This window comes from Emys orbicularis, chromosome 7, assembly GCF_028017835.1.
Source record: "Emys orbicularis isolate rEmyOrb1 chromosome 7, rEmyOrb1.hap1, whole genome shotgun sequence".
NCBI lineage: Eukaryota > Metazoa > Chordata > Testudines > Emydidae > Emys > Emys orbicularis.
In genome coordinates, this window is record NC_088689.1 from 25,951,137 (window position 1) to 26,023,225 (window position 72,089).

Sequence of the window (72,089 nt, forward strand, 5' to 3'; positions counted from 1 at the left end):
AGAAAATAAGGTAAGAAGACTTATTGGGGGAAAAAAGTAAAAAGGTTTGTTCTGTTTATGCACAGCCTAAAGAAGGCACATAAAAGATATATGACCATCCACCTTGTTTTTATTTGTAAGGTGTATTTTATTAGCTTATTTTTATCACTAGCAGTAAATGTTTAGTTATCTAGTTACAATGAGACCAAGGTTGTTTCAATCATTAAACAAAACTAAGTCTATAATTACCTATTTTCTAAAGCTAGGAGTAAACTCCAACTTCCACATAATGTTAATGGAAAGATTATTGTAAAATTATACATGTTAATGGTGAGATAAAACAGCAAAGCAAGGGAGTAAAGTCCAGCTTTCTATTGTGCTTCTGTGTAATTACAGAACGCATCACTGAATAGGAAGGAAAATGTTTAGTCTGCTTCCTATTTTTTGAGAACAAGTTTGCCCATCTCCAGTGGGGACATATTTAAATAGGAAGTGTATCCCAGGTGGTACAAAATTGAGCACTAAGGGAAATGACCACAATTTTCAAACCTGGGGGCCTCAAGCCAGGCATCTAAACCCATATTTAGGCATACAAATAGAACCATTTGGCATTTAGAGGTTTTTAACACCCACAGTTCCCAGCAACATCACTTCCCTTTTTTTGTTGCATGTTAAATATGTGCTGTCACCCGTCATCTTGATATGAGGTACTATGTAGCTGCCTGGCTCTGATCAATAGTAGTGTGTGGCTAATGTCCTTGTGTGGTTTTCAACACAAGGGTTTCACTGACAATCTGAGAGCATGCTGCACTAGTTATTCCTATAACTGGTTTTTGAGTATTTTTGTGCATTTCAGCCTCTTCCATGCTTTTTGATGCACAAGGAGCACATATAACCCACAGGCAGCTATATAATTTTTATTAAAAAGTCATCCAACTGTACAACCAGTTTTAGATATTTTTTTTTATGCACTGGTGTGTGGGAATACCCAAGATCCCTCCTCAAAAGCCCTTGAATTGTGGTAACCTTCTCCCTACTCTAAAGTGTTACGGTTGTAACCACTTTCAAAGTATGTCAATGTTGACAATGGCCAAAGGAAATTGCTCAAAAATAGTGTGAGACATTAGTTTCTCCAGTGACTGAGTGTTATTCCTCAGCAATTCTCCAAGATCCTGGCAGTCTTGAGAATAACGGACCTAATAACAAATTTTAACTCATATAACCCTTATATGGCAGCACTATAGACTGCCAGGGCAGCTTATCTATAACAAGATTAGTAATTATATGGTACTTGACAAACTTCCAGTTAATAATCACAACAGCCTTATGAGATAGGTAAGTGACAATTATTATTCCCACTTTAAAGATGGAGAAAATGGGAAAAAGAAGTTAAGTCCAAGTCCCTACAAGAAGCAGTTATCACAGCCAGGACTTTCTGACTCCCAGTCCTGTGCCTAAACTACCAAATCATATGTATCTAATCTTGATAGAAAGAAGTGATGGTTTTGTGGTTAAGGCACTGGACTGGGAATTAGGAGATCAGAGTTTGATTTTACATTCTGTGTGATTTTGAGCAAGTCTTTTAACCTCTCCATGCCTCAGTTTCCTCATCTGTAAAATGGGGATAATATTACTCTCACAACAGACTTGTGAGATTAAGCACATACATTCTCATATTATGGTACAGAAAAATCTTTAAATGAAATCTGAGGCGAACAATTTCAAACCTGGGTGCCTAAAATAGGCTCCTAAATAAGTGTCCTGATTTTCAAAGGTGCTGAGCACTCAAACTCTAATGAAGGCTATGGGAACTCACCACCTATGAAAACAATCAGCCCAATTATTTAGGTACCTATCTTTAGGCATCCATTTTAGAAAATGTTGGTCTAATTTCCCATTAATGAGAGCTCACAGGACAAAATACTGACAAAATACTGACTCATCAGACAAAACTGGTGTTGAAGTCAATGGGAGGTTTGACTGTGAAAAGAATTGTGAAAAGTTCAACATTTGGTTCCTGTTGCAGTAAGGTCAACAGCTATTAAATAATGACAATAAAAATGTGATTGCTGAAAGTTTGTTTTAAAAATAATATTGTCTCTTTCAAGTATTGACAGCATAGATCCCTACTCTGAGCCATGCCAAAGGTCTAAGCACCTATATTAGAACTTCTGGAAATCATGGACTGACCATTTGGTGTGAAGTTATATAAGGAGACATGCCTGCCCCCCAATTCTTCTCAGACCCCAGCCTCCTTCTTCCTTTTTTCCCCCCTTGCAGCCACTTTTGTTATTATTCAGTGGGGCAGCCACCTCATCCCTTTAGATGTTGTGCTTCATGGTCCATTTATACACAACAGAATTGTCTGCTGGGGATGCAGATCATTTGGTGGATGGAGAAAAAGAACCGCTACAATGTCGTTCTTCTTTTTTTACTGATGCTAATATGAGATCTTCTTTGATCTCGCTACTCTATGACTTCAGAAGCTTTCAAGACCTTCTAAGAAGGGTGGTGGAAAATCTGGATATCCAAATTTTGGTAGTTCAGGAAAAGACCCATCAGTTAGTAGCCTATTGATAATTAATCATTGCAACAATTTACCCAGGGTCATGGTGAATTCTGCACCACTGACAAGTTTTAAATCAAGATTGGGTGTCCGTTCTGGCTTTGGAATCTATGAATCTATATCCTAGAGCTACGTAAGAAACACTGTAAGTGAATGTCTCCTGCAGCTGGCCAGGGATATTGGCTCACTCTTGCATCCACACTAGTCTGATAAAATAGATCAGATTCTTCAATATGGGTTAAAGCATTTTTATCAGCACCTCCTCCAGAATCATTCATTGTGTTACTTTTCAGCAAGAGGATCAGAAGCTGGGAGAGATTTCAACATCTATGCTACAAGAAAAGGAAGCAAAGAGTATGGATGCTTTAAGAAGCATATCATATTCATAAACAACTATACAACTGTATTGCAAATTTTCAGGTGTTGTTGGGGAAATATTACCTCTGTTTGTTGACTAGATTCTCCTACCATTGTAGCACCTTCTAGAGATGGAGAGAGAGAGAAATCAAAGCCTTAGTTTCTGAATGGGAAAAAATACTTTGTAGTGGTGTATTTCACTCATGACACTGCAGTTAACTCAGTTGTAACAGTTACAATGCACTCTTAATTTTGACAGAAGAACTCCACCCTGTCTTTTGAGGTCAAGGTTAAAACAGAGGAAATGCTATTTGAAAGCCCAAACCTGTTCATTGTCAAAATAGAAGACACTCTTGAGATAAGTGTCAGTCCTTGAGCCTTTTGCATATCATCTTGAAGAGGAAATCCACTCCATTCGGGTGTAACAGAGGTAGTCCTTTTCCCAGCAATGCAGAGGGTCTGTATCAACAGCTTCTTAAGAAATAGCCTTTCTCCAAACAGAATAGCAATCATGGAAAAGTCAAAGCCCTCATCTTTCACTTCATCCAGAGCATCTTCTAATGAGTAGTAAATTTGATGTGATATCAGTGAGACTACCTGTAAATCGAGAGGATGTCCACTCCTCCATATTGCCTTATGGAAATAGTCTCTCCTTCATTATGGCATGGAGTCGAGCTGCTTTTTAACAAGTAAGACCTACAAAATATTCACAAAGAATATGTTCTTTAATTCCATTCCTTGATTCCATTTCCCCTCTCTTTTTCAGGGATTCTTCTCATGAGGAATTGCTAATGGATGAAGTAGTTTCTTTCTTCCAATTACACACTCCGTAAGAAGTCCCTCAACAACACAAAGGCTGTATTTTCTTATTTATCATTCCAAAGAAATAAGCCAGACATCATTCCACAATGGAGTTAAGAAAACAGAAGAGGTACATGAAAAGCTTCAAGTTCTGTATGATAACTTCAGTTTGTTTTATCCCTTCCCTAAATCCACAAGATTGGTTTGTGGGTCTCAGTTTAAAGGTGCTTATTTCCACATTTCTTTCACACCAAGCCATTGAAAAATACTTGAGGTTCTGCATGAACAATGACCAATTCTACAACAGAATACTCCCTTTTGGCCTTTCAGCAGCTCCAAGAGTCTTCACAGAATGCCTGCCAACCCACTGAAGAAATAAGTCCAGATTCTCAGCCGAGATCTGGACCCTTTGAATCACCCAGGCAGTGCAAGATGGTCTGATTCTGGCTCAAGTGGTGTAGAACTCCTCACTGCCATAAAGCTTGCAGAGTTGGCTCCTGCACTAGCTATCCCTCTCCCCACCATATGGAGTGTGTTGGGGAGAAAAGGGACATTATAGGAACAGAAACGGGGAGTGGCAGAGTGGAGCTCAGTTATGTCTATCATCCACTGACTCCATTAGCAACTCTCTGTGTAAGTTAGAGCAGTCCATTGGCTGTTTTTTTCTTCTTGTTGGGGCCAACACACTCTGGTTCTCTGAGTCAGGGAGCTGTAACTAGCTGCCTGTCTCTGCTCTGCTCAGTGAAACTCTGTGGCAGGAGAGAATTTGGCCTGTCAAGTTATCCATGTGTACCCTACTTTAGTAATTACCTTTTAAGAGCTTGCTTTCTCTCTACAAGGGATCTAGTTGGGCCTACAGACAGTGTGTGTTCTATTCTGTTCTTTGAACCAGAGGATAAACCACAAAAATATCCAAGGACTTTTTAAAAAAAATTAGTATTTGACATGCATTACAGAAAAATAATCCTAAATCTGGGCAATTCAGTTTGCAGAACATCTGAACATAGTTACTTTCAGAGTATGAATCAAACCCAAATCCATTCCCATCCATCAGCTTTATTTAATTATTTTGAAATCACTCTCCATTACTGCCCCCAGAACTTAACTTACATTTCCCCCATTTATATTCATATATTTATAACAATCGGATATCCAATGAGAAAGAGACATTTTTGTGATATATCTTACCCGTCTAAATGTGTCAACACATAGCAGAGGATCCCTTTTTAGAGGGTGCAAGATTTGGTCAATGTCAGCTGCATTAAAAAGGAGTTAGACTAGAAAAGCCTAGTCTGGTTTACAAATTGTAGAGAGAGGCTTAAACAATAACTATTTGAAAATATTCAATCAATAGTAATTTCTTGCCATGCGTGGATATTCTACTAGACAAAAAAAAGTTTGCTTTGCAAAAGGGTTGTGATAAGAATTGCATCTTTTTGCGGTACAGTAGAAAATTTCAGAAACTACCTGCAGTTTTTATGCATCAACCACAGAGGATGTCAGTGCTGTAAAATGAATAACACATTAATTGCCTAGTACTGAGAGGACTGTTTGCCTCAAATATAAATGGAAACACTGCAATTGTAGATTTAAAGTGTTCAGTAGCACATGTAGAGGATATATAACTTATAAACAATTTAAATATTGATAGATGTGAACATGGTACCGTACATCATAGGAACAAAGAAGTTAGAAATGGAAGAGATCCATTAAATCATTAAGTCCATACCCCTGCAAGTATAGTGTGTAGTCCTTTCAACAGAGGACATGTTTTGTATTTAACCAAAACAAGTACTCTCCCCCCCTCAATCAGTAGTTAAAGCTTATGCTGCATAATGACAGAAATAACAAGGACATGTGATAATGGTTCTAGCCAGCCGCTCAGGTGCCATTAGGGAATAATGCACCAGTAAAGCTCAGAGTAACAATATCCGTGTATGACAAAAAAATATTCTATATTTTTATATCAGTGCCCTTACTAGTATGGATGGCTATTTCATATCTGTGTATAGACTTTTCTTTTTTAATCCATTAAACAGATGTTAATTTCCTTTGGTAGAAAAAGAACACGGCAGATATTTTGGTCAGAGTCTCAGGCAGGCACTAATTCTAAATAATGCTTCTAATAAAGTAAAACTCCAGCAAAGGGATATAGATTTACATCAGTCTTCAGAGGCTGCTGATGCCACCTACAGACTATCAGCTATTTCTACAGCTTCTAAACTCATATAAAGACCTTTGCCTCTGAGGACTATTCTGACACTGACTCAGAGGACTGTGCTCTTTTTGCCTTTAAACAAAATACGCTGTATCCAGAAAGCATTTGCTTTCTCACATTGGGATGTTTTGTGCACTTCTGAGGAACTGAAGGATTTACAACAGTTTTGGAGTTAAAGAAATGGCCTGATGAATTTGTCACATGACATATGTTTTAATGTAAGTTTAACCTCTGTCTTCATTAAGCACTGCTCTGTCTCTGATCTTTGTTTCACCATGTTCCCTATCTCTGACAACCCACATCATTTTCTTCATCATTGCACACTTGTTTCCTAGTCCACATCCGTCCACCTAACCTTTCCATGGCCTCCAATCCATCGATGTTGATGACTTCCCTGCTTCCTCTTCCTAAAACTATTCTCCATCTCCTTCATTGGTTCAGTCATTGAATTTCTGTTCTTTAATCTCTCCACTACCCTTAACTCCTTCCACCACAAAATCTGTTGCAATAATCTACATCTGCTTCCTCTACAGCATTGCTGAATGCTTGTGGAGAAACTTCCATGATCATGTGGACTTCCTTGATTTACAAATTTGTTCTCTCTTCATTCAGAGCCTGATACTAAACCCATTGACAAGAGTGGGCTTTGGATCAGGACCTAGTTCTGCCATTTTCTTGGTCAAGCAGCACTACTTTTGAAAACCTCATGAATCATATACCCACAATCTCAGGACCTGTTTGCCACCTTCAACTTCTTCCTATAACTCTTCCCTCCTGTGTTTCACAGAACCGTAAAGATGTAGGTCTGGAATTGACTTTGAGAGGTCATCTAGTCCATCCCACTGTGCTGAGGCAGGATCCAATACACCTAGACCATCCCTGACAGTTGTTTGTCTAACCTGTTTTTAAAAACCTCCAGTGATGGGGATTCCACAACCTGCTTTGGAAGACTATTCCAGAGCTTAACTATCCTTATAGTTAGAAAGTATATTTTCCACTGCATGTGCAAGATCTTTCTGATCTTTTCAGTACGATTGACAAGATCTGTCATGACCTCTATCCTCCTTCTCTTCCATTGTACTTTGTTATATAAGGCCTTTCCTATTAAGAATCATTGAGGTAGCCACTCAAGGAGAAACTATAGAAATAGTGGATGCAATGCAGGTAACCACCCAGAGTGTTGTTAGGAGATATTGTGATATGGCCCAGTCTCACTTTTGGAGGCAGATGGTCCCAATGGAGGAGCATGGAGCTAATGGGATATTCTAGGTTCCAAACACAGAGGCTGGAGACTGGAAGAATGCAGTTGGAGTGAGCAAACAGAAGGAGTCTCTGTGGGTCTCTGGAGAGAAAAGGCAAAAAGGTAGATGTTTCTTAGGAGAAGGGCTGGAGTGCCTTATCTAGGATTTCTGCAAAAGAGGACTGTCTGTGTGCAGTTTGTTCCTGATGCTGTTCAAGGAAACAGGACTGGTGTACATTTTTGTAAAAAATAAATAAATTGCACTAAGAAAATACCTTGAGTACATCTCACTGATATCCCATACAAATGGAAACCATCCAGCAAAGCTCTGAATTTTGGTTACCACTCAGCCAAAGGGGCAACAACCGTTTCCTTCTCTTCACTTACTAATTTTGAGGTTTCTCACCTGCTCTCCTCTGATCTATCAACCTTTTTCAAAAATAACAGGAGTACTTGTGGCACCTTAGAGACTAACAAATTTATTAGAGCATAAGCTTTCGTGGGCTACAACCCACTTCTTCGGATGCATATAGAGTGAACCATATATTGAGGAGATATATGGTTCACTCTATATGCATCCGAAGAAGTGGGTTGTAGCCCACGAAAGCTTATGCTCTAATAAATTTGTTAGTCTCTAAGGTGCCACAAGTACTCCTGTTATTTTTGCGGATACAGACTAACACGGCTGCTACTCTGAAACCAACCTTTTTCAGTTACCCTGTTTCCTGTTGTCTCATGAGCTCCTTTGCACTTACTCTCACTCCCTCCTTCAACTTTTCCTTAACCTCTCTCTTCTAGCTCTTTGCCCTCACAATACAAGCATGCTCTGTTCTCTCCCAACCTCAAAACCCACCTATGACCCGTCTTGCCTTTTCAGCCACTTCAGTTATTTACTTCCCTCATCTCTAACCTTGTCAGATACTCCACCTACAACTTTTTCTTTGAGTTCTTCTTTTCTATTCACATCTCTGATCCCCTCCAATCTGGCTTCTACCCTCTCCACTCCACTAAAACTGCTGTCATCAAGATTGCTAACAACTGCAGCATGGCTAAACCTCAGAACCTCTACTTGATTCTCATCCTTTTTTATTTCTCCACTGCTTTTGACACTGTCAGTCATATCTTCCTCCTATGTATTGTCCTCCCTTTCTTGTTCTTGGCTTTGATGACTTTGTCCTCTCCTATTTTTCTCATACTTCTCTGATCATTCCTTCTGCACCTTCTTCTTTGGTGGGTTCTCCTACTCAGCCCTCCCACTTTCCAGGGTGGTCTCATAGGGATCCATCCTTGGCCCACTCCTCTTATCTCTCTCCACATCCTTTCCGACTTATCCACTCATCTACCTAATCCACCCATGGCTTCAGTTGCCAATTTTATGCCATTGACTTAGGGCATGGCTACACTTGCGAGTTAGAATGCATTAAAGCAGCCCCGTGCGCTCTAACTCACAACATGTCCACACTGGCAAGGCACGTAGAGCGTCCGGACTCCGTGGCTAGAGCGCTCCTGGTACTCCACCTCAGCGAGTGGAATAACGTTTGATGTGCCCCTGCTGGAGTGCCGCAGCGCCAGTGTGGACGCCCTGGTCTGTTAATGCGCAATGATTAGCCTCCAGAAGTGTCCCACAATGCCTGTTCTAGCCACTCTGGTCATCACTTTGAACTCTACTGCCCTGCCCTCAGGTGACCAACCGTCAGACCCGCCCTTTAAATTCTCTGGGAATTTTGAAAATCCCCTTCCTGTTTGCTCAGCCAGACATGGAGTGCTCTCAGCGAATCTTTCCAGGTGGCCATGCCTCCACGCGCCAGGCGATCTCCAGTGTGGAGCAATGGCAAGGTGCTGGACCTCATCAGTGTTTGGGGGAAGGAAGTGTCCAGTCACAGCTGCGGTCCAGTCGTAGGAATTACGATACCTCTGGGCAGATATCAAGGGACATGATGGAAAGGGGCCATGACTGGGACGCACTGCAGTGCAGGGTTAAAGTGAAGGAGCTGCGAAATGCCTACCGCAAAGCCCGCGAGGCAAACTGCTGCTCCGGTGGTGCCCCCGCAACCTGCCATTTCTACAAAGAGCTGCATGCAATACTTGGGGGCGACCCCACCTCCACTCCGAGGACCACCATGGACACTTAAGAGCCTAGTTCAACAAGGCAGGAGGAGGAGGAGGAAAGCAAGAGCGAGGGCGCTGAGAAGGAGGAAGACCTAGATGCATGCAGCCAGGAGCTGTTCTCAAGCCAGGAGGAAGGTAGCCAGTTGCGGCGGCCGGTGCTTGGGGAAGGACAAACACCAGAGGAGGTTCCCGGTAAGCAGCTTTTATTTTGGGAAGGAAGTTATTCGGTGTGGGCTCTTGGGGTGAGGAGGGTTAGGGCTGCATGCATGCCTAGATGCGGAATAGGGCGTTGATGTGCTTTCTCACATTGCGTTAATCGGCCTCAGTGATCTCTTCAAAGATCTCATCCAGAAGCTGGGCAATGCGCTTGTGCAGGTTTCTTGGGAGAGCCACTGTGGTCCTTGTCCCAGTCAGGCTAACATGTCTGTGCCACTGTGCCGTGAGGGGTGGGGGGACCATTGCTGCACACAGGCAAGCTGCATATGGGCCAGGGTGGAAGCAGCATTGTAGTAGAAGATCCTCCCTTGCTTCCCAGGTCACCCTCAGCAGCGAGATATCTTCCAGGATGAACTCCTGTGGAAAATGTGGGGACAGTGTTCAGAATAGGGGTCCTCTTCAGCTGTTGGCTCTCCCCAAGGCACAGAAACCCAGAGGACAGTACAGCCGTGAAACAATCAGTCCCCCTTGACCCTGTGCTTACTCACCATTTTGGGGCTCCCGTGGGTTATGTGCGCTCGCTTTGGGATGGGCAAATTATGCTATTGTGTAGACTGTGCTTGCCCTTAAGTATGGGGGAATCATTGCTCTGTCTGGTGTGAACAATGCTGCCTCTGTTAATTGTTGCATTTTGCCTTTACAGATGCAACCTTGAGCTCTCAGCCGTCTGTGTTATCACCAGCCGAAAGACTGCAAAGAATTAGGAAGAGGCCACGTAAAGCAAAGAAGACATGCTGCATGAAGTAATGCAGCAGTCACTTAACGAGAATCTAAAAGGAGTGGAGGGAGAGTGAAAGGAGGATCCGCCAGCAGAATGAGGCGCGCCGGCACAAAAGCGCGGGGCTCCGGCAGCAAAGCACGGATCGGCTGGTAAGCTTCATGGAGCGCCAAGCGGACTCGATCCAGGCGCTCCTAGCCATGCAGGCGGAGCACTAGCGCGCCTGCCCCCCACTGCAGCCCTTGTCCCCAAACTCTTTCCCTTGTGCCCCCATGTCACCTCCAACCCACTTTCCCCAACATCCGGGTTCTTATCGCCACCAGCTGCCTCCAACACCTGTAGCTTCACCACCCAGCCCTGAAAACTACAACCCTTACCCACTGCACCCAACCCACATCACCATTCATTATAGCCATCCTGAAGTGCAACACTCATTGCACAGCACTCCAGAGAGGAAGGCTGAGTATGAGAACAGGACATACGCAAATCTGTGATTGTACCGTTCCCCACCCCACCGCCTTGCCCTTTCTGTTTCCCAAGCAGTTGTGTTTCTTTTCAATAAATGAATTTTCTTTTCAATAAATGGATTTTTTGGCTTTGAAAACATTCTTTATTATTCATAAAGTAAAAGATACCTTAGCCCAGGAAAGCAACGGGCACTGCAAGTCAGCGTAGCAAACACAGATTCCTACTAACATTGGAACCACTGCACTTCACTCCCGTGCAGGGCACCAGACATTACTGGTGGCTTTCAGCCTCAAATTGCTCCCTCAAGGCATCCCTAATCCTTTCAGCCCTGTGCTGGGCCCCTCTAATAGCCCTGCTCTCTGGCTGTTCAAATTCAGCCTCCAGGTGTTAAACCTCCAAGTTCCATGCCTGAATGAATCTTTCACCCTTCCCTTCACAAATGTTATGGAGGGTACAGCACACGGATATAACCGTGGGGATGTTGTCATCGGCCAGATCCAGCTTCCCATACAGAGAGTGCCAGTGTCCCTTTAAACGGCCAAAAGCACAGTCCACAGTCATTCTGTACTGGCTCAGCCTGTTGTTGAACCACTCCTTGCTGCTGTCAAGGCTCCCTGTGTAGGGTTTCATGAGCCATGGCATTAAAGGGTAAGTGGGGTCTCTAAGGATCACAATGGGCATTTCGACTTCCCCTATGGTGATCATCTCATCTGGGGAAAATGTCCCGGCTTGCAGCTTCCTCAACAGGCCAGTGTTCCGAAAGATGTGTGCGTCATGCACCTTTCTGGGCCAGCCTGCGTTAATGTCAATGAAACGCCCACGGTGATCCACAAGCGCCTGGAGAACCATAGAGAAATACCCCTTCCGATTAATGTACTCGGAGGCTAGGTGGGCTAGTGCCAGTATTGGAATATGCATCCCATCTATCGCCCCTCCGCAGTTAGGGAAACCCATTTGTGCAAAGCCAGCCACAATGTCATGCACGTTACCCAGAGTCACGGTTCTTCTGAGCAGGATGCGATTAATGGCCCTGCAAACTTGCATCAACACGATTCCAACGGTCGACTTTCCCACAGTTAGCAACCGATCGGTAGCTGTCTGGAGTTGCCAGCTTCCAGATTGCAATAACCACCCACTTCTCCACCGGCAGGGCAGCTCTCAATCTCGTGTCCTTGTGTCGCAGGATGGGGGCAAGCTCCTCACACAGTCCCATGAAAGTGGCTTTTCTCATCCGAAAGTCCTGCAGCCACTGCTCGTCATCCCAGACTTGCAGGACGATGTGATCCCACCACCCAGTGCTTGTTTCCCGGGCCCAGAAGCGGTGTTCCACTGTAGTGAGCATGTCCGTGAATGTCACAAGCAGTCTCGTGTCGTATGCGTTACTCGAGTAGATATCATCATCGGAGTCCTCACTGTCAGTTTGGATCTTAAGGAGTAACTTGACTGCCAAACGTGACGTGCTGGTGAGACTTGTCAGCATATTCCTCAGCAGTTTGGGCTCCATTCCCGCAGACTGAAAGGGAAGACAGAGTGCGCAGTACAAAAAACATTGAAAGATGGAGCCAAATGTGGACGGAAGCACAGGGATTCCTGGGATGTGAACCGATGCATCACGGGGTGTTCGGACAGGACCCAGAATGCTCCGCCCTCCCTGCCCCCTTCCCACAGAATGGGAAGAGGTGCTCTGTGGGATAGCTGCCCATAATGCACCGCTCCCAATGCCGCTGCAAGTGCTGCAAATGTAGCTGTGCCAGTGCGCTTGCAGCTGTCAGTAGGGACAGACTGCAGCGCTTTCCCTACTGCGCTCTACGAAGGCTGGTTTAACTCAAAGCACTCTACATTTGCAAGTGTAGCCATGCCCTTACAAAACTACTTCTCTGCTTCTGGTTTGTCTCCTTCCACCCAACCCTGCCTCTTCACTTGTCTCTCTGACATCTCATCTGCATGCTTTGTCAGGAACTTCAAGTTAATGGGTGAAATCCTGACCTCAATGAAGTCAGTGGGAATTGACTCCCCATTCCCATTGACATTAATAGGGTCAGGATTTCATCTGGTGTGTCTAAAGCTGAAATCCTGCTTTCCCTTCCAGAATCTTCCCGCTCTTCTCTTTTTCTGTCAATGTACACTGCAAAACCATTTCCCAGTCACCAAAACCCATGTTTCTACCCACACCCAAATATTCTCTTTGATACTTCCCTTTCTCTCACCTTGAACTTCCAGGCTGTGTCAAAATATGGCTTTCTTCCTCCATAGCCTCTGTCAACAAAGATTTCTTCACTCTGTTGTCATCTCCATTTTGACTGTTGCCATTGTCTTCTCCCTGGCCCCTCTGACATCCACATGGACCCCGCCCCCATAGACTTTAAGGTCAGAAGGGACCATTATGATCATCTAGTCTGACCTCCCGCATGATGCAGGCCACAAAAGCTGAACCATCCACTCCTGGAATAATTCTCTCCCTTGACTCAGCTGTTGAAGTCCCCAAATCATGATTTAAAGACCTCAAGTCGCAGAGAATCCTCCAGCAAGCGACCCCTGCCCCATGCTGCGGAGGAAGGCGAAAAACCTCCAGGGCCTCTGCCAATCTACCCTGGAGGAAAATTCCTTCCCGACCCCAAATATGGTGATCAGCAGAACCCCGAGCATGCAGGCAAGATTCTCCAGCCAGACCCACATTGACCATTGATAGTAATTACCAGCGATGGCATGTTATTGACCTATTGACTAAAATCACGTTATCCCATCAAACCATCCCCTCCATAAACTTATCAAGCCCCCAGTCCATTTATAGTGTGCTTTCTAGGATTACCCTCTTTGCCCATCATCCCCATCATGTCACTAACCTCTCCCATCAGCACCATCTCTCCTTTTCCTCCTCCTCAAGTTCATTCCCCAGCACACTGGGGGAGTGCTCCCTGCTACCAACCTCTGTGTAGCATTCTGTGTACTGTTCCTGATCCTGGAGTCGCTGTGGAGAGGGGGCAGGACCATGGTCTCACCCCCGTTTCTACCCATCTCTGCCTCTTTTGGGGTATCAAGTTTCCTTTGGGAAGTAATGAGGGAACAGCCCATGGACTCCCCTGACTGCAATTCTGCCGGGAGGATCTTGCAAGAGGGGAAGGCTCCTTACATGCTCATCACCTCCTCATTGTGTATCCTATAAGGTCAAGACCCTAAGTCAAGGAAATAAAGTTGCCAATAAAAGTCAGCATTTTTTATAAAGAAGTACTCGTTTGTCTTTGAAAGTGTGTACTCTTTTCACCCTGTGATAGGTGATTACTATTTTGTAATGAGAGTGATCCAGGTTTGTACAGTTAGGTAGTCTCACTAGTTCAGAAAATCAAGATGTCTTTTGTGTGTGTGTGAAAACGTTAACAAAAATAGTGTTTTTAATAGGTTTGTATAAATGAGTTCCCAGATTAATGCTTAATAAACAGTGTTTTGGAGTAAGACCATGAATATGTTCCTATTAGTGCTGCATATAATTTACCAGAATTGGAACAGGAAGTAACATGATAGAGTTAAAAAAAAGTGGAGTTACGTAGGAGCCCTTCTTACATCTATATAGTTTAATTTTACATATTGTATCATACAAGTACTGAGAAATAATATTTCTGTGTACAATATAACATTGTATCTGCCTTGAGTTATTGTTAACCATAACATTATGAATTTCTCCCAGGATTTTTATTTCTTCTCCTCTGTGAACTGGAATTACATGTACCTCTGTCCATTGTGATGTCTTTGTCTGGGGTTGTGTCAGGGAAGTGGTTTCAAGACCTAATAGCCAAAGAAATACATTGTATTTACCTGATCCACATAAAAATGATGATTCCTTGCTGTGTATAAAACTAGGATTCTGTCTAATTGTGTTCATTTTTAATGGGAATTCCTAGCTTGAATATAATAAAATAAAACCTGTGTCTGTCAGGAATATGTTTCAGTGCTTCAAAGGGCACTATAATATCATTATTGGTAAATGTTTGCAATATACAATTCTTTGTAGACTGAGTTATTCATGCTCAGAGAAAAAATAGTAACACAGTCCAGAGTAACTACCTATTTTAAGAGATTTTGCATCTTTAATTTTTTTATCTCTGAGTTTGATACTGACTCTGTAATTGGGTTCTGTGTGACTTGAGGGGAGTAGGAGATCAGCTGGGAATGATGGGAGGTTTGCCAGATTAATTTGGCCTGCTGCCTGTTGTTCAATCTGGAGCCATTGAAGTCCTGGGTTTCCCTGGGATCATGCTGCCAAACACTCCATATGGGATGCCCAGAAATATAGCCTAAGTTAGGGAGATTTAGTTCTCCCATGTCTCAATGGGCCTATACATTTTTAACAGCAATTCTTGTTTTTTGCCTACCAAATGAACCTTGAAAAGGTCTTGTGAAGCTTATTAAAGAATGAGGTTTTAAATTCTCTGAAACAGTTGTGGTTGACATAGGAGATTAGGGAGGATATTTATTTTGAGAAGCAACAGCCTTCCTATAACTGTTATGGGGAGATTCATTCCTAAAATTTAACAGCATGGGATTAATTTTCAGTTTTTGAATTAGGTTTAAGATCACTTTAGCCCTCAAATATTTATTCCATCTTGGGGGGATTTAAATTGGGCCACTATTTCAGGTTGAAATCTTCCACAGATTTGTTTAAATTCAGTATGTAAACTGAACACTAGCCAAATGATAGTTGTACTGGGGAATGAGGGACTTGATTGTATAGTAAACACCAAGAGTTCATTGGACTACAGTGCCATTTTATAATCTCACTGCTAACTCATATTCATTTCCAGTAATTTGAAACATGTCATAGTTTCCACAAATGGCCCAATTACTAGATAAAATAGTTGTGGGGACAGAGAGTCTCTTTGTCAGGTTCCATTTGATTAAAAGGGAAAGACATATTTTACCATTAATAAACAGATTTGTTTGTTGGATGGTGTATTTTGGTCTTATAAAGGTCTTAATTGTGTCCCAGGCCACTCTACACAGTCGAATGCCCTTTTTTCCCCTTTAAAAAAAATCCATAAAAGAGCTGAAATCCTGACAGGAGAGTGGTGATGAGCCCGCTGATGTAAGGGAAAGGCACTTGAGTAAGTGTGTACATGCAATATTCCTTATGTTTTTTTCCCCATTTTCATGAAACCCCATCTCCCTCCCTCCCTCCCTCCCTCCCACCATCTTTCCTCCCCATTTAAAAATAGCACACACCCCACCTGTAATTTTAGAAAACAAACATATTGAGTTTTCGTTGCTTTACAGATCTAATGTAATGTAATGCTACAAAATAAAATATTAGGGAATAAATTAAAAAAGAGTGGTATGGTGGTCTGATTACACAATCCACATCAGCCTAGTGTCCTGTGCTTGGTCAGAGGTAGAACAAACAGCGGTAGAGTCAGCATCTGTTATTCACTTACTCAGCTTGCTGGGCTTGGCAAGGGCATGTGGAGTACTTTGTTTATCTGAACAGAGAGGTCCATTTTATCCTCTTGAGAGATCTCAATGAAACTTTCATAGAGATACTCTGCAATCCTCTCCTGAAGATTTCTAGGGATGGCAGCCTTGTTTCTTTCACGGCAATTGGAGATTTCCCATACCACTCTACGATGAGTTTGCCTGGCACCATGTCAGTAAACAAGTTAGCAGTATATGGCCACAGGTGGCTTTGGGACACCAGTAGCAGCTGGGTCCCTCTGTGACTTTGTCACCCCCCAGGAGTGAGATATCATCCAAAATCACCATTGCCTGTGAAAACAATGCCAGTATTCATTACACTTTTTTTATGCCCATACCCAGGGAGGGGCACCCAACGTTTATAGCTTTCATGGAACAGAACACCCTCATTCCTCCCCACTAGGCCATACTCACCATGGTTTGAGCTGCAGAGTGGTGCTGTAGTGAGGTGCTCCAAAGCTAAAGTGTCAATAAGCATTTCCTATTTATGGGAATAATGTACGGGAGTTTTGAGACTTATCTTTCCTTGATTGTTGTGATTGTAAAGCTAATGGCGCATCTGTATATTTTAATCAACAGCTTCTGGCATGATGGTCTTGTCGGGTGCCCTCTCCATGCCTGCTCAACATCTGACCCTGATCAGGAGGAGAAATAAGAGGTTTAGGGAGGATATGTTCTGCAAGTTCCTCCAATTCTTTACAGCTTCAGACTATAAGTGCAGTGCTTGGAGAGCCCATCTGAACATGACCATGAATGGAGAGAATGGTTGCTGCAGGAGAGGCAAAAGGACCGAGACGCATCAGGAAATACGCCAGGACATAATGGCTTTGCTCAGGGAATAAACTCAAATGTTGCAGAGTATTATTGACATACATGCCTAAACTCAGCAAACTTTCCAGTCCTTGGAGAATTCCATGGTTGCACTCCCTATATCCCCCAACATTCCACATGGCACCATGATGTACCTCCTTACCCCTACCTCTCCATGCTGGACAATAAAGAGAAAAATACCTACACGTATACCGATTGAAAAAAACACAGGTTGGTGTATATGTAATCTATACTGTTGTAGCTTTTATATACATGGTCATAAATGTTCACTATTTACTTCCATTTTCAGTTAGGATTTTATAATTTACTCTGTATAGTGTTGGTAAAAGTTTTTTAACCTTGTACATGTTTGTTTGCACTTCCATTTTATTTCCTGTTTCTTTACACACACAGTTCTGTTTTTGGATACTCTGAGCATCTATATTAGTTTGCAGCAAGCATTACAGAATTCATAGGTGGAAGTAAAGATCCACACATATTTATGACTTTACACCAAGCATTACAGAATTCGTAGTGGGAGGCAAAAACCCACGCATACTTAATCGACAATACTACTGTGGCTGACTCTTAAAATGGTCATTTAAGACCTACCTCAGCAGCAAAGCTCCACAGTCCTTGTGTATGACTGTTCAATAGCCTTTGCGTGTGGCTGTTCAATTTCATCAGACAGCTGGTCCACCTTGCCCCTCTGCCCTGGCAACAGCTTTTCCCCTTCGTTTCATGTATATGATCCAGTACACAACAAGCAGCTATAACCTTGGGGATATTTTTCTCACTGAGAGCCAATCTAGTGAGTAACACTGCCAGCATCCCTTCAGTCTACCAAAAGCACATTGAGTAGTCGTTCTGCACCTGATGAGCTAGTAGTTGAATCTTTCCTTGGCACCATCAAGGTGACCAGCGTACAGCTGCATGAGCCAAGGGAGCAAGGAGTAGGCTGCATCCCCCAGAATCACTATTGGCATTTCAACACCACCAATGGTAATCTGCTGGCTGTGGAAGAATGTTCCTGCTTGCAGCTTTTTGAAAAGTCCTGTGTTTCTTAAAGATGCAAGCATCACTCACCTTCCCTGAGTGGCCCACCTCCATATGAGTGAAGTGTCCCCAGTGAACAATAGCACTTGCATAACCTTGGAAAGTATCCCTTTCTGCTGATGTACTCAGTGGCAAGGTGGGCTGGTGCCAGAATAGGGGTATGTGTGCCATCTATCACTGCACTGCAGTCAAGGAGCCCCTTGCTGCAAATCTAGCCACTATTTCTTGCACATTGCCAAGAGTCACAGTCCTGCGTAGCAGGAGATGTGTCATGGCCTTACGCACTTGGATGACAATCTATGGATTTTCCAACTCCAAACTGATAGTCCAGTGACCAATAACAATCTGCCATTGCAAGCTTCCAGAGTGACTGCCATTTGCTTCTCCACTGTCCATACAATTCTCATTTTGGTGCCTCTGTGCTGCAGGTTTGCACACAGCTCCAGAAATGTGGCTGTGAAACCTGAGGCATTAAAATAATGTCATTATTGGAAATATCCTACACAACTTCATGTAGACCGGTGGATCAATTCATTCTTAACATATATTTGAGAGATCTTATGACCTCAAGCAGGACAAGCGGGAATCATTCCCCAACATCTGGAATCTGAGAGGTGAATATTTCACTGTATAGAAGGATCCCGTATGTACCGTACATGACAGAGTCTTACTTCTTTGGATGGTGCATTGAGATGTATGTTTTGGAGAGAGCGGGAGAGATGATGACAATGAGGGGCGGGGAATAGTGCTGGATCATAGAAGTGTAGGACAGAAAGGGACCTCAATAGGTAATTTAGACCAGTCCCCTGCCCTAGACCATTCCTGACTAGTGTTTAGCTAACCTGTTCTTAAAGAAAACCTCCAATGATGGAGATTCCACAACCTTCCTCAGCAATTTGTTCCAGTGCTTAACCACCCTGACAGTTAAGAAGTTTTTTCTAATATCCAACAGCATTGGCCTGCTAAACCCAGGGTTGTGAGTTCAATCCTTGAGGGGGCCATTTAGGGATCTGGGGCAAAAATCTGTCTGGGATTGGTCCTACTTTGAGCAGGGGGTTGGACTAGATGCCTCCTGAGGTCCCTTCCAACCCTGATATTCTATGATAATGAACCTAAACCTTCCTTGAAATTTAAGCCCATTGCTTCTTGTTCTATCCTCAAATGTTAAGGAGAATAATTTTTCACCCTCCTCTTTATAAGAACCTTTTACGTATTTGAAAACTGTTATCGTGTCCCCTCTCAGTCTTCTCTTCTCCAAACTAAAGAAACCCTATTTTTTAATCTTCCCTCATAGGTCACGTTTTCTAGCCCTTCAATTATCTCGGTCCCTCTCCTCCGGACTTTCCCCAATTTGTCCACATCCTGCCTGAAACGCGGCGACCAGAACTGGACACAATAGTCCAGCTCCCCTGGCCAGCTCTGACCCAGGCTGGGTGATGGCGCGTTTCGTGCTGGGCAAACCCTGTGCGCGCTCCGCTTTCGTTTTGTAAAAATCAACAGCTTCACCTTTCCAGAGAGAAAACTGCTGACCCACCCCCGCCGCCAGCCCGGCCCGGCCCGGCTCAGCCCCGCGCCGCGGCCGATCGCCCCGCCCCCTCCCGGGACAGCCGCGCTCCGGGCCTCCCTCCCCCACGGGAACGGGCGGACGTTCCGCGCATGCGCAGAGGAAGTGGGGTCGCCTAGTCGAGCATGCGCGGAGGCAGAGAGGGTTCGCTCTGAGGGAGGGCGGATCGCGCTGCTGACCGGTTGCACGTGCCCCTCCTGGCCGCAGCGCCGGCGACAGACTAGTTCTAGCCATGGCTGCGCTGGCCGAGGTGGGCTCCGCCGGGCACTTCCGGGAGCTGCTGCAGCAGAAGGGCAAGTACGTGCGGCTGGCGCCGGCTCCGAGCGGTAGCGTCAGGCCCCAGGGGCCCGGCCCGGCGAGGCAGCGGCTTTGTCATCGGGGAGTCGGAGCCAGGCTGTGGGGAAGGAGGGGGCGGGTGTTGTTCCCTGGGGGAGGCGCGTTCTTTGTGCAGGTGAGGCCTGCCCGGGCCCACGGGGTCACTAACCGCCCGCTGTTGCCTCCTCCCCTGGGGGCGTCATTAATCCCCGCCCATTACTAACCCTCCCCCCCTCCATTTCCTTGCCCTGCCCCCGTGGGGCATCCACCCCAGCCTAATGCAGTGGCCTGGGCACTGGGATACTTGGTTTGCCCTTCCTGGCTCTGCTTGTGAATTTGGGCAAAACACTTAATCCCACTCTGCTTTTTAGGCCTGGTCTACACTAGTAATTTACACTGGTATAGCTACATCTCTCAGGGGTTTGAAAAAAATCAACACCGGCCTAATCCCTGGTGTAGACAGCACTAGAGCGACAGAAAAATTCAGAAAAAATCCACACCCCTGAGCGACGCAGTTAAATTTACCTAACCCTCTGTGAAGACCGCTCTCAGAGAGCTGGATTATCTATGCCACCAGGATAATCCCTCCCATCAGTGTAGGTAGCATCTTCACTGAAGTACTGTATTCACCCACGAAAGCTTATGCTCCAATACTTCTGTTAGTCTATAAGGTGCCACAGGACTCTTGGTTGCTTTTTACAGATCCAGACTAACACGGCTACCCCTCTGAGTGGTGTAGTTGTGCTGCTTCAGCGTTTTAAGTGTAGACAAGCCCTTAGTTTGCACATCTGTAAAAGGGTCATAATGCTTGCATTCTATTTAAAGGACAGTGTCAACTCCAGTCATATTTCAACCTCATTTCCTTACATTAATAATACTTTTTGATTACTACATTGAAATAATTTAGAAATCCAGTTTACACTTTTATTTTTGAAGTTTTTTTCCTAACTTTCTTAGATTGGACAAGGAAAATCAGTGAAGTCAGTTTCACTTTTATGTTCCCAGTGCTGCAATGTTTGTAGAGTCCTGCAAATTGGCGGATATCTGCTTTATATCCGTAGACATCCACATCTGTGGATCATTTTTGCAGGTCGGATGCGGATACAGATTTTGTATCCGTGCAGGGCTCTAAATGTTTGGACTGCTGACATTGCAAGGGAGTGAGCTTGTGTTTAAAAACAACTGATTTCAAGTTTGCTTTTTTGTTTTTGTTTTTAAATGGAAGCATTTCTATCTTTTTGTTTCTGTAAAAAAAAAAAAAATTTAAAGAATCTAAACTTCAGGGCAAATTAGATTTTTCTAGTGCTGTTCTAATTTTTGTACAGTTGCATGAGATTTTTAGATTGAAGACATGAGAAATGTGAAAGTGCTGTTCTATGTTATGTTAATGGATCTTTAAAATTAATCTTAAAATAGGGATGTATACATTCACACAGTGAACAGGAATGGTACAACTGCGTTGGTGTTTCACAGCCCCAAATAGGTTTTTTCTATATCTCAACGCTATGTGAAAACTTTAAAACTTGAGTTTTCAATGAACACTTTAAACTCAATACTGGCAGCATATTTACATGTATATTAACAGATTTTTTTCAAGAGCACAAACCTGGAAGATGACTTTTATGAGCAGACCTCTGTCTCTGTGTGGAGAAAAAGTCAGCCTGTGTGAATAAGCTTGCAGGATTGATGCCTAGCAGTGTGTCTGGAACTGTACAAAATAGAAGAAAACATGGAACTGGATCCATAAAAGGACTTATGTGCCTAACTGCCACGTTAGGCGCCAGAGTCCATAATTTAGATCCTTAGGCCCCTGCTCAGCTGTTGTCTAGCCCTGTAAGTGCTTAAATTCCCTAGGCATCTAAATTTTTACTGGTGCAAATGTGCAAAGCTGTCTAAATCTTGATGCCATCTAGCTTTTGCCAAAGCCTTGGTATGATTCAAAACTAGGTGTTCCCCCCCACCAGTGGAGCCCTGTCTGGGACACGTGCTCAGAGCATGCTTGACTTTCATACAAGACAGCCAAGGAAGAAGCAGTGTCCACCTTCGATCCAATAGCTGAGTAGTTAGTGCATTCACATGGGAGACCCAAGTTCAAATCCTTGCTCCAAATCAGGCGGTGTGGGAAATTAAACTTGTTTCCTACATTTGGTCTGTGCTCTAGGTACTGGATGTAATGGGGGTACCATCCCTCCCTTTCTCCCCCTTAGGCATTAGGCGTAGCAGGACTGAGCATACATCTCCTTTGGGTTTACCCAGTGATCCCCTCTCTGTGGAGCTTATAGCTTAAACAAACAGACAATTTGCTAGAGAAGTTTACAGCAGAATTCTGACAAAACTTAAGGATTAATAGAAACATTTCCCTAGCCTAAAAAAAAGTGTTTTTTATAAAACAAATACCTGTCAGTTCTTACAGAGCAGGGGTTCTCAAACTGGGCATCATGACCCCTCAGGGGGTTACGAGGTAATTACATGGGGGGTTGCGAGCTGTCAACCTCCACCCCAAACTCCACTTCACCTCCAGCATTTATAATAGTGTTAAATATAAAAAAAAGTGTTTAATTTATAAGGGGGGGTCTCACTCAAAGGCTTGCTGTATGAAAGGGGTCACCAGTTCAAAAGTTTGAGAACTACTGTTATAGAATAACTATACAGGAGATCTTACAGTGGCGCAGCTGTATCGGTACACCTATGCCACTCTAAGGTCTCTAGTGTAGACATAGCCTTGTACTGCTAATTCAGTTACTTTTTGAACAGTTACTGATTGAACAAAACAACACATTTTGGGAAATGTTGATTTCACAAAAGGTTGAAAAGATAAATATTCTAATGAAACTGATTAAATGGTTATTTGATTATAAATATTTATATTTACTGGCAAGTTATATTATGGAATAACCACAAACTTCATAATATGTTTATGGAAAAGTTTTAATTAAATCTTTGTTTTCAGAGTGGCAAAAATGGTGGTGGATTTGTATGATGATATAACAAGAATTAAGCAGTCATATAAATCTCCGTCTTAATTCTAGTTTTGACTAAATGATATGTTAAAATGGTGACACTGTGTGCTGAAAAAAAATTGTGCTATGTTAGAAAGTGACTTTGAATATTTATAATTTAAAGATTGTTTACATTGTAGCACAGTACAATGATAAACACAAACGTAAATAGCATCATAATGGAAGATGGAGCCATCACCTTTAGAACTGCCTATTTGGAGAATGTTGTGTCATCACTTTCTGTACTGGTTCTGGAATATATAGACCAAAATCCAAATATTTTATGTTCTGCAGTTCTTTTGCAAGCATAACTCCCTCCAATCCCCTCCTTTACTTAAGAGGGAGCTGTAACTGCAGTATTTGGCCTTAAGTGAATACCCGAAAAGTTTTGTAGACAATACATGGTGTATATATCTATATTTTTCTCTGGACTCAATTAAAGTAACAGCTGTGATATAAAATAGACTAAATAACAAAACCAAGACCAATATTAAAACAATATTGGAGGTCATCCCCATAAAGCATCCCTCATTGCAGGCTTTTTTTTCCATAGCAAGGGAAAGGAAGTTATGAAGGACACACATGTTTGTTTATTTATTTATTTATTTATTTATATATATAAGTTTCCCGGTTATCTCTGGATGACAGTAGAGTCAAATATGTACTGCCTTGAGTCCAGTGTGCACTTTGTATCTGGAGTCATGATGCACTTTCAGGCAGTTGACCCTCTTGATTTCCCCAATGTTTTGAGTTACTCTATCTTGCCATTCTCTCAGGCTTTTCTAAAAAGTTTAGTAACTGAAAGGCAGATTAATTGCAACTATGTTTAAAACAAAAATAAAATATGAGGGGGGTAAGCATTCTGTTTTCACAATATTTTCATTAAGTGTACATTAAATTAAAACAAATTGCAATATTAATAACATGGTCGAGGATAATCTTGTCAAATAATTACTATTCCATTCAAAGGGGCTAGAATTACTCAGCCATGTGGTTCTTACTCCTGTACGGCTCACAAGGTGACACTCATCTGATAAGATGTACCCCTACCATACTGATTAATTTAAATTGGACATGTGGGAAATTCTGCTTGGCAGCTCAGGAATGAGAGAATTCTCTGCTGTGCTTCAGTAGTGGGAAAGAAAGTGTATCAAATTATTAAATAGCATTTTGGGCTTAATACATTGTTTAGTATCTAGCTATATTGCTATATACATCTTTTTTTCCCCGTTTGATTTTTATTCATTTTTTTTCACACTGAATTGAAGGACTTCATTTTCCCCTTACAATTTTGCAGATCAAGATCCACCACATGTGTTTCAGGGATTTCTTATGGTGTCCAATCAAGCATAGGTTTGTTGTTGCAAATACAGACTGGAACAACTGCATTGTAAATTGAATTTCTGGAAACCAAATTCTAATAATTTAATTGATCAGAACACTTCATGCTGTATGCTGCTCCATAACTAATATAGTGGTAGCATAGAAACTTGAAGTCAAGTTACTCCTATATTTAATCTTTTTTTGGTAATGCTTTTGCTTTTGGTGTAAAGTCATGGAAGTAGTGATTATGGCTTTCTCATCTTCTTAATGTTTGTATACACCTGAGAGTAGCAGGTGTTGGAAAGGAAACCTACCTTTCCTTGGCTTTAAGCGTTAGTACTTATACTCATTATTTGGGCCCTGATCCTGTGCTGAAACTGCATGAGCTGCATTGACTCCAGTAGAGTCCTGTGTGGGCTCAGGTCATTCCACATCATTGTGTCTTTTTTTTTTTTTTTTTTTTCCCCCCTAGCTCATAGAGGTCCTGGTCTATGACTAGAGCTCATAGGCGCTATGGTAATATAAATAATAATTGTCAGTATAGGGTTGGGGTATTGAACAGCTTTGAGTATAATGTATGGGATTTGCAATGTGATGTTTTATATTAAATTCCTTAACAAGTTAGTATTTTGTCTATTACAAAATAAAATTATAAATTGTTGTACAGCTTTCAATGGCATAATGTTTGCTATGTCTTGTGATTTTTATACATTTAGAGTATTATTAAGAACTTATTGTCATTTCAGATATCTCACAGACACCTTAATGTTTTTCAGCTTTGATGTCAGTAGTATTTCTCAGAAATCCATATTATGGGAGAAGTCCTTTATCCTGGGTAGTATTACACAGCCTTCACTAAAGAAGTTGGAATTTATATTCCCGATTAGTTGTCCTGTCCAGCTATATTAATCCTCCTTAACTATTCACTTATTCTGCTGAAAATAGTTTAAGAAAGCTAACAGTAAAGCATAGGAATAACCATACTGGAGCAGGTCTCTGACTGTGTTCTGCACTGGATGTTTTTGGGGAAGGTGTAAGAAACCTTGTTGTGGACAACTATTGAATAACTGGCCCACAGACAAAGTTTCTTCCTAGTTCTCATTAGTTAGAAGTTAGTTTATGCCCTGAAACATGAGGGTTTATATCCCTTTTTTAAAAAATTTCCTTGCTGACATAACTGAATGTTCTCATTATCCATGTAAAAAATTGTGCTATGTTAGAAAGTGACTTTGAATATTTATAATTTAAAGATTGTTTACATTGTAGCACAGTACAATGATAAACACAAACGTAAATAGCATCATAATGGAAGATGGAGCCATCACCTTTAGAACTGCCTATTTGGAGAATGTTGTGTCATCACTTTCTGTACTGGTTCTGGAATATATAGACCAAAATCCAAATATTTTATGTTCTGCAGTTCTTGTGCAGAGATATGTAAATGCCCACTTTTTTTAAACCTACAAGTTCTTGGGCCCAATGTCTGGTGGCTTTGAGTCCAAAGGGTAGCTTTGTGTTGGGGGGGGGGGGGGTGTTCAGTTTTGCATCTTTCGTTATCTTGTATACTCCTCATCTCCCTTCTTATTTGTTGTCCCCTCTAAACTTAATTCTTTTACCTTGGGTTATTTCATCCCAGGGAGAATTGAAGGGGGGCAGGAATAATCTATGCTGGGAAAAGCACAGTTTAGCCAATAAAAGGTGCATTTGCAGTAGGAATTCTTTGCTGATGTGATATACCTATACTGATAAAGGGCTCCTAGAGTAGACCTGGCCTCCCGGACAGAAAGAAGAGAAATATTAATGAGGGAAGTGGGTCACGTAGAGCCCTTGACATATGTGGGTGGAGAACTGGGGACCTTGGCATGGGGAAGGGAGTACATAGAGCCCTTTGTATGAGGACAATCAGAATTCCTATAATGGGTGAGACGAAGAATGGGGGATTCTGGTATGGGAGCACACAGAACTTCTGGTGAGGAAGACCAATTGGGGGTCCTTGCTGTGGGAGGAATAGGTGTGGGAGAGAATGGGGCCCTGGTATGGGGGTGGGGGAAATGGGAGCCATAGAGATTCCTTGGCAGGGTGGAAAGGGTGGAATGGGGGTACATACAGTGCCCCTGGCATATGCAGAAAGAGTGTGGGAGCCTGCTTTGGTGAGAGGAGGGAATGGAGAGCACACAGGACCCTTTGCATGGGGGAAATGTAGGGGACTCTGTTATGGGAAAGGAAGGGGATGCACATAGAGCCTCTGGAATGAAGGGATGTGTGGGGGCATTGCAGGGAGTCTCTGAAATTGAGGAGAGTGGGAAGGTGGCACACAGGGAGTTTGTGGAGGAGAACGGGAGGGATGCAATGAACTTGGCTTACAGAAGCAATGAAGTGTGTTGTGTGTTTTCCAGATTATTTGTTAAACCCAAATGTTTTGTCACTAATCGTTAGTGCCTTCAGTGCCTTTTTGGCTGAGCTTGCGAGGCTTGACAATCCATCTACTTGATGGTATTTTCTCTTTTTTGGATGTAACATGATAACTTTTAACTCCATTGATAGACATGCTCATTCTGGAATAAGAGTCCATCTGTAGATAAGCCCTTAGCTCTGCTTATCCTTGTAATACAGTTTTAAATTGTTGACATCCTAAAAGAGAGAGAAAAGGAGAATAAGAATGGTGAGATATGGGAGAATGCAAGGGCACACAGAGCCCCTGGCATGGGAAGGGGGGGGGGAGGGGGGTTGCAACGAGTCCCTGAAATAGAGGAGGATCGGCGGGTGGCACACAGAGCTTGTAGGGGGTAATGAAGGGATGCAAGGAGCCCCTGGTGTGTGCAATAAGCTCAGCCAACAGAGGCAACAAAGTGTGTGACCCCCTAGTGAGTAATTGAGGTCTTTCTGCCTGCTTCAGTTGTTGCTCATTCTTTGTATGTGATGCTGCATTCTGCTAGAATCAGGTTTGGTAGCAAAATGTCAAGCTCCTTGTAACTCGGTTGTGATTTTATTCTTCTTTTTATGTTGCATATCTTACCAGTGGTATTTGTTTTTCAGCAAACATCTCTAACCACCAGCCTTCTAAAAACATTAAAAATTGGGCAAGGCTTTGTAACTTTTTCCTTTTTAATGCTTTTTTCCCATCCCTATGCTTTCTGTGCTCTTAGTGTGGGTTTTTTTTGTGAGTTGTGATAACCTTAGAGTGGATAACTTAGTTATTTACTATGAGTTCATCTTATATGAGTTATTTTCCTTTTTTCTGTATCCAAAGAAGTACTACTCTTTCTATCTTCTTTCTATCCTACAATGTATATATATTCATGTAATATTTCATTGTTCCGTTATAACTAACCATGTTTTTTGTAGTCAGTTATTCTTCAAAATAGCATTATTTTAAAAAATCATCTCTTTCTATTAACATATCTGTGTTTTGTTTTGTCATAGGTCTCTTGTAGTTGTCCATTTTTGGGCACCATGGGCTCCTCAGTGCATTCAGATGAATGATGTCATGGCTGAGTTAGCTAAGGAACACTCACAAGTTACATTTGTGAAGGTAAGTCTTCATGTCCAGATAGTAAAGGCCATTTTAAAGATAGTAATGCAAACTACAGTCAAACACTAGGGGACCATTTCTACATAAAACGAACTTCAGAAATAGATTTTTTTTCTCTGATGACTTCTGTGGGGCGGAAGCCGAAGCTTTCATGCTGATTTGAATCCTAATGAGTTCAACTTCAAAAGTCAGTATCAGAAAGTGCATACATTGAACTGTGGGTGAAGTTCATGGTGTATTGATGGTTTAAATAACAAGTTAGTTGCATCTTCTTGCATTTAAAAATGCAGTATATTGGCACTTTAATAGGATGTTACTTCATCTAGTAAATAGGTTTTTAAGTTTGTCTGTGTACTTGATGTGACTTGCAGTGACACACCAAGCAAGTACCGTAATTAGTTGTGTAATAGCCTGATCTCTTTAATCCCAGGGATCTGAGATTAAGGTAGCAATACTGCTCTTTTAAGATTTGCTAGAGCTTTGATTTGTTTCAGTGACACTGCTGGTTAGGCAAGTAGATTTTCCTCTGGATTCATTTAGATACTCTAGTTGCTTTTCCAACCATTACTAAGGGTTTGCAGAAAGATAAATTTAAGTCTGTGTGATGTTGTCATTCTAAGTACGGCATGTTGAACAGCAGTAAGTAAATGAGACGCAATATTTTTGTGAGTTCATCTGCATATCCCAGGAATAGAATCATTGTGGAAAAAAAAAATTAATGCACTAGATCTGCATGCCATTCATTTTAAAACAACTTTCTCTTGTTAATGAGACATTTTTGTGATTATGAGGGCAGGGAGTAATGGAACAACCAGCTGCGTGTGTGTGTTTTAATTTGATTTCTTACAGCCTTTATGTTTTGTGTGTTTTTAATGACTCATCTCAGAGTTTGGCATTTCCTTTTGTAAAGCAGAAAGATAGATCTGTTTTTAATTGTATTAATTTACAAAGCTATTTTAATTAGAGTATCCTAAAATGTCAATTTTCAAAATATGATACATTGTTTTTGTTGTTTTTCTAATGCTGCTGAAGTTTATGGTAGGCCAAATTTTTTTGAAGTCTCAGCTGTCACTTGATTGTGCACCTTTAATGAATATTTATTTTGCCATGTGGGGCACGGTTCATTGGACAGTACATTGCAAAATAAAATTACAACACCTGTCTTGTAAATACATCCCGACTACAATACGTAAGATGAGTTTGTTAAAGAAAACAAGCTATAAGCAGATTTGAATAAGTCTATTGACTCAGTAGTTTGGACTCTGACTGGTACTAATTTAATATTTTGGGTTCATAATTAAAAGCATAGAACTTTGTCACATGTTCTGGAATAGCCAAGCAATCGAACTTCAGATCATTCAATAACAATTTAGCTAACCTACCAAAGTTAATTTTAAGTACCTAATCAGGAATGTGGGTTCCTAATTGTGGACTGCCCTGTAAGTCACATCATCAGTTTTAAAATCCATTGTTTATAACAAGTGTAACGTCTTCAAAACCTTCTTCAAAATCTTGAGCAACCTTTTTAAATGTGATTTAAAATTATGACTGCAGTATTTAAACACAAGTTTATATTAATTTTTTAAAGATGACCACAGAATAGATCTTAATTTTAACCAAGTCACGAGGTTTAAAATGTGACTGGTGTTCTCTGTATCTTAAAACAGCCTGAAATTTGTTGGATGGACCAATAACAAATTCAGTTTTATAAAATAAGTTATGTGTGAATTAACTTCATTAAAGTGCAACAAAAGCATCAAAGTAGCTAAGAAATGAGCCACCAAAAGAAAAAGGAATAAAAGTTCAGTACCATGTAACAATGATTCAGCCATTTGCAGGAGATCAGAAAATAAAAATATATTGACAGATTTTGTTTCTCAGTTAATTCTTGTAGAGATTTGACTATGTGGTTGGAGTAGGGATAGAAGACTCAAAATTAAAGGTCACAGTCTGGTGCTGCTTGCCCAAATACAAGATAAACCAGGTGAGGGAGATACTGTAAAGATCTGTTGTGTGCATCAAACAATCTTATGATTCAATCAAAAACTGCAGGTAGAACCTAAAGGAGCTTATTTAAAAACCATTCTCAAAAATCTCTGTGTGATAGCCTGGCAGAAGGCCAGTCATGGCTTATTCTTTAGGCTATGGTTCATAAAGTTAAGCTGTAGTTCCATTCCCTTCACATATTTTTCCGAAAACTTTAGAAGTATGTTTGAGAGAAGGAAATTTTGAATGTCTACTTGATGACGATGCTCACATTGCTGAGTGCATAATGACTGCTTGTTTTGGTGAAGGATCAAACCTGACAAAAATTAACTTGAGAGCAAGAGAAATTTAAGGGGCCTGATCCAAAGTCCACTGAAGACTCCCATTGATTTCAGTGGGCTTTGGATTAGGCCCATATTGAGAGAGAAAATCCTTGATCCTTCTCTGGAACCTTCATTTCTTTGATTGCCTACAGCAGGGGTGGGGAACCTTTTTTCTATCGGGTCATAGAGAAAAAAAAATCACAAAAATCACACAAAAAAATCAGTCATGGGCCACACACAGCCCCGTGGTGGTGGGGAGGCTCGGGGCTTCCCCTAGGCTCCAGATTGGGGTCAGAAATGAGGGGTTCAGGGTGCGGGAGGGGTGGCTCTAAGCTGAGGCAGGGGGTTGAGGTGCGGGAGGGGGTGAGGGCTCTGGCTGGGGATGAGGGGTATGGGTTGCAGGAGGGGGCTCCTGGCTGGGGCCAAGGGGTTTGGAGTGTGGGAGCGGACTCAGGACTGGGGTAAATGGTTGGGGTGTGGGGAGGAGGTTGGGGTATGGATGTGGGTGCAGGGTCTGGGAGGGAGTTAGGGTTTGGGAGGGGGTTCGAGATGCGGGCTCCGGCCAGGCGGTGCTTACCTCAGGCGGCTCCCAGTTGGCGACACACTGGAGCTAAGGCAGTCTCCCTGCCTGCCCTGGCTCCACGCCGTTCCTGGAAGCGGCCGGCATGACTGTCTGATCCGGCCCCTAGGTGGAGGTGGAGGCGCAGCCATGCGGGTCTGCATGGTTGCGCGTTGCCTGCACCTACAGCTCCCACTGGATGCAGTTCCCAGCTAATGGGAGCTGCGGAGGCGGCACACGGAGCTTCCCTGATCACACCTGCGCCTAAGGGCCGCAGGGACATGCCGGCTGCTTCCGGGAGCTGTGCAGAGCTGACTAGGCTTTTAACGGCCTGGCAACCCTAGCTTTGCCCCACACTGGGGCGATCCAGCGCTTGCAGCTGCAGCCCCGTGGAGGGATGCCCGCGGCACAGAGACTTGCCAGGGGCTGAATGAAATTAGGCAGTGGTCCGGAGGTTCCCCACCCCTGGCCTACAGGATGTTGAGCAGATGTAAAATTATTTCCCTTGCATCCAAAATTGTAACAAGATTAAAAGCCTTATGGGTGTAACAAACCAAAACCTACTTTTACAAATAACACTAAAAAGTTCAAAGCGCTATATATAGAGAGCCAGAAACTGAATAGCCAATGATGACTTTTTCTAAAAATGTTAATTTTCTGAACAAGAAATCGGCAACCCTGAATGGTTTTCCAATTGCTGTTGATAAAGCCCCAGTATAGTTTGCAGAAAGAGGAGTTGGCAAGGCTTTGTGCACCTGTAAATGGGATCACAGGTTTCTATTTACTATTCCTTGAAATGCATTTATATTCACTATTTTACCACCTTATTTATACCTTTGTTTTTCCACTTAATGTCTGCAGCGCTAACAGGAAATCAACATTTATTACAATAAACAAACAAAAAACAACCCCCAAAATAACTTTTGTCACTGAAGTCAGCAGCTGAGACAGAATACAAACATTGGACATGGTTAATAAAAAGATTTATGTTTGTCTGGTAAAAAATTATCTTCTAGAATTCCAAAATATGCATTTTAATGAGGACCAAGCTTCTGGACCAATAGTCTAACAAGCTTTCTACTTAGAATCCAGGAGCCTTGCAAGAGTTAAAAGTAAAATTTAGCAGACATCAATAGTTTATTGAAGAAATACTCCTTTTTGCTTCATAATTTGCAGAAGGCTGCAAATGTCAGTCATGATGTACTGCCTCTTGAAATTAGTCAATAGAGCAAACAGCAAGAATTGCTGTGGGCAGAAAATAAGCACTGTAATCATGACATAACTGGGGTCAATGATTTATGGATTTCAATATAGTAGTAGCTGCATATGATTGAAAATTTACTAGGTCACTAGTGCACCAGAAATTTTATTCACAGCCTCTAGGCATCTTTTGAAATGTGCAACAAAATAAAAACCCCTGAACCTGTTTTGACACTGTGCAGGCTCAGGATGACATGCCAGCCCACTGAGTCTCATTTAAATGCAAATGTCTCACAAACTTTTGCATCAAACTCCTTTTTAAACATATAAAATGCTGAGAAGAACATTATAAAAAGGATTGACATGCACAATCAGAACTTCAAAGAAAATTATGAAAATAAAACCATGTTTTCTCTGACTTTTAAGCTGGAAGCTGAAGCTGTGCCTGAAGTATCTGAAAAATACGAAATTAGCTCTGTTCCAACATTCTTGTTTTTTAAGGTAAGAGAAAATGGATTGCATATCACTCACATGAATGTCTGTGTTCAGCAGTTCAGTACTAGTAAACGTTCATTCTACTCTTTTTTAGTACTAAAAAACTCCCTTTTCTTAATGTTGACTTAATGTAGAAGCTGCTAACAGTCTGTGTGTCTCCATATGTGTGTTTTTTTTTTGTTTTTTTTTTTTACCGAGGGCACAAGAATAGCCAGTTCACAGAAATGATTATGGAGCCCAGTTTTAATATTTCAGAACCTCCTTGAATTCATAGATGGCTTTACAATACCTGAGATACATAAGACTTTTCTCTTGTATTGTGTTAGGCATGGTCTAGTGAGGTTTCATGATTCATTCACTTTTCTGTTTGAATTATTCAGTGTAATGCTTGTGAAGAATTAACAGGTGATTATGCAATAGAAATAGCACATTTGGTTCTGTTTGTTGTTAATAATTTTTGTTTGTTTATAACAAGTTTTAAGAAGTCTATTTGGTACAGACAATGCTATGGCCAACAGACTAGTTTCTGTTTTAGAAAATTTTGCTGGGATTAAAGAGGTAAAGGGTCAGTATTCTAACCCATTCTGCCTGCTTATCTGAAAACCTATAATATGTAGTGATGGAATACATTAAAACTTCCAATTTTTAGTAGTTTAAAAGACCGCTTTTAGTTAATGCTTCTTAACTGAGCTACTCTCTTGGCTTATTTAGAATTCTCAGAAAATTGACAGATTAGATGGTGCCCATGCCCCAGAGCTGACCAAAAAAGTCCAGCGCCATGCATCTAGCAGTACTATTTCAGCTGGCCCTAATGATAATGCAAAAGAGGACCTCAATGTGCGTCTAAAGAAATTGACCAATGCTGCACCCTGCATGGTGTTTATAAAAGGATCTCTCCAGGAGCCTCGTTGTGGTAAGGACTTCTTGAAATTTTATTTAACGTAACAGGGCTTGTTTATGTAGGGATTGGTTGCAGGATTTATTTATAGGCTTGTTTGTGGTATGTATCATTAAAGCAGAGGTCCCCAGGCTTTTTTGGGGTCATGGCCTCTTTACCCTTGTCCGTGACAACCTCCCCCAACCCTTGACAGTGGCTCCGGTGGGGGTGGGGGATGTGGAAGGGAGTAAGGGGGCCAAGGTTGGGGCTGCAGTTGGGGGCTGAGGCTGGGAGCGGGGCTGGGAGTGGAGCCCCGACTGGAGGTGGGGCTGGAGCAGAGCTGGGGGTGGAGCAGCTCTGGGTTGCGCTCCCTCCCCATCCCCCACGGGAACTGTCCTGGGTCCCGCCATGCCTCCTCCAACTTTCCTCTGCATCCCTCTGTCCCCCTGGGGGGCACACCCCCACAGTTTAATACAGGGACCACTGCATTAAAGTATCTGAGCGCCTCAAAACACTAATTTATTTTCACAATCCCCCCATGAAGTTACAGTATTGCCTCCTCAGCCGCCCTGGAACCTGCATGGGACATAATAAAAGCGTCTTTTACAGACGCTTTTCCCCTGCTTGGGTTGGGTCTGGGGAGGGGAGGTGTGGCGCGGCTGTGGCCAGCCCCAGGCTCCTCCGAGCCGGGGAAGGCTTGGCTCAGGGCTTCAGCCAGCCCATCTGGGGCTCCTCCAGGAGGGGAGGAGGGCTTGTGGCTCTGACTGCGGGTTGGGAGGGGTCTCAGGGCTCCGGCTGGCTGTGGGGCGGGCGTGGGGGGAAGGGGCAGAGCTGTGGAATAGCCTCCCCTGAGGAGGCTCTACCCGCTGCCCATGGTAAAAGACTTTGTTTGGAGGGGATTTATTTAAATCAAAATGATTTAAGTAATTGATTTTAATTACGATTTAAATCAGCAAGCAGGAAACTGTGATTGAAATAATTTATTTTAATTTTGATTTGCATTTGTATTTTTTAGTTCTTGTCCTAAAGCAAGTTTGAGTCTCATTGGTTGGTAACCATTTAAAACATGTTGATTTACAGCTAAATATATCCTTTATGCTAAATTTGGTGCTTCTTTTTGCTGATAGGAGGATACACTAATTTATACGTATTTATTTAAACAGTTATATAGTGTAACTTACATTTATTCAGATTCTTAATTTTTACCGTTTTAGTATGGTAGGAAATGGTGAATTTACTGGATGGTAAAGGTTTTACTAGTGATTTTGCTTGCTCTGTTTGGAGAGACATTCAGGATCAATTAAAAATGCACAAATAGCATTTTCAAGTTTTTTTAGTTAAAAACAATTACTTAAGAAAAAACTAAGTATCAGCATACAATTAAAAAGTTTACCAAAACACATTTTGCATTTAAAACTGACTGATTTATTAAACAAAGAAAGTATCTGTAGTTAGTATATTGAACTGTTTGTTTCTGATCACTATGCTTTTCAAGGTTTTAGAACTAGTAGGTCTCATCCTCTCCGACCTCATTTTTCGCCTGTAGATCAGAGGAAGAAAACAAGCTGTCCTGCCCCCTCTTCTCCTCCTGCTTATTTTTTTTTTTTTTTTCAAACTCCCGGTTGATTCCTGAACTTTGAGTGAACTAGTCATTGAACTGAAGTAGTTGAATAAAAATAATTTTTTTTTTTTTCCTTTCTCGGTACCTGCAGAAGAGGTTACCGCTGTCAAAAACCAGTTTAGCACTTCAACACACTTTGGTTCCAGGTGATTAGGCAGTGACTTCCACCAGTGCAGTGATTTGACTTTCTTCAAAAAGTGGCAGCAAACATGTAGTGTTAAAATCATTTTAATTAAAATAAAATAATATTAATAGATTATAGTAAATTCAGCCCTTAACCTAGGTTATCGGAAAATATATTTAATTTTCAATAGTTTTTTTAATTTAACTCATCTCTAATTTAAATAAAAATCATATATAAATATATCATGAATTTAAAAATCACTTTTTATCCAGCCTGACTTTGATACAATTCCTCAAAATTATAATTTAAAAATTAAATTGGTTTGGTTAAGAACGCATGTGAACATAAGAAAGGCCGTACTGGGTCAGACCAAAGGTCCATCTAGCCCAGTATCTGTCTACCGACAGTGGCCAATGCCAGGTGCCCCAGAGGGAGTGAAACTAACAGGCAATGATCAAGTGATCTCTCTCCTGCCATCCATCTCCATCCTCTGACGAACAGAGGCTAGGGACACCATTCTTACCCATCCTGGCTAATAGCCATTTATGAACTTAGCCACCATGAATTTATCCAGTCCCCTTTTAAACATTGTTATAGTCCTAGCCTTCACAACCTCCTCAGGTAAGGAGTTCCACAAGTTGACTGTGCGCTGCGTGAAGAAGAACTTCCTTTTATTTGTTTTAAACCTGCTGCCTATTAATTTCATTTGGTGACCCCTAGTTCTTGTATTATGGGAATAAGTAAATAACTTTTCCTTATCCACTTTCTCAACATCACTCATGATTTTATATACCTCTATCATGTCCCCCCTTAGTCTTCTCTTTTCCAAACTGAAGAGTCCTAGCCTCTTTAATCTTTCCTCATATGGGACCCTCTCTAAACCCTTAATCATTTTAGTTGCTCTTTTCTGAACCTTTTCTAGTGCTAGAATATCTTTTTTGAGGTGAGGAGACCACATCTGTACACAGTATTCGAGATGTGGGCGAACCATGGATTTATATAAGGGCAATAATATATTCTCAGTCTTATTCTCTATCCCCTTTTTAATGATTCCTAACATCCTGTTTGCTTTTTTGACCGCCTCTGCACACTGCGTGGACATCTTTAGAGAACTATCCACGATGACGCCAAGATCTTTTTCCTGACTCGTTGTAGCTAAATTAGCCCCCATCATGTTGTATGTATAGTTGGGGTTATTTTTTCCAATGTGCATTACTTTACATTTATCCACATTAAATTTCATTTGCCATTTTGTTGCCCAATCACTTAGTTTTGTGAGATCTTTTTGAAGTTCTTCACAATCTGCTTTGGTCTTAACTATCTTGAGTAGTTTAGTATCATCTGCAAACTTTGCCACCTCACTGTTTACCCCTTTCTCCAGATCATTTATGAATAAATTGAATAGGATAGGTCCTAGGACTGACCCTTGGGGAACACCACTAGTTACCCCTCTCCATTCTGAGAATTTACCATTAATTCCTACCCTTTGTTCCCTGTCCTTTAACCAGTTCTCAATCCATGAAAGGACCTTCCCTTTTATCCCATGACAGCTTAATTTACGTAAGAGCCTTTGGTGAGGGACCTTGTCAAAGGCTTTCTGGAAATCTAAGTACACTATGTCCACCGGATCCCCCTTGTCCACATGTTTGTTGACCCCTTCAAAGAACTCTAATAGATTAGTAAGACACGATTTCCCTTTACAGAAACCATGTTGACTATTGCTCAAGAGTTTATGTTTTTCTATGTGTCTGACAATTTTGTTCTTTACTATTGTTTCAACTAATTTGCCCGGTACCGACGTTAGACTTACCGGTCTGTAATTGCCGGGATCACCCCTAGAGCCCTTTTTAAATATTGGCGTTACATTAGCTAACTTCCAGTCATTGGGTACCGAAGCCGATTTAAAGGACAGGTTACAAACCTTAGTTAATAGTTCCGCAACTTCACATTTGAGTTCTTTCAGAACTCTTGGGTGAATGCCATCTGGTCCCGGTGACTTGTTAATGTTGAGTTTATCAATTAATTCCAAAACCTCCTCTAGTGATACTTCAATCTGTGACAGTTCCTCAGATTTGTCACCTACAAAAGCCAGCTCAGGTTTGGGAATCTCCCTAACATCCTCAGCCGTGAAGACTGAAGCAAGAATCCATTTAGTTTCTCCGCAATGACTTTATCATCTTTAAGCGCTCCTTTTGTATTTTCATCGTCAAGGGGCCCCACTGGTTGTTTAGCAGGCTTCCTGCTTCTGATGTACTTAAAAAACATTTTGTTATTACCTTTGGAGTTTTTGGCTAGCCGTTCTTCAAACTCCTCTTTGGCTTTTCTTATTACACTCTTGCACTTAAGTTGGCAGTGTTTGTGCTCCTTTCTATTTGCCTCACTAGGATTTGACTTCCACTTTTTAAAGGAAGTCTTTTTATCTCTCACTGCTTCTTTTACATGGTTGTTAAGCCACGGTGGCTCTTTTTTAGTTCTTTTACTGTTTTTCTTAATTTGGGGTATACATTGAAGTTGAGCCTCTATTATGGTGTCTTTAAAAAGGGCCCACGCAACTTGCAGGGATTTCACTTTAGTCACTGAACCTTTTAACTTTTGTCTAACTAACCCCCTCATTTTTGTATAGTTCCCCCTTTTGAAATTAAAGGCCACAGTGTTGGGCAGTTGAGGTGTTCTTCCCACCACAGGGATGTTGAATGCTATTGTATTATGGTCACTATTTCCAAGCGGTCCCGCTATAGTTACCTCTTGGACCAGCTCCTGCGCTCCACTCAGGATTAAATCTAGAGTCGCCTCTCCCCTTGTGGGTTCCCGTACTAGCTGCTCCATGAAGCAGTCATTTAAAGTATCGAGAAATTTTATCTCTGCATTTCGTCCTGAAGTGAAATGTTCCCAGTCAATATGGGGATAATTGAAATCCCCCACTATTATTGGGTTCTTAATTTTGATAGCCTCTCTAATTTCCCTTAGCATTTCATCATCACTATTACTGTCCTGGTCAGGTGGTCGATAATAGATCCCTAATGTTATATTTTTACTAGAGCATGTGGATTTAAAACTGGGTAACTGACTGGAAACAAAGGGCAATAAGTAACAATGCAACAGGGAAGAGTCAGTGTTTGAGAGAAGTTTCTAATGAGGTACCAAAGTGATGACCATACTTATTTGCTATATTCTTTAGTGATCAGGATAAGAGTGTATTCATGAGATTCACGAAAGAAGCCTAACTGAGAAGAGTTGAGTAAATAGTAAAAATGGAGGAAAAAGTACAAAAGGACCTAGAGAAACTGAAAAGGGCAAGAACATAAAAAAAAAGAATTAAATAGGCGCAAGCTTCAGTACTACACTGGGGTAGAAGAGAGGGAGAGGAAGGTGAAAGCTATTCAAAACACACAAGTTCAGTGGGAGGGAGTAGGAGTGCAAATGATGACGTGAGGGGTGGTAGTGATTTGAGTTTGCAATATGTATGACTACAAAAAAGGGTATTTTGGGCTGCAAACACACCTTCTTGTCCCAGGACATGACGCCTATTAGGACTTCTTGCTATAGTTGTGGTATAATAGCTGGAATAGTACTTTCATTTCTGGTTACCATGGGTCTGATCCAAAGCCTGTTAAAGTCAGTGGAAAGCTTTCCACCGACTTCAGTGAACTTTGGAACAGGCCTGATGTTGACAGATCGGAGGGATTTAGGAAAAGAGCAACACAACTGACCAAGAGCCTTTTGAAGAAGGATTTTAAAGAGCAAAATATGTATATCTTGCCTAAGCAATGACTTGTGGATAGGGGAAGGAAGGAAGTCTACATGTATTCTGAAGTTTAACCCGAGGAGTTGAGTGCAGTAAATGGGAGTGATGTGTTGGAATTAAAATAACTTAATCTGAATAGGAGGAAGAACTTTTTGCCAATGAAATGTATTGGGCTGTGAAACAATCTTAAAAGGAAAGTAATGGTGAAAAGTACCATTGTTTGGGATTTTAAAAAGACCAGACAAAACACTACATAATGTACTATAAGGAACAATCCTGCATTGACAGGGAGAGACTCCATGGTTTAATAAAGCTGTTTTCAGATTGTGTCTGTGGATCACTTGGTTGTATGTGGAGAGCTGGTTGAGCACATGCCATTGGCTCCACCTCCAACAGCTAATTGTATTAAAAGAAAATAATTAAAAAGTCACTTTTACATATAAACAACTGTTGTGAGTGCTGGGGGAATGTTACAGGATTATGAATGGGAGATGAAGTGGTCTGCAGGATCCTGTAAATGGGGGGGGAGATGGTTCATGCAATACGAATATCTGATCTGATGTCTTTTTCCTTATTAACTCCTATAATGCTGCTACATTTTAATTAGATTAATAAGTCCCACAAGATCATTATGGCAGGGATGCTGGAACAATATTTATAGTGCGGGTGCTGAGCCATTGAACAAAACTGTAAACCCAGTATATAATGGAAACCACTTCAAGCCAGCATCTCTAGTTCCAGCACTTATGGGTTAAGGTAGAAATGGTTTAACAAGTAACAAAATAAAACTAAACATTCACCCCCTCCCCCGCCCCCCACACACACACGCACGTTAACTGTACAACTATGTGTGCACCTTAAAATCTTGTGAACAAAACAAGCCCATTCATAAATATTTGCACACTCCTCATACATATTTCATATGCAATAAAGAATTGAAATGGTTTTAAGCACCTGTGTCTTTATCCCAAATAGCATTTTATTTCTTAATAATCTTATTTCTATCACTCATAAATTTCTTGCCTTGGCTATAATACGTGGTTTTTGCTTTGCAAAATATTTGTAATACAGTTTGGTTTCCCCCAGTATGTTACAGTGAATGGGAGATGGGGTGGATTGATTTAAATCAGTGATTTATATCACAGATTTTAAACGTGATTTAAATAAATGATTTTAATTTTGTTTTGAATTTGTACTTTTTATTTTCTAAAAGAAAAGTTTATTCTCATCTGTTAGTAACCATTAAAACGTTGATCCGCAACCAACTGTAGCCTTTACAGTAAATTTGGTCCTTTTTTGCTAACCAGAGCATCTACTATATCTATCTGTAGACATTTATTTAAGCAACTATATAGCTTAACATATATATTCAGATTCTTAGTTTTTACATTTTTCATTGTTAGAAAATGGCAAATGACACATTTCTTATGTCATTTAGTTAACTAATAAACTACTTAAAAGTGCTGTTTGTATATTTAATTGCATTCCAAATTCCATCCCAGTGGAGTTGTGGATGACTTGTGGATAGGGGAAGGAAGGAAGTCTACATGTATTCTGAAGTTTAACCCGAGGAGTTGAGTGCAGTAAATGGGAGTGATGTGTTGGAATTAAAATAACTTAATCTGAATAGGAGGAAGAACTTTTTGCCAATGAAATGTATTGGGCTGTGAAACAATCTTAAAAGGAAAGTAATGGTGAAAAGTACCATTGTTTGGGATTTTAAAAAGACCAGACAAAACACTACATAATGTACTATAAGGAACAATCCTGCATTGACAGGGAGAGACTCCATGGTTTAATAAAGCTGTTTTCAGATTGTGTCTGTGGATCACTTGGTTGTATGTGGAGAGCTGGTTGAGCACATGCCATTGGCTCCACCTCCAACAGCTAATTGTATTAAAAGAAAATAATTAAAAAGTCACTTTTACATATAAACAACTGTTGTGAGTGCTGGGGGAATGTTACAGGATTATGAATGGGAGATGAAGTGGTCTGCAGGATCCTGTAAATGGGGGGGGAGATGGTTCATGCAATACGAATATCTGATCTGATGTCTTTTTCCTTATTAACTCCTATAATGCTGCTACATTTTAATTAGATTAATAAGTCCCACAAGATCATTATGGCAGGGATGCTGGAACAATATTTATAGTGCGGGTGCTGAGCCATTGAACAAAACTGTAAACCCAGTATATAATGGAAACCACTTCAAGCCAGCATCTCTAGTTCCAGCACTTATGGGTTAAGGTAGAAATGGTTTAACAAGTAACAAAATAAAACTAAACATTCACCCCCTCCCCCGCCCCCCACACACACACGCACGTTAACTGTACAACTATGTGTGCACCTTAAAATCTTGTGAACAAAACAAGCCCATTCATAAATATTTGCACACTCCTCATACATATTTCATATGCAATAAAGAATTGAAATGGTTTTAAGCACCTGTGTCTTTATCCCAAATAGCATTTTATTTCTTAATAATCTTATTTCTATCACTCATAAATTTCTTGCCTTGGCTATAATACGTGGTTTTTGCTTTGCAAAATATTTGTAATACAGTTTGGTTTCCCCCAGTATGTTACAGTGAATGGGAGATGGGGTGGATTGATTTAAATCAGTGATTTATATCACAGATTTTAAACGTGATTTAAATAAATGATTTTAATTTTGTTTTGAATTTGTACTTTTTATTTTCTAAAAGAAAAGTTTATTCTCATCTGTTAGTAACCATTAAAACGTTGATCCGCAACCAACTGTAGCCTTTACAGTAAATTTGGTCCTTTTTTGCTAACCAGAGCATCTACTATATCTATCTGTAGACATTTATTTAAGCAACTATATAGCTTAACATATATATTCAGATTCTTAGTTTTTACATTTTTCATTGTTAGAAAATGGCAAATGACACATTTCTTATGTCATTTAGTTAACTAATAAACTACTTAAAAGTGCTGTTTGTATATTTAATTGCATTCCAAATTCCATCCCAGTGGAGTTCTATATAAAAGTACCTTAAATGTGCTGGATACAGAAAAACAAAATAAGTTTATCCATACATTTCTTAATCAAAGAAACTATTATCTTAGTGTATTGAACTTGATTGTTTCTGATCACCATGTTGTTTCAAATTTAGGACTAGAAAGTGTCATCTTCTTACACCTCCTTCTTTATTCATAGCTTGAAAGAGGAAGCCAAGCTTTCCTGCTTTCTCAGCTCCCAATCTGTTTCCCAACTTCATATGAACTAGTCATTGGACTGAACTAGTTGAATAAATTGAAATGAAAAAAATATTCTCTTTTACCTGCAGAGGAAGCTACTGCTGTCAGAAGCTAGTATAGCACTTCAACGAACTCTTGGTTCCAGGTGCTTAGGCAATGACTTCCACCAGTTCTGTGGTTTGACTTCCTTTAAAACATTATTTTAAACTTCATTTAAAACTCTGGGACACAGATGCCAAAAACTGGATTGCCCGAGAAAAACTTGGATGGGTGGCAACCCTAGTTTAGGTCTTACCATAGGTTGTCATAATTTCAAATTTAACTTTAAATAGGCTTTTTTATAGAGAAAAATGTATTTAATTTAAAGTAAATACATTTTTAAAATTCACTCTGATGGGAGAATATAGATTAGGACTGTTTTGTTTTTTTTAAAAACACAATCTCAATTTTTTAGTATTTGTATTTCATTTGCATATACTCAATATGCCAGTGAAATGTCTTAGTTTTCATAATTATAGTGTTGGAGACAGTTAGTACTATAGTGTAGGTTAAGTAAAAGTTTTCACTTTGACCCTTCTGCTTTGACAACTTCCTGAAACTTTGAAACCTTTATAAGAACACCCCTTGTATCAAAACAGCTTGAAGGTAGGCATGAGCTTTTGCAAATCGCACGCTGAGCTTTTAAAAGGTTATATCTGTACATGTATGTGAGGCTAATTTTAACAACGTAATCATAGAATATCAGGGTTGGAAGGGACCTCAGGAGGTCATCTAGTCCAACCCCCTGCTCAAAGCAGGACCAATCCCCAACTAAATCATCCCAGCCAGGGCTTCGTCAAACCTGACCTTAAAAATCCCTAAGGAAGGAGATTCCATCACCTCCCTAGGTAACTCATTCCAGTGCTTCACCACCCTCCTAGTGAAAAAGTTTTTCCTAATATCCAACCTAAACCTCCCCCACTGCAACTTGAGACCATTACTCCTTGTTCTGTTATCTGGTACCACTGAGAACAGTTTAGATCCATCCTCTTTGGAACCCCCTTTCAGGTAGTTGAAAGCAGCTATCAAATCCCCTCTCATTCTTCTCTTCTGCAGACTAAACAATCCCAGTTCCCTCAGCCTCTCCTCATAAGTCATGTTCTCCAGCCCCCTAATCATTTTTGTTGCCCTCTGCTGGACTCTTTCCAATTTTTCCACATTCTTCTTGTAGTGTGGGGCCTAAAACTGGACACAGTACACCAGATGAGGCCTCATCAATGTCGAATAGAGGGGAATGATCATGTCCCTCGATCTGCTGGCAATGCCCCTACTTATACAGCCCAAAATTCCATTAGCCTTCTTGACTCCCTCATTCAGTAAGGCGCCCACAGTTTTCTTGATTTTCTTCTTGTTGCTAACATACCTGAAGAAACCCTTCTTGTTACTCTTAACATCCCTTGCTAGCTGCAACTCCAAGTGTGATTTGGCCTTCCTGATTTCACTCCTGCATGCCTGAGCAATATTTTTATACTCCTCCCTGGTCATTTGTCCAATATTCCACTTCTTGTAAGCTTCTTTTTTGTGTTTAAGATCAGCAAGGATTTCACTGTTAAGCCAAGCTGGTCGCCTGCCATATTTACTATTCTTTCTACACATCGGGATGGTTTGTTCCTGCAACCTCAATAAGGATTCTTTAAAATACAGCTAGCTCTCCTGGACTCCTTTCCCCCTCATGTTATTCTCCCAGGGGATCCTGCCCATCAGTTCCCTGAGGGAGTCAAAGTCTGCTTTTCTGAAGTCCAGGGTCCGTATTCTGCTGCTCTCCTTTCTTCCTTGTGTCGGGATCCTGAACTCAACCATCTCATGGTCACTGCCTCCCAGGTTCCCGTCCACTTTTGCTTCCCCTACTAATTCTTCCCTGTTTGTGAGCAGCAGGTCAAGAAGAGCTCTGCTCCTAGTTGGTTCCTCCAGCACTTGCACCAGAAAATTGTCCCCTACACTTTCCAAAAACTTCCTGGATTGTCTGTTCACCGCTGTATTGCTCTCCCAGCAGATATCAGGGTGATTGAAGTCTCCCATGAGAATCAGGGCCTGTGATCTAGTAACTTGTTAGTTGCTGGAAGAAAGCCTTGTCCACCTCATCCCCCTGGTCTGGTGGTCGATAGCAGACTCCCACCACGACATCACCTTTGTTGCTCACACTTCTAAACTTAATCCAGAGACTCTCAGGTTTTTCCGCAGTTTCATACCGGAGCTCTGAGCAGTCATGCTGCTCTCTTACATACAATGCAACTCCCCCACCTTTTCTCCCCGGCCTGTCCTTCCTGAACAGTTTATATCCATCCATGATAGTACTCCAGTCATGTGAGTTATCCCACCAAGTCTCTGTTATTCCAATCACATTATAGTTCCTTGACTGTGCCAGACCTTCCAATTCTCCCTGCTTGTTTCCAAGGCTTCTTGCATTTGTGTATAGGCACTTAAGATAACTTGCTGATCGTCCCGCTTTCTCAGAATGAGACAGGAGTCCTCCCCTCTTGCGTTCTCCTGCTCGTGCGTAATGAAGTGTACTGAATGTGTATGTGGGCTGAGGCGGAGGTTCAGCGGAAATCCATTATTTCACAGAAGGGACTCAACCAAGTTTAAACATAAGAGATTAAGTGAGCATTGAGAGTGCATGGTTAAGTGCTCAGAAAAGCAGGAAAAGCCGAAATCAAGATTACACACAGAGTTTTGGCTCTTTGGTGCATTTGCATAAAAGAATCTCTAATTATACAACCATTCACTGTAATATTGTACAATATTTTTCAAACTTGCACAGATTTTGTACTGTATACTACTGTCACACATTCTATGAAAAATACACAGTGAGCTCTGTTTACTTACATAATCTTGATTTTAATACATAAATCTGTACTATCAGTGAAAATTTGCAGTTGTATATAGGATTGCCTGAGTTTGTAACTAAGATTGAAGAGAAGTTAATTTAGTAGTTAGTCCAATTCAGCAGATAAGATACTTAAGATAGAATGTGGTGTTGGTTGGCGAGAAAAATCTATAGTATGCTGGTGCTGGCAGAGTTATTAAAATATGCATACCTTTTAATGAGAAGAGAGCTTACCATATTAAAAAGGCTAAATTGTCAAAGATAAAACTGGTTTGTTATGACAATGGCATTAGATAAGTAAAAAGAATGTAAAATAATTACAAGATGCTCCATGTCGTTATCTAAGGATGAATATAGTTTTGAACAAACTCTATTTTGAGAGACACAACAGATTTGAAATGGTAGATGAGTGCACTTGGCGACTGGTGTGGAACCCTCTCCTGTGGTGGGATATGGAATCTTTTTTTGTAGTTAATCATTACTTCATTGAGAGAGTCAACTTCAGTATTGTGTTGAGTGAAGTCTGTTCCCTTGGCCATGTGTTCACTGGCTGTTGTATCTTGTTGCTACACATGTAAATCTTGTTTCAGGAGATTTTTGGGCTGCAACTGCATTGGTTTGCTTGTTTCATTGGTATTACAATTTTATTTATTCTCATTAACAGTATAAAGTATATAGTGGCATTTATGGCTGTCTGGATATACTTACATTTTGTTCACACTTTAATTCTTTGTTCACATGTTTGGCGTTTTTTCAGACACTCAACCTAAATCTTTTGTTATGAAAGTAAAGCTGTATTGGTACTTTTTCCCTAAGCATAACATTTCCATTCTGCTACTTTAACCCTTAAAAATGAAACACAACCGATCTATCTTTCTAGTCTGCATGTAATTGCCTATAGCTAAAATGAAGCTTTTTCTCAGCCTTGTTCAATAGAAATGAGTTAATATATTGGCAACAGAATAACCATCAGCAATCACCCTTTAGCTGTTTACTAATGAACTCCCAGATGAATGAGAAATTTCAGAGTCCATGTTTTTACTTCAGGCTGTACATGAACTTAATACTTAGATGTCATAAATATACATATCAGTACCTCATCTCAACAAATTGCAGATCATGCAAACTGCAGAAAACTGTAGTGTAAATCCATATTTAAAAAATTAATAAGTGATCTTGCAAGTTGAAATCAAATAATAGTTATTTGTATGTGACAGTCTGGTTATTTTTATTTAAGAATTCCTTTTGTTCCATTTATTAAAGAAATGTAAAAAAAAAAGTCCAAATAGTGAAAATGTTCAAAATCTACTTTTCAGTTTTAGTAATCTAGAATGATGGTGGTGGTTATGACAGAAGATTTTTCAAAATGATCTTTAGCTAGTCCCTTTTTTAGTGTAAAAAATGGTTTATTATGCATAAGGAATGTTAAGTTTTGTGTACAGTATTGTAAAAAGTTAATGCGTGTGTGAAGACTGGGATACATTCATTATTGTATATTTTCTTAGAACAAAGAATTAAATTATGAAAAGAAACATTGTTTGTAAAACAGACTACATAATAGGGTGTTTTAAATCCCATATTTTATAAATCTAATGTCCAGTACTTAATGTGCTAATGAGAAAGTATCCGAAGAAAAGTACAAGACTTCATAGTACCTAATAAAAAGTGTCACAAGTACAATAAAATATGTACTCTTGTGAATGTAAATACTGAAAAAACAAACTCAAGTTGTTGTGATGTGGGAGGGAAAATAGTGTCAAAGCAGTGGCAGCTGAAACGCAGCCAGAAAAAGGCCATTTTAAAAGTCAAACTACTGCCACCCAATAGGCTTGAATAGTAGTTCCCGTGCTCTTTAGTCAGTCAGTTTCAACTAATTCAAACTATTGGTGTTTGGGGGAGACAGGCAGTAGTTGGAGGGAGAAAACAGGAAGAGCTGCAGGAATGTAAAATATGTGTGTGGGGGGAAGAGAATGGGGAGCAGAAGATGTGGAAGAGGGCAAAGAGTATCTTTTCCTTTGGATGCAGAAGGAAGGAGGAGGACTAGACAAGTCAAGACTAGGGAAATAGATTTCTTTGAGGTTTAATCATAAGATGTTCCACCAAAATGTAGTACGCTAAAGTTACTGAATGTAATTGTTTATGGAGGCAGACTTCAGACATATGTACTGTCTAGATACTTAGGCTTAATAATCGCAGTAATAAAACCATTTTTATTCATTGTCTTTTTTGTTTTATCATGTTAATACTCTCAAATAAGAAAAAGAAACACACTAGAACCTTGTAGGGAGCAGTTATTGTCTGAATGATCTGTAGTACATTTTTTAACCAAATAAATTTTCATATAGCCACGAGAGCATTTTATTTAAAAATAGATATAATTTAAATTAATCACCGCCTAACTGATATCCTCTTTATATCCAGGTTTCAGCAGACAAATGGTGGAGATTCTTAACAAACATAACATTATGTTTAGCAGTTTTGATATTTTTTCTGATGAAGAAGTACGTCAAGGACTGAAAACATACTCTAATTGGCCTACTTATCCACAGTTATATGTAGCTGGAGAGCTTATAGGTGGACTGGATATTGTTAAGGTTAGAAATTGAGAAATCTGCATCTTTTTTATATTTTACATGGTTTTTAAAAGTGTGTGTGTGTGTGTGTGTATATATATATATATATATATATATATATATATATATATATATATATATATATATAACCATCTCTTTCTAAATCTGAACACCTGTTTTTCAGGAACTGGAGGCTTCTGGAGAACTGGACACAATTTGTCCCAAGGCACACAAATTGGAAGACAAGTATGATGCATTATATCTTTATTTTAGCAGCGTGTTATAGTTTAGAGGCAACATCCATATTCTGACTCTCAGAAATACATCAACACTTAAAATATATATATATTTTATATATAAAATATATATATATTGACTTGACTGGTCAGTTCGTAACTTCGGTTTTCATAACTCTGAAGTTCTACTGTATTACAATAAAGCACTGGTAGGCTGCACAGTTAAATACTTACAAATCAGAACATGCAAAAGTTAGATAAGAGCATACCCTTTAATTTACTCTTTGTGCTTAATACTCATATTATTCAAATAATATGATAATGCAATATGTTTTTTTTTCAAGTTTTAGTTACTCATTTTGGCCTTGATTCTGCAGTCAAATATATTCAGATATAGCGTTATGCTGTATTATAGTGTCTGACCCCTCCAGATCTGATTACAGGATAAAGGCTATATTTTGTACTACTGTGTGTGTATATTAGCTCCAAGGAGACTCAATATTTGAAACCTAATGTTTCGACTACTGAGCGAGCCATCCCCTCTAGCAAAACTGACTGGTTCCATTGGGTGATGAGTTATACCTTCTGAGTCACTTTCTTTTTAAATGGAATTTTTTCGGCAAGAGGTGCTTTTGCTGGTCTTCTCCTTCCCCCGTGCCAACTTGCAAGCTCTGAAATTAATTCCTAATTTGTACCATCCAATTCATGCTTTGTTTTCTGCTTTGCATAGACTTTGAAGCAAAAACAATTAGTTTCTTTTCTCCATTAGCCATAATATGAGATGTCACTTCTTCCATCTCTGAAAAGGATGCTTATACAGGATCTAAATATGTTTTAATGAAGTCACTTAAGATTGGTTCAGGTGCATGCCTCAGTAAAGAAGCAACGAGAGCTGTAAGACAAAGATTTGAAATCTTCATTCATTCTGATACTTTAACTCTGGCAAAATGGCACTTGTCCATTCACTGTGCAGGACAGTCATAGAACTCCTATTCATAGAGCTAGGCTAGAAGTTCTAGATCCACGCCAATCTTTGTCTAATTACATTATTGTACTCGTCTTGAAACAGTTGAGCTTGTTGCCCAGCTTAATTTTCAGCTTTCCATAGCTGTCTTCCAGCTTCCCAGTTTTCCTTTGAAAACCAAAGCGTATTTTTACAGCACTGTAATTAAACTTTTTACATTTTGCACTTGTGAATCTCTGGCCAATTGACTTCTGTGGTCAATGCAGAAGGGAAAGTCACTCAACAGAACAGTGGCAACCTAGGTGTTTGACCGTGCTACTCTTTCTCTTTGCTAAATGTGTCTGTAATGAAATTCTACCCCTTTAGAGGATCAGAGAGCTGCAGCTGGCTCCCTACAGCCCCTACTCTCCACTCATTCAAGCAAAGAATTAAGCCTAATGGGAAATTAAAAAAAAATAAAATGGAGCATATTTTCTACAACCTGGCAGCTCTCTTAGAAGTTCATAAAATTTGATGCTCTATTTTATCAGATGTTGTGGGACTTTAATGTTCTGTATATGACCCTTCAAAATTCCTGATGGAGAATTTGGGGAAAGAGGTTGTTATGAACCTGTAAAAATGTTATGGAACAGTAAATTCTTAGCAAGCTAGCAACCAAAAATATTAAAATACCATCTCAACTGAAATGGGTTTGACTATTGGATGTCAGTCATAACTTTTCGTAGAGTACTAGCAAAGACTTTATCTAATGATGTATGAGAAGAAGATGAATCACTAATAGCTAGGTTCTGCATTTGAAATATTGTGTATAGATTACATATCTGTAACTGTGCAGTGTTATGTCCTGGGACCAACACTGCTACTACAGAGACAAGCTGGGTTCAGTAATATCTTTTATTGGGCCAACTTCTGTTGGTGAGAGACAATCTTTTAAGCTTACACAAAGCTCTTCTTCAGGTCTTTCAAAGAGAGCATTATTGTGTAAATTCGAAAGCTTGTCTCTCTCACCAACAGAAGTTGGCCCAGTAAAAGTATTACCTCACCCACCGTGTCTTTCTGATACCTGTGATTAGATACACAGATATCTGGATATTGTATTAAAAATATCTCCAATTCAATATGGAATTTTCCACTTAAGTTTGATGCATCTAGGTATTTGCAATTTAATCTGGAAAAAATAATTGTGGCTTTAAAAGTAATATGGTTTACAGTGGCTTAGAGAGAGAATGAAATAGAATGGAATATAAATAAATTCAGTTGTTTATAATGCAGCTTTAAATGTATCTACTAAACCTATAAATTATCTTCCTATCTTATATGTATGTTACTGAAGAAGTAGATCAAAAGTATGGTTAATAATTGAACTGAGATATTTCATATCATTTCCCCCCCTATTTTAGACTTAAAGTCCTGACAAACAAAGCTTCTGTGATGCTGTTTATGAAAGGAAACAAGCAGGTAAAGATCTCCAAAATGGTTTCATTGTAATTTCTTTTGATGCTCACATCTGCAGGGAAGGGTACCGTTAAACCTCTTTTCTTTTTGGCAGCTGAAATTGGAGTGATATCAGGAAGTTATCTGTCTGACTTGCTTCTACAGACCGTGCAAAGCAATCTATAATTTATCTGACAGTTATCGGTACCTCAGCTGAGCATGTTGCTGTGGTGATGCAATCATCTCACTAAAACTTTAGTTACATTCATCAGCTTCATCTACATCATTTATACTGTTTGTATTGAATTGTCTCCCCCTTTTGGTTTTAGTCTAAAAGTCCCTGTGCTGATAGTTTTGTGTTTAGCAGATAATGTATCACTCTTAGTTCTCTCTTGCTGCTTATGTAGTCAGACTCTCACACGTGAGGCCTACCCTTCAATTATTACCTGCCATGTTGATCCTAGACATCTCTTTTGGAATTCCCCTTTGTGGCCTAGCTGAGCAGTTGTCCTATCCATTTTCGTTTCTCTGTTTGGTTACGTAAATTTTCAGCATAGCTTAAAAAAGATGTTGGATGATTTTATGGCACCACATACCATAAATGATCTACTTGTTTTCTTTTTACATGTGTGAAATGGTCTGTCTGAACTGCCATTTTTTTTATGGTAAAAAAAGACAAATTTGACCGAAGACAGACAAGTGTTAATAATTAGGATTGAAATGGTAATAAATGACTAATTCAAAAGGTTAGCTTGTTTCTCAATGTGTCACATACATAAACTGGCCTCTTTGTGAACAATGAGGCAGGTACAGCGGTATGGGTGAAAATGTAAACTTTCGATTGGAATGATGGATACTAGGTGATGACCCCCTATCCCGCTTAGTAATCTGATTTCATGAAATGTTTATTCAGTAGTTTTGAGGGGATATATGTACAGAAGGAGCTCTGCTTCAGGTGGGAAACTAGGCTCTTCCATGTATGATTCCCTCTTTCCATTTCATTTCTTTTTTACCTGAGCTTAATTTCCTTATTACTTATAACTAAGGCTCAGATTTTGTCATGGATATTTTTAGTAAAAGTCATGGACAGGTCATGGGCAATAAACAAAAATTCACGGAAGCCTTTGACCTGTCCCTGATTTTCATTAAAAAATATCCCTAACAAAATGGGGAGGCAGATTCAGCTCAGCACCCACTGCTGCTTGAGCTCTGGGGTCCCCCGCTGCCACTGTGGTGAGTGGGAATTCCGGGGTCCCCCAGCGCGGTGGCTGAGCAGCTCTGGGGGTCCTGCTGCCCATGGCAGCAGGGAGCTCTGAGGGGTTCCATGCCACCTGCAGGGGTGGGAGCTGCGGAGAGGGGTGGCTGGGAGCTCCAACCCCAGGGCAGAAAATGGCACGGAGGTCAATGGAAGTCATGCATTCTGTGACATAATCATGGCACTTCTGCTGACTCACCATGTTAGCAAGTGTTGGAATCCTGAAGGGAGATGCTAACTCATTTTTAGCCTTAAAAACAGCCAGTTGTAGAGAGGCTCCGTAGCCTAAAGTTCAAATTTTTGTTTTTTGCATCTGAGCTGCCAAAAAAGTCAAATCTTCAAGGAGGGGCAGGTAGTCTGGACTAAATAATGTGTATAGAGGATCCCATATGGGAATAAGCTAAAATAGATAATTCCCTTTCAAAATGAGAATGAGTCTTTGTGCAGATGCAGAATTTACCAAGTCAGTCCAGAAAAATGCTGCCTGTCTTGCAAAATGGACAGTGATGGGTAAAGGGAAAAATGTATGGGGAATAGTAAGCTTCTCTTTTTTACATGTGTTTAGAAATAAGGTTTTATGAAATGTGTGGATCCAAAAGTAGTATACTTCTGGGCTACTTCTTAGCTTTGGCTCTCTTTGAATACTCTTAAGAAATAATCTGCATCTTAGCTGTAACCAGTTTTCAAGACCAAAATGGATGAATGTGGAAAATGGCTTCACTCGGGAAAACTGTCAAAACACCAGCTCTCATAACAGAAGAAATGAGGGAGATGATTCTCAGTGTTTTCATTCACTTTACAAGTGTTTGCATGTGACAAAGAGACAAATTGCTCTATGAAGTTAAACTTGGCAGAGCAAATGTAATGTAGCTGTTAAAAGGTGATTGCGGAAGGAGGACAGCAGAGAGAGTGCACATCAAGAAGTGTTATTTCTTAGAAATAAAACAGATTAATTGGGTTGTGATATGAGAATCTGGAAGCTGGAATTTTCTTGGCTTAAGAACTTTAAAACTTCACAAAACTTGAAAGATAGTGTTGTAATCTAATAAGTCTTTCTCTCATTTTAGATGGCAAAATGTGGATTCAGCAAGCAAATTATAGAAATCCTAAACAGCACTGGGTATGTAGCTGTTATTTAAAAGATAACAGCTTTGTAATGAATAAAAGTGCAATGTTTATCAGTAAACTTAAAAGGTGGAAAAACACCAGGTAGCAATAGTAAATTGAATCATTCTAATGGGAGAATGGCTTTTTCTCTCACCTAAAAATGTATTTATAAACATTTAAAGGAGGCATCTTATTAACGCCCTAAAAATAGAAGGCTTTAGTGGAAAGAGAAACGGCAAGAGGGAGATGCCTGGTATGGTGACTGAGTTCACAGTACATTTAGTATAAGATTAACATCTGCCAGTGGTGATTGCCAGAATGTGGGAGGCAGTTTCAGCACACTCAAAGGTCTGTTGAACAAGTTCTCTGTCTAATCATATTAGTGAATTACTCCTCCTGTTTATTGCTGGACATGTAACTCTCTTGTTCTGTGTGGGACGTTGCATAGTGCAAATAGTTGCTAGTTAATTCAAATCCATAATTGTTGCTCGCTATTTAGTTCAATAATCACTGGAGAGAGAGATGGAAAAGCAGCTGGCATTTGATAATTGTAATAAAAATGGAACTTGTATCCCTACTTAAAGTTATTTGGCTACTAAAAGAAATGCAGTGAGTACACTATATGTCACATACTTTCAAATTTAAATAATGAAAAGTAACTACTTAGCTTGGTGGTAGCTAGGCTAACTAACAGCAAGCACTGTGAATGCCCTTCTCATCCTCTCCTCTTTGCAATCTGATTGTTGACTACAAAAATCCTTGCAATTCTTCTAGAATTCCCTTTTGCCCACAATAAACATGGCTGCCTCAAATTCTGAGCGTCTTGCCATGCCTAATGTCTGATTTCCCATCTTCCCCTACAGCTCCTTGTCCCTTGAGAATTGCTTAGCAGCTTCGCCCCTTGAATAATTCCATTTAAAAAAATTATATTGTCTTATTTCTCTGGTTAGATGTGTGACTAGCAAGGGTAATCAACAATATTTATGGCCCTATGAATCAACTGAGAGCAGTAGCCAATCAGAATGGAGATTTGTAGAGTTCAGAAACACCTCATACAAATCCCTGCCTGTGTTTCAATGCCCATCAGCCAATCAGAGCATAAGAATTTGCCTACTGTCTGGTGTTTATGAAATAACTCTAGGAATTAACAACAAAATAAGTGTACCATTACGGATCAGTAACTTTGCCTGAGACCATTTCATGTCTGTATAATAGTTTATTTTGGTGTCTAAAACTTTTTCTATTCTTAAGCACTGTGTTGGTGAACCGAATGATTTTTAATATCACATTTATTTTGCACACTTTAAAGCACATACTCAGTTTTTCTTGTGTAACATGTCACTCTGTCTAGTCAGCGTAAGTAGTCGTTCAATGAAATTGGGTATTTTTTGGTCTATACTAATTTTTGATTTTGATGTAGATGCTAAAAAAGCTGTAGTATCCGTAAAATAAGTAGTCTGTCACTCGGAGTATTTAATGGCTAATTACCAGATGTCCCGCTTAAGTAGCTGACTTTCTGCAGTCTCTTGCTTATAGATTATAAATAGAGATCTTTGTGAGAGTCTCCTATATTATGGATGGTGGCTATCTGGTAGTTTGAAAACAAATAAATGTGTTATGTTTTTGTGGGTATTGTGTTGCAAAAATTTATAATTCATTTTCATCTTTCTTTATAGTGTTGATTATGAGACATTTGACATATTAGAGGATGAAGAGGTAAGTCTGAGTCTTTATCTCGTCCCCTCCGCCCCACAGATGTCACTGTTATGTCTACTACACTACTAAAGCTGCTGTTAAGAGCCTTAAAGTTAAGATTATTTTCCTTAGGTGCGGCAAGGATTAAAAACATATTCAAACTGGCCAACATACCCTCAGTTGTACGTGAAAGGTGAACTTGTTGGAGGGCTGGATATTGTTAAGGTAAGCAGGTGGCGACTCCTGTTTAAAATGTAAATTGACTTTTCTAGTGTGAACTTCTAAAAAAATATTTTCCAACTGCCATATACATAAGCTCCTATGTAATGGCCTTAGATTTTGAAATGGAATGACTTGGTTGGTTTTACTATGACTACCATTATTTCAACATATGGTTGAAAGGAGCTTTTAAATCTCCAGCATGCTCACATACTCTGATATAGCAATGAAATGTATTTTCTTGACAGCAGTCAGCTACCTTTACTGTAAAGACCATTTTTACCCTGTGGGTGCATTGTTACAGGTTTCATTTGCTTTTTAGTTTTACTTTTGACATTGCTCTTCTCAAATAAGGTGGTGAGACATTTTTCCTAGCAAACTGTCTCATTCCTGAAAAAAATGTAAGGTTTATTGTAGTATTTTGAACAGACCCTGAAGCAACAAAAATAGATCTGCATTTGTTACTGTGGTTTTTGATTTTTGTAACAGAGCAGGCAAAGTCTCCTAAACCCCTAATACTCCTGAGTTTATTCTTGTCTGAATGTTTTATAGCCAGTACACATTGTAACTCCTGGGAAGATATAATCGATACATCCCATTTAGCTCTGAAAATAATGTGATGTTACTTAAATTATATAGATGATTTTTTAAAATTTTATTTACTTACCACAATTTTGGGTTAACTCATACATTGATGAATAAGTATAATTTTGAGCATCAAAGAAGTTGGAATGTGTTATACTCTCCAGTAGTTTTTGAAAAATAAACAGCTGTATTGGACTACCTGTTATTGAGAGCTCACTTTAGTGATGCATTCTACTGACATATGCATGTTACAGTAATTTGAAGATGTTATAAAATGACTGTGAATATGCACGAATATTCTGCTTGTAGATATTTTCCATATACAGCTAAGAAAAACAGAACATTTCACACTAACTGAACCAGACTGAATGACTTATAATTTGAACTAAATTTAACTAACCAGACTAGAGCATACGTAAATTATAATTTACACCAGTTCATGGTTTTAAACTTTAACAAATTCTATTGATGGATCATGATTTTTTTTATTTTCCTTTGTGTAGCATGTTGGGTGTCTTATGTTCTGTAAAACTTTTTTTAAATACAGAATTACAAAAATTAATTACTTGTGGTTGAGAGGGACCTCTAGTGGGTTATTTAGTCTATCTCCTCCTGAATAGTGGACAGTTTCATTTTTTTGTCTGAAAATCATCCTTGTTGAATTTGTCAGCGGTAATTGCAAAATATACATGCCCCGAGTTACTATTCTATAATTTCTTTACAGGAACTAAAGGAAAATGGTGAATTGTTATCTATTCTGAAGGGAGAAAATTAATGCAAATGGACATGAATGCTATTGATGGGAACTGAAATACTGCAAGAAATGATTCATTTATTGATTACGTTGGAGCAATCAGCAATGGAGTGGGAGTAATTAAAAGCTTCTGACTTGCTCTTATACGTCACAAAGTCATGCTAGATCTATATGTTAAAGTAATTTTTACCAAAAATACAAAACTGTATCAACATCTTCAATTAAAATGGAATGTTAAACATTTTTGTTTTCATTGCACTTTTTGTAAATATAAGTATATTCATTTTACCTAGACAGTTTAGTGTAAACTGTCCCCCACAATTCACCTATCTTATACATTTTAATCCTTTACAGTACTTAGTTTGTGGGCATATAACTCTCATTAGAAGAACAAATGTTGTGACAGACAGCATACCTATTGTCAGTGTCTCTAATTGTTTTTTAATGTCCAGTGAGCAAGAAAAATGGTACCGAAACCTTTATCCAGAGTACTACTATATTAAGTCATTATCAATGAGCTTCAGTTGTACAGTATCTCCATTGTCTAAGCAGTTACAGCAATTGTTTGCTAACTTCCGATGTTCTTCAGCCTGGTTAATCCTGGTTTTCGCTTTAAACATATTTAAATTAAGATGGAGATTTAAGCCAGTAAACTTGAAGTTAAGGCTATTCTGGTGTACCCTCAGTGCTGCTGCTGCTGCTGTTAGAAAGAAATAAAGTAGCTACTTCCTTCCTATGAGATTTCTCAACAGTTCATATTATTCTTCTCTCTTAAGTCTCTGTACCTGGAGGACTCTTTATTTTCTTGTTTTAATCCTTCTTTGGAGACCTGTGGTCTCAATTCTTCCACTCAATGGCAAAAGACTTTCTTTCTTCAATCATAATTGAATGGACAGGGGAAAAAAGTCCAGGAAACTAACCTGTGTGCCTAAGCACAGCTTTACCATTAAATCAGAAGTACGGCATTTAATGCTCAAAAATCATCTTGGAAAATGAAATCCTCTGTCCACTGAAAAAAATACAGCAACGGCAATGCAAGAATCCTTACATTGATGAGGGAGGCAGATGTATCTCAGTGCTGACCTGAAAGGGCCCCTTCCTTAAGTGAAAAAGTATTCAGTATCCAGAACAGTTCAATCCTTGACAGATTTGCTGAAACTAACAAGGTTGTCTCTTGTGGTAGTTTGAATTTTGTGATGGCGTCTAGGAATTGAAGTGAGACCGCCAACTCATTTCACATAAGCCACCTAATGGTAATAAGATGGTATCTGGTAGCAACTTTCAGTCACTATCAACCCGGGCTGGATTTGATTTGATAACCTAGAAGGTGGGGCAAATTTTGAGTCTAAACCACTTGGCAGCATTTTATGGGTTTACATTTTTATTGCTGCTTCTAAGTAGTATTTATTTACATTATTAAATCCTTAAAAATGATTGCTATTTAATGCTATCAAAATATGAATAGTATGGGAATTATTTTGACAATTATTTTAAAATATTGTATATTTATGATTGAAAAATCAGTTTTAATCTCATAACAGGAAATCATGTCTCTGTCATGAAAACAAGCTTTAATTAATCTCTTAGGTATTTCTTGCTAGTAATCATTGCCTACCTCATTAAAGAAAATTATACCAAAATGTACTATCCCTGTGGTCAAATTAGGTTTTAGAAACTTTAACTAAACCAAGATTAAATACAAAATTCAATTTATTCTGCAGTGCTTTTAAAAATTAGTGTTTCCTTCAAAATTCAATACAGCAGAGCTTAACTAAACTGTGTACCTTATAATCTGCACAAAATATTGGTGGTCTTTGCCCATTTTTCTGCAAAGACTTAATAAGGGATGCATTGAATTTTCCTATTAAGATTTCATCATTTTACAAAATGCTATGTTATTTTTACTAGTGTAGAGTGAATTATTATTGAACTAAAACTAAAACGACAGGTGCGGAGGACCACGTGGCTGGGACAGAGATATCCCTTAGGGGAGGATCTATTAATGGAGATTCTCTATGTCCTAGTAAGGAGGAGAGGATGGAAGATGATAAAATACAGGTAGGATCTGATGAGAAACAGTCAAATGAAAAAAAGTCCCATTCAGTTACATCATGTTAATAGCAGACAACTAAAAAGTGACAAGTTTTTAAAGTGCTTATATACCAATGCTAGGAGTCTAAATAATAAGATGGGTGAACTAGAGTGCCTCATATTAATGAGGGTATTGATATAATAGGCATCACAAAAACTTGGTGGAATGAAGATAATCAATGGGACAGTAATACCAGGGTACAAAATATATTGGAAGGACAGAACAGGATGTGCTGCTGGAGGAGTGGCACTATATGTGAAAGAAAGCGTAAAATCAAATGAAGTAAAAATCTGAAATGGACCAAACTGTACCATAGAACCTCTATGGATAGTAATTTCATGCTCTAATGATAAGAATATAGCAGTAGGGATATATTACCACCACCTGACCAGGATGGTGATGGTGACTGTGAAATGCTCAGGGCGATTAGAGAGGCTTTTAAAATAAAAAAACTCAATAATGGGGAATTCAGCTATCCCCATATTGACTGGGTACATGTCACCTCAGGACGTGATGCAGAGATAAAGTTTCTTGACACATTAAATGATTGATTCTTGGAGCAGCTAGTCCTGGAGAGGCAATTCTTGATTTAGTCCTAAGTGGAGCACAGGGTACGGTCCAAGAGGTGAGTATAGCTGGACCGCTTGGTAATAGTGACCATAATATAATTAAATTTAACATCCCTGTGGTGGAGAAAACACCACAGCAGCCCAACACTGTAGAATTTAATTTCAGAAAAGGGGATTACACAAAAACAAGGAAGTTAGTGAAACAGAAATTAAAAGGTACAGCACAAAAAGTGAAATCCCAGCAATCTGCATGGAAACTTTTTAAAGGCACCATAATAGAGGCTCAACTTAAATGTATAGCCCAAATTAAAAAACGTAGTAAGAGAACCAAAAAAGTGCGACTGTGGCTAAAGAACAAAAGTAAAAGAAGCAGTGAGAGGCAAAAAGGCATCCTTTAAAAAGTGGAAGTTAAATCCTAGTGAGGAAAATAGAAAGGAGCATAAACTCTGGCAAATGATGTGTAAAAATATAATTAGGAAGGCCAAACAAGAATTTGAAGAACAGCTAGCTAAAGACTCAGAGTAATAGCAAAATCTTTTTAAAGTACATCAAAAGCAGGAAACCTGCTAAACAATAAGTGGGGCCAGTGGTCGATCGAGATGCTAAAGGAGCGCTCAAGGACGATAAGGCCATTGCGGAGAAACTAAATGAATTCTTTGCATCGGTCTTCATGGTTGAGATGTGAGGGAGATTCCCAAACCTGAGCCATTCTTTGTAGGTGACAAATCTGAGGAACTGTCCCAATTTGAAGTGTCATTAGGAGAGGTTTTGGAACAAATTGATAAACGAAACAGTAATAAGTCACCAGGACCAGATGGTATTCACCCAAGAGTTTTGAAGGAACTCTGTACCAAATGACTGGAGGATAGCTAAATGTGATGCAAATTTTTAAAAAGGGCTCCAGAGGTGATCCTGGCAATTACAGGCCAATAAACCTGACTTCAGTACCGGGCAAACTGGTTGAAACTATAGTAAAGAACAAAATTGTCAGACGCAGAGATGAACATAATTTGTTGGGGAAGAGTCATCATAGTTTTTGTAAGGGAAATCATGCCTCACCAATCTACTAGTATTGTTTGAGGGGGTCAACAAGTATGTGGACAAGGGGAATCCAGTGGATATAGTGTACTTAGATTTTCAAAAAGCCTTTGCCAAGGTCCCTCACCAAAGGCTCTTACACAAAGTAAGCTGCCATGGGATAACAGGGAAGGTGCTCTCATGGATTGGTAACTGGTTAAAAGATAGGAAACAAAGGTTAGGAATAAATGCTCAGTTTTCAGAATGGAAAGAGGTAAATAGTGGTGTCCCCCAGGGATCTGTACTGGGCCCAGGCCTATTCAACATATTCATAAATGATCTGGAAAAAGGGGTAAACAGTGAGGTGGCAAAATTTGCAGATGGTACAAAATTACTCAAGATAGTTAAGTACCAGGCAGACTGCAAAGAGCTACAAAAGGATCTCTCAAAACTGGGTGCCTGGGCAATGAAATGGCAGATGAAATTCAATGTTGATAAATGCAAAGTAATGCACAGTGGAAAACATAATCCCATCTATACATATAAAATGATGGGGTCTAAATTAGCTGTTACCACTCAAGAAAGAGATCTTGAGTCATTGTGGATACTTCTCTGAAAACATCCACTCAATGTGCAGCGGCAGTCAAAAAAGCGAACAATGTTGGGAATCATTAAGAAAGGGATAGAAGATAAGACAGAAAATATCATATTGCCTCTATATAAATCCATGGTATGCCCAGATCTTGAATACTGTGTGCAGATGTGGTTGCCCCATCTCAAAAAAGATATATTGGAAAAGGTTCAAAAGAGGGCAAAAAAATGATTAGGGGTATGGAACGGCTGCCATATGAGGAGAGTTTAATAAAACATACTTTTTACTTGGAAAAGAGATGACTAAGGGGGGATATGATAGAGGTCTGTAAAATTATGACTGGTCATAACACAAGAGCTTCTTCTCATAACACAAGAGCTAGGTGTCACCAAATGAAATTAATAGGCAGCAGGTTTAAAACAAAGTATTTCTTCGCATGTATTTCGTCAACCTGTGAAACTCTTTGCCAGAGGATGTTGTGAAGGCCAAGACTATAACATGATTTAAAAAAGAACTAAAGTTCATGGAGGATAGGTCCATCAATGGCTATTCACCAGGATGGACAGGGATGGTGTCCCTAACCTCCGTTTGCCAGAATCTGGGAATGGGCGACAGGATGGATCACTTGATGACTACCTGTTCTGTTCCTCTGGGGCACATGGCATTGGCCATTGTCAGAAGACCAGATACTGGGCTAGATGGACCTTTAGTCTGACCCAGTATGGCCATTCTTATGTTCTAAAACGAACTGACAATTGACAAAATACATGAACAAAGCACATGACTCATTCTCCTTGCTTACTGATCACTTAATTGCTAATGTACAAAATTCAATGGGTCTCTCAAACACTATTTCAAATTTTAACCAAGTTTTGCTGTTTCTGGTATTTATTGCTTAGAAATAAAATGGTTTGCATTGAATTTTGGTAAATTCCAAAGAGCAGGCTTTTGCAGACAAAATAGAGTTTGATGGGTAAACATCTCAAAAATAGTTAATACCAGGAGTGACTCTTATGAACATTCTACTTCTAACCATATAATTAGTATATGGCTCAATCCAAATCCTCATGAAGTCAATGAAATTGGGCCTGCTATAGCTATATGGCTGTAGTCTAATCTTATTTATAGTGGAAGCATTGAAAAGTGTTACCTAGCTATGTGGTGGTTCCCACAGTGAGGATTTTGTAATTTGGAGGATGAGGCATGGGAGGGCAAAATGAAGGACTTCAGGTGTCACCATAGATTTGCACATTTAGTGTTTTGAATAATTAAAATGAAAGGATATTGATATAAATTATGAAAGAAGTAGTTTTCCTTCTTAGATGTTGATACAACGTTGAGGGAATCTAACGTACATGGAAGGGTGAAGGATTTTTTTTTAAACGGGTATACTTATCTTCAACAAATATAGTTAACAAGCCTGACTCATCCTTGTGCCTCTTATGGAATGTCAGTGCAGTTATGCAGCTTAAGGGTTTGAATTTAATTCTGGTAGTGTTCATTGCCCTCTTCCAACTGTATTTCAGTGTAGTGTTTTGGTGTGGATGAGAAGAGCAAAATTGACAGTACTCACCTTATCTGAAAAATCACTGTGCTTGAACCATCATGGAGTTTAGTGTATTCTACGGTGTCAGAGGATGTAGAAGCTTCTTTGGCATCAGAAGTATCAGCATGGATGTGAACTGTGATGATCAAGTTGGACACACATTCCCCATCAATCTAACAATGCCATCTCTGTGTGGTAGAAAACTGTATGCTGTGCAAGTGTAGTTGGCCTAAAATCCCAAGTGGGTAAAAAAGTGAAATCCACATAACTGTTTGAAATGTGCATGAAAGCAACTTCATCCAAATGGCAAAAATCTCTTCTGGACTCCTTTCAGCAGAGGGGAGCAGCACACACACTGGTTCTGCCTTGCAGCAATACCTGACATTTAAAATAGAGCCTTTCATGTGGGAATAAAATATTCTGTCGTGGGAATAGAGTGCTTTTACTACAAGTTTCGGTTTTATGCAGAATGAAAAGGACAAACAATACTTGTGTTTAAAAATATTTCAGCAAAGCAGACACTGGCTGCGGAGGTGAAGCAGCAAAAAATAGGTAGGAAATATTGAAAAAACTGCCATTTGTTTCCCTAGTCAGTCATAGGTTCTTATTTGATATTCTCCAAACATTCCTACATATGTAAATACTTGTAGAAGTCAGCAACCAACCACATACAAGTTGAACCGATCCGGCGGGTAGTGTAGACGTACCCGTAGCCTCCACCATTGCTACCGCAGTTGATCCTGCTGCGGTAGTGGTGAATTACTGATAGATAAAAAGAACAGGAGTACTTGTGGCACCTTAGAGACTAACAAATTTATTAGAGCATAAGCTTTCGTGGGCTACAGCCCACTTCTTTGGATGCATATAGAGTGAAACATATATTGAGGAGATATATATACACACATACAGAGAGCATGAACAGGTGGGAGTTGTCCTACCAACTGAGAGGCCAATTAAGTAAGAGAAAAAAACTTTTGAAGTGATAATCAAGATAGCTCAGTACAGACAGTTTGATAAGAAGTGTGAGAATACTTACAAGGGGAGATAGATTCAATGTTTGTAATGGCTCAGCCATTCCCAGTCCTTATTCAATCCTGAGTTGATCGTATCTAGTTTGCATATCAATTCCAGCTCAGCAGTCTCTCGTTGGAGTCTGTTTTTGAAGTTTTTCTGTTGTAAGATAGCCACCCGCAGGTCTGTCATTGAATGGCCAGACAGGTTAAAGTGTTCTCCCACTGGTTTTTGAGTATTATGATTCCTGATGTCAGATTTGTGTCCATTAATTCTTTTGCGTAGAGACTGTCCGGTTTGGCCAATGTACATGGCAGAGGGGCATTGCTGGCACATGATGGCATATATCACATTGGTAGATGTGCAGGTGAACGAGCCCCTGATGGTATGGCTGATGTGATTAGGCCCTGTGATGATGTCACTTGAATAGATATGTGGACAGAGTTGGCATCGGGCTTTGTTACAAGGATAGGTTCCTGGGTCAGTGTTTTTGTTCAGTGATGTGTGGTTCCTGTGAAGGCTGCTTCCCCACTTTGAACTTTAGGGTACAAATGTGGGGGCCTGCATGAAGACTTCTAAGCTTAACTACCAGCTTAGATCTGGTCCGCTGCCACCATCCCAAAGCTAATTCCCTTCCCTGGGAAGCCTTGAGAAACCTTTCACCAATTCCCTGGTGAATACAGATCCAACCTCCTTGGATCTTAAAACAAGGAGAAATTAACCATCCCCCCTCCTTCCTTCCACCAACTCCTGGTGAATACAGATCCAACCCCCTTGGATCTAAAAACAAGGAAAAATCAATCAGGTTCTTAAAAAGAAGGCTTTTAATTAAAGAAAAAGGTAAAAATCATCTCTGTAAAATCAGGATGGAAAATAACTTTACAGGGTAATCAAACTTAAAGAGCTCAGAGGATTCCCCTCTAGCCTCAGGTTCAAAGTACAGCAAACAGAGATAAACACTCTAGTAAAAGGTACATTTACAAGTTGAGAAAACAAAGATAAAAACTAACACGCCTTGCCTGGCTGTTTACTTACAAGTTTGAAATATGAGAGACTTGTTTAGAAAGATGTGGAGAACCTGGATTGATGTCTGGTCCCTCTCAGTCCCAAGAGCGAATAAATTTGTTAGTTTCTAAGGTGCCACAAGTACTCCTGTTCTTTTTGCGGATACAGACTAACACGGCTGCTACTCTGAATACTGATAGATAATTTGCCAGTGCGCATCAGCTATACATAACTAAGCAACATATCAATATTTCCTAGGCGTTCTCTATACTCTTCTATAGGAAATGCTTGGGTACCATGAAATAACTATAAAGTAATTAATTTTTAAGGGCCACCACTGTGTAGTGTAGACTTGATACAGCTTTTGAATTCATTGTTTTATATATCTGCAAATATAAATTTCTGTTGAAGTGCACGTCAGTTAAAAGTTTCCAACGTTACACTGTTGATAAATCCGATTATGCAGTTAGTCTTATTTGTGTTCTGCATGTAGTAGGTTATTTGCAAGATGTTATGTCTTCCGTTCCAGTGAACCGTTGGTGAAGTCTGCCCTTTGACTTACGTAGCTCAGTGTCTCATTCACAGAGTGCTGGTCTGCACTGAAAAGTTACATCGGCATTAACATAATTTTCAGGTAATATAACAATTTTACTGATGAGGATTTTTAGAGGGAACTAAAAAATGAAAATGATTAAAATGATTGGTGTTAAACTGATCAAATGCTGTTGTTTCAATGAAAATTGATCCAAACTGTTCAGCAGCAAGAATTTGGTTAATGCACAGTTATAGCCAAGAATTTATGGGCAGACTTTATTATGCTCAGATACGTGCATATGGAGAAAACTAAGATTACAGTAAATCCACGTTACAAGTTCCTAAATCCAATTGATTTTACAAACCTCTGTATTTGTGCTTAATATTGATGCTAAACATTGGCTTTTATAACTAATCACAATATTATACAAGCAATTGTAAATGATGCTCAGCAGTAGAAGGCACCAAATAACATTAAATGTAAAGCAGGGCACTTATATCTATACATTCAGTGAAGTGTTGGTATTAATCCTAAACAAATTAGTTATGTTGCGTGCTAAAGCCTATAAATGCCAGAGCTATCCCATAATCTTTAATCTACAAAGATTATTTGTATTATTGCAGAATACTTCACCTAACTAGAACTGTTTGTTTAGGATACTGAATGATTCGTTAAAGCCAAAAGAATATACAAATCTGTGTACTTGCAAGAAGATGTGAAAAAAATCAGTCTTAAATTGGCATTAATCTTCTAACTTTCAAATACATTTTTACATATTTCTTAAATTAAATTATCTTAATTTGTCTCCCAAATTTAATTGTCAAGAGCCCCATAGAGAACACTCTGTTATTCTGTCTTTGTGTGGGTTCTGGATTATATTTTGCCATCTTTTCACCTTCATCCAGGCAGAAGGGAGATGTGTGGCAAAGGGAACACTTTCTTAATCAAAGGAGCACTTTTGACTTCATGCATACTGGGTGTAAAAAATATCCCAGTGACATTTACACTGCCTCCCTTTTCTGCAAAATTCTGTAGAAGGTCCATTCTGAGAATTCTCTCTCATGAACAGTAGCCATGGGCTCCAGTATCATCACTTTACACAAACGATGATGTTTGCTCCTCCTTGACTTTTCCTTTTCCTTTTCCTCTCTTTTCCTGTGTCTATCTGGGAGGAGGACAAAGGGCCTCTTGCAGGACTGTTCCTGTGTTAAGAAATGAGACCTTCCCTATTTTATGCCCTTACATGATCAATATCAGTTGGAAATGGCTTGTTTCAGAAATAAAATGGTTTTCAAGATCAGAGTGGGAAGTTTCTCTAGGCAGTGAGTTTAGGAAAACAGGCTATTACGTTACTGAATGGGCAATTATAAGATGGATTCAAGTCTATTTTAAAGAGCCTTTCTTTTAACTTACTCTTTTCCAGTCTTGTCCCCCCACATAAAGTTCACTTGCTAGCACCCTTAGCAAACACAGTAAATAGTATAAACACTTCTGTTGAGATTAGTTCATTGGAATCTCTTGTCTTCATTCCTCTGGTTATCAGAATGTCAAATGTACTGCCATTATAATCAGTCATTCAGGAAACACAAAGTTTTGGCAGGCAAAGCAGACTAATTAAAAGACCATTAGGATGGAGAGGGGGCAAAGATGGCAAAGCTCTTATCTGTTTCTCCCCCAACATATTTTTTCTACAAATGTTTTAAATTTGGAGCAATTTCACCCATTTTTTTTTTAAAACCCTCCTTTTATTATGCCACCTCTAAGTAAGGTTTTCTGACCATGCAGCATTTTAGAGGGAGAAAAAAAATCTTCATTTTGTAAAACCTAGTAACCTGTTTCACTGAGATCTATAACACGACAATCCAAGTTTTTGATGTCACTAAGGGTGGAATAGGAATTCACATGCTCTGGTCAGCTTATAAAACAAATAAGATTTAAGCTGACTATTTCTAACAAGCACTTAGAGAGTGCTCACCACCATAGTATTTTGGTGCACTTTGCATGCCTTAGATAAAAGGGGGAAATGCTTCCTCTGTATAATGTATGCAGTGGTGTAGCCATGTCAGTCCCAGGATATTAGAGAGACAAGGTGGGTGAGGTAGTATCCACAGGGGCCGGCCTCTAATTTTCCCCATGGGTGCTCAACCCCTGTTCTGCCCTAGGCCTCACCCTCACCTGTCCCCTTCTTGCCCCCACTTCTACCCCTCCCCCCAAGGCCCCACCTTCTGCCCCGCCTCTTCCTGCCCCCGCTTCACCCCCGCCCCGCCTCTTTGCGCTCCTTCCCCTGAGCGTTCCCCATCCCCGCTCCTCCCCCTCCCTCCCAATGCCTCCTGCATGCAATTGAACAGCTGTTCCATGGCATGTAGGAGGTGCTGGGAGAGAGGGGGTGGAGTTGATTGGCGGGGGCTGCAGGGAGTGGTGTGGGGAGAGAGGGTGTTATGCTCATACAAAGCATACGGGATCTTTATAGAGGAAGGTAAATACACAGCATTTATTGAGAATACCACAGTCAGCATATGCTTTTTAGACACACATACACACATAGTCCTGCAGTGATGTTTATAGTTACCAGTCCAGAGTCTGGATCAATCTAGTGGCCAGCCAGATTGGTCGTAGAGGGGAGCGGGGCTCTATCGGTCGCGATCCAATGCTCCTGGAGTGTGGCAAGATGAACCCAAAGTCCCATGGCCAAGCACCCTGTTCTTATAGGTTTTTTTCTCTGTTGAAGCCTATGGATTTTGCTGTGTCAGTTTGTGACCGGTTACTTCTTAATTGGTGTAAACATTCCAATACACCTCAAGAGGGTCATCCTGTCCTTTGTTCCAATTTAATCAATTGTCCTTAGGGGTGCCAGCCTTCACCTCAGGGTCATCAATCTGCCCTTCATTATGGATGCGCGTTGATGATTCTTTGATGTCCTTTAAGTCTCTTCACTCCTTCTTCCTGGACTCTGGCTATAACAATGGCCTTCACACCTTATCTTTTCCTGATGCATACATTCCTCATTCACACAAACAGATTGAGAATACAAACAGTAGTATTTTATATCGAGCAAAAAGGCATTGCAAATTAAACCTTGCTAAGTTTTACAATAAATAACCAAGACAATTTACACTGAGACCCAGGCCTTCAATGTTCCTCTAATCTACTTAACATAGACACAATAGAGAATCCTGTCTCTTACTTACTAAAACCTTAAAACAAAGAAATGTATATTTAACTAGAGTGCCTATATTGTAATACATCTAGGAAACCATAGTAGACATTATAACTTATCCTAAAACAAAAGGGTGACCATAATCAGTCATAAGGATTGTTCTGGTCTGTCATTCCTTTCTGCTATTCAAAAAGGGTGGCTGACAGGATGAAATCAAACCATACATTAAGTCTCATAGTACATTATAAAATCCAGCTCCTACAAGGGGAGCTTGGCTGCTGCTGGGTGCTAAGAAACCACTTATTTTTTTCCATGGGTGCTCCAGTCCTGGAAAAATTAGTGGGTGCTCTGCACCCACCAGCAGCCAAGTTCCCCTCCCCACCTCCTTCTCCCCCCCAAGCGTGCCACGTACCCGCTCCTCTGCCTACCTCCCAGCGTTTCCTGCCCGGCTGCCACCAAACAGCTGTTTGGCAGTGTTAGCACGCTCGGGGGGGCGGAGGAGTGGGAATGTGGCATGCTCGGGGGAGGAGACAGGGAAGAGGCAGGGCTGGGGTGGGGATTTGGGGAAGGAGTTGAAATATTGTCAGGGAGGGGGCGGAGTTGGGGCGGGGACTATGGGGAAGGGGTTGGAAGAGGCGGGGCTGGGGTGGGGCCTCATGGATGGGGTGGCGTGGGGGCGGGGCCAGGGGCAGAGGTGGGGGTCGAGCACCCAGGGGAAAGAGGGGAAGTCGGCGCCAACATTCTGAGTACATTCCCCAGACCTGAATAAGAGCTCTGTGTAACCTCAAAAGTTTGTCTCTCTCACCAACAGAAGTTGGCCCAATAAAAGATATTACCTCACCCGCTTTGTTCCTCTGTATCAGGCAGTTGGTGACACTGCCCTAGTTATACTAGAGAGCAGTATTTGTATAAGCATACAAGTAATCCTATTGACTTCACTGATGCTACTTATATGAGTAAGGGGGTCACAATGTGGTCCATGGAAAGCAAATGCTCTTCTTTCTCTCTACTGCAGCACCACAATGATTATAGGACAGAAGTGAGGAAACCCTTATCACTAGACTGAATGCTACAATGTAACAGAGCTGCTTCTTAGGGAAAATCCTGGACTAAGGGGTGCATCTTATACTGGCTAATGACTGCAGCTTGGTTCAGACTTAGATCTATTTCTGATTTAGAAGAAATTCCAGAGGTAAGGAATCACTGCCAAAAATGCTCATTTGAGCTTCACAATTTGGGACAGTTAGCCTATGTGCTCTGGATATTTAACGTAGTCAAGTCAGGTCAGAACGAAAGGGGTATCTGGTTCCTGGATCACTAGGGCTTTATGGATGGTACCCAGCACCCGAATTTAATTTGGGAATTCAGTAGCGGTCATTGCTGGGGGCAGAGAACAAGTATAATATGCTTTTATTGGCCCATCTTGTTCATAAGATGGACAGCTGCAGTCTGAGTGGTGTGAGTCTTCTGTCTTTAAACTCTTCATTTCAGGTAGAGTCTACTTTCAATAGCTATGGTACCAGGCACAGGTTGGAGTTAAATGAGTAAAGGCACTTCTGGAAACTGTTACGTAGAAATCCATGAGTAGCAATGGAGTCTAGCAGGTTCTGAGCTGGTGATCCTTGACAGTGGGTAGACAGATGTCCTTGCTTTAGGGAATTGTTAAAAGATTTCTCCACTTCCTCAAAATGCTTCTCCAAGTCATTGAGCAGCACTCCCATCTTATTCCAGACCTTAAACCAACTGGCTTTTATCCAGGTTCCAATCTCTTCTACAGACGGGGAGTGGATGGAGGTGCCCAATTCTTGGAATGATGAAGAGAAGACACAGAGCTGAGTACCAGCAGCATATCCTCATAGCATCTCCTCCAGAAACTTCATGTAAACATTGAGCCCATCACTACCCTCTGCAATTCATAGATTCAAAGGCCAGAAGGGTGACCATTGTGATCATCTAGTCTGACCACAAACTTTCCTAAAATAATGTTTAGATCATATCTTTTAGGAAAACATCCAATCGTAATTTAAAAATCATCAGTGATGGAGAATCTTCCATGACTCTTAGCTCCAAGGTTAATTACTTTCTCACTTAAAAATGTACACTGTATTTCCAGTCTGAATTTTTCTAGCTTTGGCTTCCACCCATTGGATCCTGTTATATCTTCCTCTGCTAGATTGAAGACCCCATTATTAAATATTTCTTCCCCCTGTAGATACTTATACGCTGTAATCATCATCCCTTAACCTTCTCTTAGTTAAGCTAAGTAGATTGAGCTCTTTGAATCTATCACTATGAAGAATGTTTTCTAATCCTTTATTCATTCTAGTGGTTCTTCTCTGAACCCTCTCCAATATATCAACATCCTTCTTGAATTGTGGGCACAAGATTTGGACAGTCCAACGGGAAGGAGATGAACTATTTAAAACAGAATTTGCCACTCCTGCCATGTATGTTAGCATCTGACAGCTTGTCAACACTTACAAGCGCTGAAGTGATGCAGCTGCAATGGTACATCTGTGCCACTGTAGCGCTTAGTGAAGACGCTATCTATGCTGACAGGAGAGCTTCCATTGGCATAGATAGTGGAGGTAGGTAATTGACCTCGCTGAGAGGCAATAGCTGTGTTGAAGGGAGAAGCCCTCCTGTCTACATGGGGAGCTAGACTAGTATAACTGCTTTGCTCAGGGGTGTGGATTTTTCACACCTCTGAGTGATGTAGTTATACCGACATAAATTGGTCAGGTAGACCAAGTCTCAGACTGCAGAAAGAGCTAACTGCTCTAGCAGAATAAGCAGGATATCTGACCTCGGTCCACTGAAGAGAGACCACCAGGACTAAAGCCTTCTCCTTGCTTTGCCAGTCTTGGAGCCTCATTGATTGATATCTAATGCATTGGAGAATAAAAATGTTGGTGGCATTGGCTCACTACTGCTTTCACACTGATCTTTTCTAGGAAAGGGAGACTAGAAAATAGGTAATTTGCAAAGAAACTAGATGGTTTCTTGAGATGAACATTTTTTTCAACCTCTGCCTTCTCTTTTTAAGAGCGTGGCATCGTTCTGAACTATAGCCAGTAGTGGCTTTCCACTATCATGAAGTATTTCTAGGTTAGGATTAACTAAGTTTAGTACTTTTAGCAACACTTCAGAGTTGACAACAAACTTCATGGTTGTCTTTTTTTTTTTTTTTTTTTTTTTTAAGTGTTTCATTGCTAGGTTCCAAAAAGTAGTTTGACCAATGTCTAATTGTTGGGAGTAGTTGCAGATTTATGACAATAAGCAATAATGTCCATGCACAGGAAATATTAAGTCTTTAGAAGTAACTACTGGTTACATCATTTGATGGGTGTGTCTACTGCTACCTCATGGTGTGTATGTGTGTGTTGAAAGATTAAGAATATGCTTCAGGATTATCAGTATTTTAAATTCACTGCTCTGAAAGAAAAATTAGTTGTCTACAGAAAGATAAGAATATTAGTGTCTATGCTCCCATTGTGCTCATTAAACCTAATAGAAATTGTGCATACACATCAAATGGTAAACAGCCTTCTTGGTGGTTTGTAACATATGGGCCTATGAGAGAAAGAAAGTTCTAACTATCCTTTCTTTTCTCCATTTGTAAAGCCTGGGTATTTGTTCATTAGTGCGCAGTGCTGCAGGATGTCCACAAGAGGGTACTGCATACCACAGTAACTGAGCCAGGCACAAAACTAAACACTTACATGTAAAAATGTTCTTCAACACTAGGTGTCAGAATAGGAACATTTATATCGCCAAAAGACTATATTACAAACACAGGTCTGATTTATGCCCTAAAGAAGATAGATAGATGACTTTTCAGCTTGATCACTTGAGTTACTATCAATAGTATTGCTTTGCCAAGGTAACAGCTAATGAGAAAACAGATTATGTATCTAATGAATGCATAGATGTTAACTAAGGAAATACACCTATTTTTTTCTTCTGCTGCATTTTACCATCATCTGATTATCTAATACAAAACCTTTTATCTCTTTCTTGTATTTGCAGATAGCCCAGTGTTTGGGTGGGGGTGGAGGGCAGGGAGGAAGCATTTACCTTACTGAGTCAAAGATATAAAGCCATCAGCAGTCATTCAGCAGGAAAGCACTTTGGAGACTGTATATTTTCTTTTTCTAGGCAATTAACTCCCTATTGTGTCTGTTACCTAGGTAAACCAAAGATGAGAAGAGGCAGTCTGGGACTCTAAGCATACCATGAAAAGGTGGTGGTGGGGACAGCAGAATGAGGCTCCCTTTGACTACCCCAAAAGTGGCAGCAGTGACTGCTGCCTCCTCTCAAGAGCAGAAGGAATCCCATCTCCCTCCTCTCACAAAGGCAGGGGTGGCAGCAGAGGGTATGTATGCAGTGTATCCTCAGTACTAACTCCAGCAGGTGGAAGGTAACAGGGTGTTTGTTTCAGAGTAGCAGCCGTGTTAGTCTGTATCCGCAAAAAGAACAGGAGTACTTGTGGCACCTTAGAGACTAACAAATTTATTAGAGCATAAGCTTTCGTGGGCTACAGCCCACTTCTTCGGATGCATATAGAGTGAAACATATTGAGGATGTTTGTGTGGGTGGGCTACCCTCCCCCCCCCATTCCTTTCACAAAGTCCTTTGTTGGGGTAATGTTGGCAGTCTTAACTTTAGATGAATGGGGCTGTTCACACCTTTCAGGCAGTCTCCATACTCAGACCGAGATCACTGTACTGGTCATGTTCAAGGCATGTTTTCAAACTTTTCCTTACAACCATGATAGCTAGAACTTTAGGGATATTTCTCCCTCTTCTTTTCAAAAGCAATCAAGTCACAGCAGTAGCCAGGGCCCTTGAGTGCCTATGCTTTAATCCAGCCTTGGAAAATGAGGAAAAGCTCTTGTGAAACTGAAGGACATTAGATTTCTCCTTAAACTGCTCAAACCAGCCTACATGAAAGGATCCCCAGTTCCCTCTCCCTTTCTTAATATTGTGGTGATCA

The 72,089-nt window shown here is 40.2% G+C and overlaps 1 protein-coding gene across 2 annotated transcripts; it reads left to right on the forward strand.

The window, feature by feature from the left end:
- The first annotated feature begins 19,712 nt into the window (after nt 1–19,712).
- GLRX3 (glutaredoxin 3) lies at nt 19,713–55,812 on the forward strand. 2 transcript variants are annotated; one of them, XM_065407285.1, is made up of 11 exons: nt 19,713–19,859; nt 27,623–27,731; nt 32,226–32,300; nt 33,006–33,207; nt 47,170–47,342; nt 47,506–47,567; nt 49,922–49,979; nt 52,278–52,330; nt 53,994–54,033; nt 54,145–54,237; nt 55,541–55,812. In XM_065407285.1, exons 1-11 carry the CDS (start codon nt 19,795–19,797, stop codon nt 55,589–55,591), a joined length of 981 nt encoding a protein of 326 aa, XP_065263357.1. In that variant the 5' UTR covers nt 19,713–19,794; the 3' UTR covers nt 55,592–55,812. The 2 variants fall into 2 exon arrangements, with proteins under 2 accessions (XP_065263357.1, XP_065263358.1); XM_065407286.1 differs by having other exon boundaries at nt 19,775–19,855.
- The last annotated feature ends 16,277 nt before the right edge of the window (nt 55,813–72,089 follow it).

Excerpts from the sequence above, each read along its gene's own strand:
- GLRX3 (XM_065407285.1), top strand. The coding sequence starts at position 19,795 with ATGGCTGCGCTGGCCGAGGTGGGCTCCGCCGGGCACTTCCGGGAGCTG. Across the intron at positions 52,331-53,993 it reads GAAATCCTAAACAGCACTGG|TGTTGATTATGAGACATTTG; the intron begins GTATGTAGCTGT and ends CTTTCTTTATAG. Across the intron at positions 54,238-55,540 it reads GAGGGCTGGATATTGTTAAG|GAACTAAAGGAAAATGGTGA; the intron begins GTAAGCAGGTGG and ends ATTTCTTTACAG.